The sequence below is a fragment of the Lepidochelys kempii genome, chromosome 2 (assembly GCF_965140265.1).
Source record: "Lepidochelys kempii isolate rLepKem1 chromosome 2, rLepKem1.hap2, whole genome shotgun sequence".
Taxonomy (NCBI): domain Eukaryota; kingdom Metazoa; phylum Chordata; order Testudines; family Cheloniidae; genus Lepidochelys; species Lepidochelys kempii.
Window position 1 is genome coordinate 220,584,679 of NC_133257.1, and position 72,089 is coordinate 220,656,767.

Consider the following 72,089-nt stretch of genomic DNA (forward strand, 5'->3'; position numbering starts at 1 on the left):
ATAGTAAAGTTAAGCATGCACACAAGTGTTTACAAGATTGGGACACTAAGGAGTCTCATTGCTTTTTTCCCTCCTCGCCAGATGCTCAGCTTTCAGAGAAGCTGAGAGTTAAGTAGTTAAGCAAACCCTCACTTCAAACTCCAGCTATCTCTACAATTAATTTTTCATGCCCACTGCTTACGCTGCAGGGGAGGATGAGTAGGAAATGCTCTGTGTTGACTCTTCCAGCATTTACTGTCCCCATTGTGCTCTCTAGGCATGATTTAGGCCAAAGCCTTCAAGAGCTGTAGAGCTGTGTGAAACTTTCAGCAGAGGAGGGAGGGGGATATTTCTATTCTCCTTCTTGATAAACAGGGAAGCCATCACCAACTCTCTCTTCCCTTGCTGGAAGTAGACCAAAGTACGAAGGCAGGAGGTAACCATCAGTTTCATGTTGGCCATAGAGGAAAAGACAAAACAAAAAGAAGAGAATGTGAGCAGGCATGGGAGAAATAAGAATTGCAGAGAGGAAGGCTTAGATCCTCAATGTAGTTAGAAGCTTAACTTGTTGGTTTCTTGGGCATTAGGCAACTAAATATCTTTGAGGATCTGGGCTGAAGAGTCTTCTCTTCAGTTCACCACCCATTCTTTCTCTTTTCATTTGTGCTTCTCTCTCCAGCATCAGGTTTTAAAGCAATTCAGAGCTCTGCCTTCTTTTTCACTTTGTTCTTTCTATGTCATCTTTATAACCTACCATAGTGCACATCCTCACCTCATGGGTGCCTCCTCACCTCTGGGCACAGCTGTGATGCCAGTAGATCAGGTGCCAGCTCATCCCAAATCCCCCAGGCCTCACTGAACATTGACAAATGCATAGCTGGAAACCAGTCTGACTCACCGGTGTGGCAGTATTGTTAAAGTAGGTGTTAGAGTTACAAGAATGTGTTTAGTGTTCAGACTTTATGGCATGCTAGTAGGATGCTGCATTATTAATTGTATAGTATCTGTATCCCATATTATAAGGTATTCCTTAAGTGTTTGCTCTGTAACTATAAAAATGTTTGCTAAGGGCAGATCTACATTTAACACTGCAGCAGCACCAGAGCAGCTATGCCGCTTAGCACTTCCGGGAAGATGCTGCCTACGCTGATGGGAGGGGTTCTCCCATTGGCATAGGTACTCCACTTCCCCAAGAGGCAGTAGCTATGTTGATGGGAGAAGCTGCAGTGTGTCTGGTGAAGACGCTCTATGTTGACGGGAGAGAGCTCTCCCATTGGCATAAAAAAACCACCTCCATGAGTGGCATAAGCTATGTTGGCGGGAGATGCTCTCCCGGTGACATAGTGCTGTGCACACAAATGCTTATGTTGTTGTAACTAATTCAAACCCCTGCGAGACGTAAGTTTTGCTGACTTAGGCTGCAGTGTAGACATAGTCTGAGACTGGAAATCCCCAAAGTCAAAGGAGAAGCATTGGCCCTCTGGCCATGTCACATCAAAGTTGAAACCCCTTCCAGGGTAGCACAAACAAGGCCAATACAAGTCCAAACAAATCTGAAAACTAACAGCCATTCCACCTCCAACCCTCCAGGCTTCAAAGCAGTTCCCTTGTTAGCTCCACTTCAGGAGCTAGTCTACTCCTGTAGTGTTCTTCCTCCACTGTTTCCTGTCTGGATAAAACCTAGCCCAAGGCATCTCTCTCCATCAGAGAGCACTGTCTCCTTTTCAGTCAGTCCCCCCACCATCTAGTTATAAGGCCTAGCTCCGCCTCCTCTGGCTATGTGGCAATTACCCTGAAGGTGAAGAACATGACCAAGTGGGTTCTTTCCCTTGCCTTGCAGGTGATGGGGGTTAAGTCCCAACACACCCTCTCATTTACTAAAAAATAAAATCAGCCTCCCTCCTGACACTTTTCTCTTTCCCCCTTCTCTTCTGTTGATTTCAGTGGGCATTAGGTGCCTAAGTACCTTTTTGAATCCCACGTATACATCCTGCAAATATATATAGGAATGTTACTCATTGAACTCACTGAGATTATCCACATGACTAATGTTATTCATGTGCATACGTGTTTGCAGAATATGGGTCTAGGGACTCAATCGTGTTAGGTGCTAAACTCCTCCTTCAAGATGGAGAGCACTCTCAAATCTCATTGAGCTCAATTAGATCTGAAGGTGCTCAACAACTTCCAGAATTTAGTACCTCGAATGGCTAATATATACATGCAGGAGGGTGGGAGGAAACGGATGTGGCATAAAAGCAAAGTGATTAAGCAATTAAGTTTGACCCACATCTTGGAAGGTCTAAGGTCTTCTTTAGTTTAATTTTTAATGATCATTCTGTAGCGTGACCAAGATGCAAGGGTTATCTCAGAGACTGGGGTGAGTGGTTATTGTGGGAAGGACAGCTAAAAGGAGCAAAGCAGGTTTAGAAGGAGGAGAACAAGACTTCCTGTTGTACAGTAAGAGGCAGGTTGTTCACATGCCTATATGTATTTGACCAAACTTGTATGTCTGCATGTAAGCCGTGATCCAAAGTTCACCTAAATTTACTAAAGGACTGCCATTGACTTCACTGTGCTTTGGATTACGCCCATACTACATGATTAACTCTTCTTGAGTTTAGTGTGTTGTTTTAAGCAATGTATTTTGTCAGCTACCATGTTCTCTTTAAACAGAAGTCATAATGAGCATTGAACAGTAAAGTCATTCTGAGTGTTTTACACTCTTCATTCATTGTGTTGAGTTTCTATACAAGGTAAATCACACTCAAAATAAAGTAATTATGATATGTACATGTAAGCAGAGTCTGGATGAGCTGTCCGCTGACATGTAATGGTGAGCTGTGGAAAAAGACTTCAGAAGCTGATCTCATTTGCATGGACATACCCACCCTGCCTGGGTGCTCAGCATGATGGGATTGCTTGCCCAAATGATCACTTGTGGCTGGTGTTGGATCCCCAGTCTCCTTGTTATTGAGGCAAGAGTAATAAAGGGTTGTTATCCTTGTTGTGTGAAATGAGGGCAGCAGAACTGTACCTGGCATACCCCAATGGAGGGACTCATCCTCAACTGAACAGCACTCGCTAGGCAGTGGACATGGGTTCCAAAGCACAATGAGTTGAGAGAGAGAGAGAGGGATAGGGTGGGTCCGTCCGAGGCATCATTTGACGTTTCCTATTTCCATGGTATACTAAAAGAGCTAATTTAGGCTCAATTGAGAGTCTTGTTACATGCTGTAGAGCTGAAATCCCTGGTACTTGGGGGTGGGTCTTTTGCTCATGGTTTGTATTTGTGAATCCTGGCTGCGGTGTTTTCCCAAATTAATGCTGAGTTACTTCCCTCCTTTTAATAAAAGTTTTTGCTACACTCAAACTCTGTGCTTGCGAGAGGGGAAGTACTGACTCTCAGAGGTGCGCAGGGGTGGTGTGTAATTGTCCCAGGTCACTGAGTGGGAGCTCGAGCCGGTTTTGTGTTGTATTGTTGAAAAGGAATCCCTAGATTCTGAACCCTGCCCTTGTTGCTGCTGGCTCCACCTGGCAGAAGGGTTACATACATATAAAAGCAATGTAAATGCTCATGATGATCTATACATTTTTTTGGCCTTGTTCTCAGTTTGTCTACCCTTATGCCCTAAGTAACACTTGGGAGGAGTGGCTGGTTAGATTATAGGAATCTTGCTCAAACTTTTACAGAATGATATGTGATATCACAGCTCCTTTTCATGGTTAAGGAATCAAATTATTTCAATAACTTGGCATGATTTTTGCATCTTGAATTTGATAGGCTCAATACTGAGCAGCTGGTCATTCAGAAAATTATCCTGTCATATAAAAAAAATTAATAATGGTTTACTGCTTCTTCTTGAAAGAGATCAGAAGACAAATACTAGTTCCCTGTAGAAAATCACCTCGGTGTTAATGTTTTATTCACATAGCGTATTACTGAAATTTACCCCGATGTAATTTTTACCATTACAGCTAAAACAGGGCTTGTGTGTATTTGATTTTTCAAATTCCCTTTCAGAAATACTAAATAGTTTAAAAAACAACAACACACATTTCACTTGTTCCTCTGTGAGGTACAAAAGATATTTCCAGTGAATCCTTATGACTCAATTTGCCCCCTCTAGGATAATTCTTCTTGATCCTTGTTTGGATGCTCCTTCTTCCAGAGACATTTTAGCATCTAAAATGAGTTATTAGAGACATTCCTGCAGCACTGGAGGTCAATCTAGATGATCAGAGTGGTCCCTTCTGACCTTGGAATCTATAAATGTAAACACTTTTATGAAATCTAACTTCTTTCTGTCAAGAGTTGGATGTGACTAAAGTTCCATGGTAGGAATGGAAAATGCACATGTGACTTTTGTAAGTTAAAAATACTCTTGAATAGCAATATATGTAGCACCATTGACTCTCCCCTCCCATTTTTAACGGTGAAGAACACGTCGCATAGACATGTCGTATCTATACTTGCCCTTGATTGGAAAAATGTCATGCACATTTATTTCCATGCATTCCAGCTGTTGTGTACACTTGCACACACCATTTCTCTGTTTTCTACACGTACAGGTCGTGTGCAGTGCTTTGAAAAACTTGTCATTTAAGTTTTCTGCCGCCCCGCCATCAGGTTGCAGGTGCCTAGCTGTGTGCGTCAGCACAGTTGGAGACTCTGCTTTCTGTCAGTAGCTAATGGAGGCGCTGCTGCTTCTTTAGAGGACAATTTGCACAGCAGAAGGTCTAGTGTCAGCATGGTACACAACTTTTAAAATGCAGCTGTTGGCAAACCTGTTTCTTTATATATATAAAAAATGAAATCACGGAATTGACGTTAACAGGAGGACGGAGCTCTGAACGAAGAGAGCGACAACATATGGAAGATGAGAAATCAAGAGCTTGAAAAACAATCCAGAGTGACGAACAATCCAGAGCAGCTGTATAGTACACTCCAAAATGAACGAGAACTATTTTTTGTGAAAGTTAAATATTTTAAAGACAGAGCATCATTGAAGAAATTGTTTAAATAATGATTTATTTCTCTGAGGCTCTGAGAGTCACAAGCTCATTTTCCAAGAGCAGAAAGGTTCTCCGCAGCTATCAAGGTTCAATAAAAGACTCACCAGGTGTGATGTAAGATTTTGCAGTAGGCAATTCCCAAACCTACAGGATAGAAATATTGCAGTGTACAGTGATCACTATTTCCAGTCATACTATATATTAACCAAGGTAGGTGGCCATATATACAATACAAAACTTAGGAAAATATGGTGGGCTATAAGCTTTTATGCTTCAAACTCCAGAAGAGGGAATAAAGGGATCAACAATAACTAACCATGCTCAGAGTAATTCTCTGTTGTGATCAATTATTTTAAGAGACAGAAATGGAGGGCTTATAGCACTCAGAAAATTCAGGAGACGTGCTATACAAAGGGTGCTCTTTTATTAAAGTCCTACTGCTACTCATAAGGTATGTCTACCCTTATGGTTGTGTGTAGAGGACAGACACTGCATGCTCCCTAGCATAGGTATTAATAGCACTGAGGCATGGCTTAGGTGAGTAGAATGTCGTACACACCTGGACCCCAAGGCATATACCGTACGCAGATTCTGTACGTGCCCAGGCAGTGCTTCCCATGTCTACGCTTGCTATTTTTAGCAGTGTAATGTCCTGCTGGAGGAGCCTTTCCCCGCTGCCTCCCTATGGCTGGAGCCTTTCATTGCCCCATATAGCTTGCAGACCACAATGACTGGTGTGGATGCAGCCTGCCTTTCACTGCGATGAGTAGCTACACAGAGTGCCTGTACTCTGGCCTAAGTGAAGACATAGCCATAGTCTCAGAAATGCTTTTATATTTGATTTCTCCAGGCCTAGATAGAATGAAACCAAAATTAAAAAACACAAAGTGCAGGAGGCTCCAGAGAGTGAGTATAAAACCACATGGATCAGAAACAAAGGGGTTTTAATTCAAACGTTTGGGTTTCTGTGCCATATAAATTAACAAGAACAATGTTACAGACCTTTCCAGCGGCCTCCTTTGTTTTGTCTCTTTCCTTTTCCTTCTGTGGAGTCCTGCTGGGACAATATAAAAAGCATCTATATGACCACCAGCATGGTTGGGCTTTGATAACATATTAAGCCTTAGAAAAGTGCAGGAAATTTCCTTAAATTCTACAATGGTTGGAAGCTGCTTCAACTGGATTAAAGGTATGTGTTTATAGTGGTGACATGAATGATCCTCTGAGATGTCTTTACAGGATACGATGTTATAAAATACAGTGCTGTAAAATACACTGCTATTTTGATCTCTGAATTATGACATGCTTTGAATGCTTTGTGCTCTTCTTGGCTGGTGAAGTCCAGTTGACAAGAGCTGGGGCCTATTACTAGTGGGTATTGTCAATGCCCCCCTTGCAGAGGGCAGGCTGCTGCTTCCCTTAAGACAGTGCTCACGCAGCCTCTGTTCAAGAAAACATCTCAATACTGAAGTTCTGGCCAACTAGTGTTCTTTAAATATTCTTCCATTTTTGGTTAAGATTCTTCAGCAGCTTATGGCAAGGCAGTTCTGAATATCTAGATGCTTCAGATCTCTGAAATTTCAAATTTCAGTGGAAAGAAGAGTCCGTTCTCCCCCACCCCCCAAAACTATCCTATTTTTTCTGCCGGTTCTACTACTTATTGTACTAACCCAAATAGATAAAGAAATGACATATATCAAATCATAACATTTACAGTGTGCTATATCATGTTACATGTACTAGCACATATCTACATGATGGAAAAATCATACTCCTTTTGAGGCACAATTTAGATAAGGTAAAGCAGTACAAGAGTGATTTATACAGACAAAACCCTCCTTCTGAACATACAATGAAATCCAATTATTTCTTGCATGTACCTGGGTCTACAACCAATAGCAAGTGTCTGGACTTGTCTTGAACTGTTACAACTACTGAAGAAGCAGCATAGACAATGGGAAAATGTGGAATGCCAATGTACAATAAAATTGTAGTGGTCCATTCTTTTTGAGAAGACACAACTAGAAGACCTTCTCATAAATGAACTAGGGAAATACAACCTAGATGGAGCTACTATAAGATGGGTGCATAACTGGTTGGAAAATCATTCCCAGAGAGTAGTTATCAGTGGTTCACAGTCATGCTGGAAGGGCATAATGAGTGGTGTCCCGCAGAGATCGGTTCTGGGTCTGGTTCTGTTCAATATCTTCATCAATGATTTAGATAATGGCATAGAGAGTACACTTATGAAGTTTGTGGACAAGCTGGGAGGGGTTGCAAGTGCTTTGGAGAATAGGATTAAAATTCAAAATGATCTGGACAAACTGGAGAAATGGTCTTAAGTAAATAGGATGAAATTCAATAAGGAAGAATGCAAAGTACTCCACTTAGGAAGGAACAATCAACTGCACACATACAAAATGGGAAATGACTGCCTAGGAGGGAGTACTGGGGAAAGGGATCTGGGGGTCATAGTGGATCACAAGCTAAATATGGGTCAACAGTATAACACTGTTGCAAAAAAAAGCAAACATCATTCTGGGATGTATTAGCAGGAGTATTGTAAGCAAGACACGAGAAGTAATTCTTCTGCTCTACTCCACGCTGATTAGGCCTCAACTTGAGTATTGTGTCCAGTTCTGGGCACCACATTTCAGGAAAGATGTGGACAAATTGAAGAAAGTCCATAGGAGAGGAACAAAAATGATTAAAGAACTAGAAAACATGACCTATGAGGGACGATTGAAAAAAATTGGTTTATTTAGTCTGGAGAAGAGAAGATTGAGAGGGAACCTCAGTCTTAACAGTTTTCAAGTACATAAAAGGTTGTTACAAGGAGGAGGGAGAAAAATTATTTGTCTTAACCTCTGAGGCTAGGACAAGAAGCAATGGGCTTAAATTGCAGCAAGGAAAGTTTAGGTTGGACATTAAGAAAAACTTCCTAGCTGTCAGAGTGGTTAAGCACTGGAATAAACTGCCTAGGGAGGTGGTGGAATCTCCATCATTGGGGATTTTTAAGAGTAGGTTAGACAAATACCTGTCAGGGATGGTCTAGATCAGTGGTTCTCAAAGTCGGTCCACTGCTTGTTCAGGGAAAGCCCCTGGTGGGCCGGACTGGTTTGTTTACCTGCCACATCCGCGGGTTCGGCCGATTGTGGCTCCCACTGGCCGCGGTTCGCCGATCAAAGCTAATGGGGGTTGCGGGAAGGGCGGCCAGCACGTCCCTTGGCCCGCGCCGCTTCCTGCAGCCCCCATTGGCCTGGAGCGGCGAACCGCGGCCAGTGGGAGCCGCAATTGGCCAAGCCTGTGGACGCAGCAGGTAAACAAACTGTTCCCGCCCACCAGGGGCTTTCCCTGAATAAACAGCGGACCGGCTTTGAGAACCACTGGTCTTGATAATACTTAGTCCTGCCTTGAGTGCAGGGGACTGTACTAGATGACCTCTCGAGGTCCCCTCCAGTTCTATGATTCTATGAACTGATCATCTAGAGAAAAAGAAACCTTGCTGCTCTATGCTACATTCTAACACACAGGGAATTTTACTTCCTTGGAGAAAAAAAAAGCAGCTGAAATACAAGTTAAAAAAGTCTACAGCAGCAAGTATAATTATTGAGGGTTCAGAAATACTGTACTGTTCTGTACTGGCTGGATAGGAATACTCTTTCTTTAAATTTGTAGCAGAGGGCCCAGCATGAGGGAAGGCTGTGGAAAGTTCAAGGCATGAATGCTGCAGTGAAGCAGAGGGGTAGAACTTTTAGGGATTCTAATAAAGTTCATTGTTAAAAGAAAGTGATTCTTTCTGTGGGTCTTTAACATTGTCACAGGACTTATTTATGCCCTGAATTTCTGTGATGGATCTCTAATGAGAACAGACATTTAACAGTGATGCCAATCCCAAGCATGAGTCAGGTGTCAAAAATCATGAGACTGATTTAAATATGTGATTTTAAAAATACTCTATTTTGAGGGAAGTGTCTCCTGGTTTTTGAGCCTTTAGGGTTCACATTTTCAACCTTTTCTTCATAATCATTTAGATTAGAAGTGTACTTTAAAAAAAATAAAAGCAGAGAATCTTACATAATCACATGACTCTGGGAGCTGGGGCTTTAAGAAAAAACATCCGATATAGTGGAAATTGGCAATATTGCATCAGTGCTGATTGTCATTGTCCAAGTAATTCCTTAGGTAAGTACTTTGAACCCTTAGGAATATAAAAACAATATAACAAATTGGTTTTGCTTGGCAGGGGACTGGAAGGAGGTAAAGAATAAGAGGCATTTCTTTATTACATATTGTAGCTATTATATCCTCTTTCTAAAGAAGGCAAACACCAAACAAAGCTTTTCTACCTATATTGTAATTTGAAATGACCAGATGTGGTTGGCAAAGATCCAGTACAGAGGCTTCCACAATGTTAGCCAAAGGGTAGTTTAATGTCTTTTGTGAGAATTCCAGAAATCCAGTATTTTTATGTTTTAAGAAAACTCCATTTACCAAATAAAGTTCTCTTTCCAGCTGCTCTGCCAATAATTGAGAGTTTGAGATAAAAGGTGCTTCAGCCCACACTCATCCTGCTATCACAAATGAAGAACCATTTGTGTAAAGCTTAAAAGTCTTCCCTATCCATTTTCATCAGAGTAATTTGCCTCCTCTCTAGCTGAAGCAGTTTTGTGCCTTGGGTATAGATACACAAATTAATAATGAACTTTTCTACTGAAAACATTTGAAATGACAGGTAAATGAGACACTGCTTGCATCTTCCCCAGTTTCTCAAGTTCAAGTGGAGACACTAAGAATAGACGCTTTAAATCAAACGTATGGTACTTAATGAGTAGCAAACATGAAATACAGCCTAGATTGAGCTACTATAAGGTGGGTGCATAATTGGTTGGAAAAGTGTTCCCAGAGAGTAGTTAGTGGTTCACAGTCAAGCTGGAAGGGCATACGGAGTGGGGTCCTTCAGGGATCAGTCCTGAGTCTGGTTCTCTTCAAAAAGAAAAGGAGGACTCGTGGCTCCTTAGAGACTAACAAATTTATTTGAGCATAAGCTTTCGTGAGCTACAGCTCACTTCATCGGATGCATGCAGTGGAAAATACAGTGGGGAGATTTATATACACAGAGAACATGAAACAATGGGTGTTACCATACAGACTGTAAAGAGAGTGATCAGGAAAGGTGAGCTATTACCAGCAGGAGAGAAAAAAAACAGGCTTTGTTGCAAGGATAGGTTCCTGGGTTAGTGCTTTTGTTGTGTGGTGTGTGGTTGCTGGTTAGTATTTGCTTCAGGTTGGGGGGCTGTCTGTAAGCAAGGCTTACACCATCATAGGGCCTTTTTGAGGATACAGACTAACAAGAATTATAACATTCAAAAAAAGAGCAAGGCTTACAGACAGCCCCACAACCTGAAGCAAATATTCACCAGCAACCACACAACAAAACCACTAACCCGGGAACCTATCCTTGCAACAAAGCCTGTTGCCAACGGTGTCCACATATCTATTCAGGGGACACCATCATAGGGCCTAATCACATCAGCCACACTATCAGAGGCTTGTTCACCTGCACATCCACCAATGTGATATATGCCATCATGTGCCAGCAATGCCCCTCTGCCATGCACATTGCCCAAACCGGACAGTCTCTACGTAAAAGAATAAATGGACACAAATCAGACGTCAAGAATTATAACATTCAAAAACCAGTCGGAGAACACTTCAATCTCTTTGGTCACTCGATTACAGACCTAAAAGTGGCAATTCTTCTACAAAAAAACTTAAAAAACAGATTCCAACAAGAGACTGCTGAATTGGAATTAATTTGCAAACTGGACACCATTAACTTAGGCTTGAATAAAGACTGGGAGTGGATGTGTCATTACACAAAGTAGAACTATTTCCCCATGTTTATTTCCCCCCCCCCACCATTCCTCCCACTTTCTTGTCAACTGCTGGAAATGGCCCACCTTGATTATCACTACAAAAGGTTTTTTTTCTCTCCTGCTGGTAATAGCTCACCTTACCTGATCACTCTCGTTACAGTGTGTATGGTAACACCCATTGTTTCCTGTGTATATAAAATCTCCCCACTGTATTTTTCACTGCATGCATCCGATGAAGTGAGCTGTAGCTCACGAAAGATTGTGCTCAAATAAATTTGTTAGTCTCTAAGGTGCCACAAGTACTCCTTTTCTTTTTGCGGATACAGACTCACGCGGCTGCTACTCTGAAACCTGGTTCTCTTCAATATCTTAATAAATGATTTAGATAATGGCATAGCGAGTACACCTATAACGTTTGCGGACGATGCCAAACTGGGAGGAGTTGCAAATGCTTTGGAGGATAGGATTAAAATTCAAAATGATCTGGACACACTGGAGAAATGGTCTGAAGTAAATAGGATGAATTCAATAAGGACAAAATGCAAAGTACTGCACTTGGAAAGGAACAATCAGTTGCACATGTGCGAAGTGGAAAATGACTGCCTAGGAAGAAGTACTGCAGAAAGGGATCTGGGGGTTATAGTGGATCACAGGCTAAATATGAGTCAACAGTGTAACACTTGCAAAAAAAAAAAAAAAGCAAATATTCTGGGATGTATTAGCAGGAGTATTGTAAGCAAGACACAAAAAGTAATTCTTATGCTCTACTCCACACTGATAAGGTCTCAGCTGAAGTATTGTGCCCAGTTCTGGGCCCCACATTTCAGGAAGGATGCGGACAAATTGGAGAAAGTCCATAGATTAAAGGTCTAGAAAACATGACCTATGAGGAAAGATTGGAAAAAAATGGGTTTTAATCTGAAGAAGAGAAGACTGAGGGGGGACATGATAACAGTTTTCAGGTACATAAAAGGTTCTTACAAGGAAGAGGGTGAAAAATTATTCTCCTTAACTTCAGAAGCTAGGACAAGAAGCAATGGGCTTAAACTGCAGCAAGGGAGGCTTAGGTTGGACAATGGGAAAAACTTCCTAACTGTTAGGGTAGTTAAGCACTGGAACAAATTGCTCAGGAATTTTTGTCTTTGGAAGTTTTTAAGAACATGTTAGACAAACGCCTGTCAGGGATGGTCTAATTATTACATGGTCCTGCCTTGAGTGCAGGAGACTGGTCTAGATGACCTCTTGAAGTCCTTTCCAGTCCTACAATTCTATGAAGTGGTCAAAATATTAAAGGTGGCCAGAAAGGAAATACATGGGGCTTGTACCTTTTCTAGTTTCTCTGTGGTGTACAACGAGGGCATGGATGGAGTATTTTTTAAAGTTTTTATTCTGCTTGTTTTTAATATTAGAAGTTCAGGTCTTGTCTAAGCTGGAAGACTAAATAGTGACTTGCAAACAAGTGAAACTGCTCTATCACCAGAGTATGAAAGTTGAGCACTTGAGCGGGGAAGAGCTTTTTAGTCAGACTTTTTCCAGGTGCCAGATTTTCAGAAACGCTCTGCACCTCTGGTTGGAGATGATTTTTGATAGAAGAGCTTAGCTCCCATTAAGGCACCTAAATGAAGCTACCAGCTTTTCAAAAGTGATAAGTACCCACCAGCTCCCATTGTTCCCAATGGTCACTTATTCAGTAGTCTAAAGGGGAATCACTGGTCACCAAAGTAAAATCTGGTCCCCTTAAATCTTATTTAATTGTGTGACCATGTTATACTTCAGGGTTCAGGAAAGAAATCAGTGCCTGGACTTTAGTAGGGAGCAAACCAATAAAGGTTTACTGAGGGCAGTTGTTTCTTTTCCGGACCCAGCACAATTGACTGCTGTAGTTCCATTCAGATAACGCGTAAGTCTCAAGTAGAACAGTAAACACAATACCTCAGGTCAAAAAGGGAACACACTTGCAGGCAACAAAGCGAATGCAACAGGCCCACATTCCTTCTGGGAGGCTCTAGCATCTAACAGTCTCTAGTTGGGGTTTGGTCTGGGTCTGGGTTCGGGTCTGTCCATCCCACCTTCCTTCCCTCCCTCCCTCTAACCCAGCCTGCCTGCCCTTCAGGGAAGCCGCACAAGAAATCAGCTCACCTTTCCAGCCTCCCCTCAATTGAACTGGCTCTCTCCTTTTGAATACCCCCTGGAAAAATGACTGCTTTTGCAGGGCAAGGGCAGGAGGACAGTTTGAGCCCACAAGAGCTCATTAACCCTTCACTGAGTTTGTGCACCTCCCATCACAAAACTTTAATTGCTAAATAACATTTTGAATAAGGGCAATTTTTGTTAAAAATTCAACCCTTGGGATATTAGAGCCCACAATGAACATGCTCTAAATCTGAGACTGACAACAGGTCCAACAAAAACAGGTCTACATCAGTCTTAGTATTGCAGATATTTCTGAGGTAAAAAGAAATAAGCCTTAAAGGCAACCTGCATAGAATTTTATTTTAATTAAGATTATGCCCTTTTTTCAGAGCTTTATGATTTATAAAGAATGTCTGATAGTTATGTTTATTTTTTATTTTTTCTGCTTTTTTTTTTAACTTGGAGGATTGTGCTTTTGTCGCCTTCACAGGGCCGTGGGCTGGAGCCTGGTGGAGTGGTTGGGCCCAGGCTTCCCTACCAAAACCCCCTCTGCAGGTCAAATGGCATAAGCCCTGACCACTAGGTAACAAAGGCAGGAACTATCTTGTTGTATGTAGATGTACGGTACAGTGACCCAAAGACCTTTGGAGGGCATAGGGTTAGACGGAGGTACAGGGATCCCCTGGGTTCACCCCACGAATGTCATGTAAGGTCTCTAATGAATGCCCATGTCACACTGATCAACATAATCACTGCAAAATGTATGGTCAGATATTGTGTAAGAAGTTATGTATATACAATGAAAATTATGTTCCTAAGGTCTTGTGAGGCAAACCCGCAGCCAAACCAGGGCTACTCACTCAGCTGCCTCTCTAACAGAATGGGGCTGTGAGCATGGGCATGTACCTGGAGTAGTTCAACACCTCTCCTGACACCCGCTTCTTCTGCTGGGAGAGGGAGACCTTGGCACACATTTAATATTGAGTGCACGAGGTTGCAGCCCCTCTTCCAGCTCCTCCAAAACTCCTCCTCCAGTTCTGACTACATTTTTCCCCTCACCTCTTGATTTATGCACACCTCATCTGTGGTCCTACAAAGTCATGAAGCCTCCTCATAAACTTCTTCCTGGCAATGGCCCAAGGGGTCTTCTAGCATACCAGGAGGAGGAAGCTGGACGGGGAGTGCTCTTGTGATTGCAGGGCCTATTTCCAATCCCTTCTGCAGTCACGTCTCTGGGCACAGTTCCTTTGGGCCATGTCCACTGGCTCCCTGGATGCCTTTGAGGAGCAGTGGGCACTGTCCAGCATTCTCTGCTAGGTGTCCCGCTCTAGATTCCTGATTTTGAACCTGTAACCTAATATCTGGTTAAAAAAAGTTTCTGAGCCTGTACTCCTTTAATCTTATCAAATAGAAATACATTAGCCACATTTGTTATGCATAAATGATATTTATTGTCATAATGGCCATGTCTACATTACCCGCTGGATCTGCGGGTAGTGATCGATCTATCAGGGATTGATTTATCGCGTCTAGTGTAGATGTGATAAATTGATCCCCGATCGCTCTGCCGTCGACTCCAGAACTCCACCATGGTGAGAGGCGGAACTGGAGTTGATGGGGGAGCGGCCACCATGGATCCCGCGCCGCGAGGACGCACAGTAAGTGATTCTAAGTCGATCTAAGATGTCGACTTCTTGTAGCTGAAGTTGCGTGTCTTAGATCGATCCCCCCCCCACAGTGTAGACCAGGCCAATGAATAGTTTTGTAAGACTCTCTGGCCAAACATGTCAGTTCACTCTTTTCAAAAACATCCTGGAAACAGTTTGAAGCGGTTTTCTCAATATTGTTAGAAGTAGACTAGCTCAAGGACATCAGTGCTGCTGCTGACAGGAGCAAGATCCTACCCTAGCAATCTCTACTCCAGTAGCACCTATTTTGAATAAGATTCATTGATAACCAAATGTATAGCTTTATCCAAACAATGCATTTCTAATATCTGCACGTACATAACAGAGAAATACAATTATGAAGGAGCTGCTATGACCTATTGTCAGTAATGCTCAGCTTAAAATGTTTGCTAGTGCTCGTTAACTCAATGGCCAAAATTGCTGCTAAGGGAACTATTAAAGCCCATCAAGACAAAATTTTGTCTTTAAAGATGTTTTGTACAGGGATTTACACAATATTTCTTTATGCTACACCAAGTGTATAAACAAATGTTTTTAAAAAGGATTTAAATAGAGCATGAAAATGTACAATAGCCCTCAACAGCTCAGAGGGAGCCATTCAATGAGTATTCTGAATAACAAGTGTTTTTTTTTTAAATCACTCTCGCAATTAAAAATTTTAAAATTGCCTCAGCACTCAGGCATTTCTGTGTTGTTTTCCTCCTTTTATTAGACCGGATATTAAACACAAACTCAGCAGGTAAGCAGGAAAGGCTCAAGTGTGGCAGTTAGCCACAGTCTTGGGTAGAGAACTTTGCAGAGCCACACCTGCCCAAGAAAGCGACTCCCACTCTCAATTCCCTAGTGTGCAGGGAGAATGTGCAAAGTGTATCATTCTGTGGCTATGACCCCTTAGAATGATTTTTGCCTGAGGAGTGCAAAGAAGGACCAGTCCCTGGAGTTCCCTAATTACAGGGACTGATTGTTCCTGATCCTTGTGTAAGGTGCTCAAGATGAGAAGAAAGACTCCTGCATTCCCCACATCTATCCATGCTAGGGCAGGAACACTCTAATCCTAAGCATTTGACTTCAATACTCTGAATATTTAGAAATTGTGAGTTGTACGTGCTGTGACGAGGCCTCAATTTCTGTTCTTTTTCCAATCTCAACTTGTCTTTTTACAAGGGTGAACTTCCTAATTCTTATTTTACTGCACAAAGTTGAATGAGAAGATAAAATGGGGATGACTTTGACTCTCACTGACTTCTTTCAGTGCTGCCTTCCTATACGGTTCTTTCTTAAGTTTCCTTAGCTTTGCATTTTATTGGGTAATGCCTTTGTTGACTATCCAATTCTGCCTGGGCAATGGCAGCCTGTCACCACCAGAACAGTTGTGTAGCTTTGTGTATATTGGAATGAGTCTTGCAGAAAGCAGGAAATTAATTATAAAGCAAGGCATGCTGCAATACAGGCATAGCTCTCTAATTGCTCTCACTAGCTGACATCATACAGAATGACAGCAGCAATAAATAGTTCTGTCCAAAGTCAAATTATGTTTAAAATTTAAGCTGCCCAGTAAAGGTGAATGAAAACAACAGGCAGTTTAGCCTAGCAGGTAGTATGTGGTTTAAACTTAAAACTTCCTTCTCCTTTAGATTAAGCTTCAGATAATGTACACTCCCATTGTTTCACTTACTACTACTAATGAATAAGTTAGAGGATGGTGGTGATAGAGAAGCAAAATGATCATTGTATATACCTGCTTCAGTAAACAAAAATCCAGGAGACAGTGTTTGTTACAACAGTGTTATGTTTGAATGGAACATCAAGATACCAGGTTCCAGGCTATGTGATAGAAGCACGTTTGGCTAGAGGAATATGCACAGGTTTGGGAATCAGGATCTCCTGCTGCCACTGACTTACTATGGAGTCTGGGGCAAATTGCTATGTGTAAAATGGGGCAAATATTTCTTACCCACCTTTCCAGTAACGGGGTCATCGGGAAATGGCATTTCCATCTATCCAAAATTCCACTATTTCAAAATTTGTCTTCATTCAACATCAGAACAAAATGTCATTTTTTAAAAATTTCCTAATAAATGAAGCTTTTAAAAAAAGTTTGTTTCAGATCAATAGAAACATTATATAAACAGAATTGAAATGCTTCATTCTGGTTTTGACTTTTAACATTTTTCTTGCATTTTCCATTTTAATATTTTATTTTAATACAAAAGAAAAGAACAATAATTTCAGAAGGTAAAGTTTCTTTTCAAAGTAAAAAATCAAAAATGCTTCATTTCAATTTTTTTCAAACTCAAATTTTGTCAAAATTGACACATTCCTGTGCAATGTTTCAATTTCAATAATGTTCCAACACAGAAACATTTAGTTAGAAAATTATTGACCAGCTCTATAAGGTGGCATTAGTTATTGGTTGTACAATACTTTGAACAGGTAAAACGCTAACTAAATGCTGTGTATTGTTTTCCCTGATGTGAGTGGCTTTTCAGCATTTGCTTTTGTGCTATGTAGAAGAGGAACACTTGAGAGAGCCAAATAGCCATTTTGCTTCTGTATAATTCACAATTTTACAGTTCCTGATTTGGTTAGGCCCTCAAGACAGAACAATTCTGTGGCCCCACAGTTGCAGAATCCAGGGGAGTTTGGCCATAGGACCCAATTCTACACACTACTGAGCTTTATTTCAATAGAAATTGAAGGGTCTCAGCACCTTGTATGACTGAGCCCATAATATATCAACTCAGGGGCAGCTGGCTGGAATCCCTACCGCTAAAAACAGAACTAGAAAGAATCCTCAAAGTTTTAACCCCTCCCCCCCATTAGAAAGCTTATATTTTGTCCAGCAAAATGAAGTCCTGTAATTATAACTGGCTTTCTTCTGCTCCTAGAGTCCAATATCTTTTCTTAGTTTGCATCTTATTTCAGATGATTCTGGGTTTGAAATAATTCCACCAGTCTACCCAAGGTATGTTGCAAAATCCCAAAAGTATTTTTTATTTAAAATGTTACTATCATAAAATTTCAGACTATGAACTGAAGACTTTGGATTCACATTCAAACCTCTTTTGTTTAAATAGATATATATACGCAGTCACAAAACATAAAACATGCTGCAATGATACAAATATATTTTTGATATGAAAATTACAGTACATTTTAAACCATGGAAAGAAATTGAGGCACTAGACTGTACATCAGTTCTGTTCTGCACTGGTAGTGAAGCGGATAAGATTGCTTTAAATTAACAAAATAATTTTATTTCCTTTTTTTGTTATTTGGTGAACATATCTTTACAGGTCATTTCAAATAATGTGCTTTGTTGTGAAATGTCACTGATTTCAGTTCCATGGGGAGTCTTTGTTTTAGACCTAAAACACATTTATACAACACGTATCGCTGCCACACTATGAAAAATAATCATTTTATTGAATTTACAACTCAAAAAACCAACAACTATTAAATAATTAGTCCTTACAGTGGATAGTTTATATTACACTGCATTGGCCATTTAAACAAATGACGTTTAATAAATACATAGGAATGTCTTATTTACGCCTTCGTTCGTAATTCTGTGCTGTGTTCTTTTCAGAGAACCCTAGGGGAAAAAAGTGTAAGTGTTGTATAAATAGAATAAGCACCAGGAGTCATATAAAACATAGCAAGTTTTATGTATCACCACATTTCACTGTGTTGCACCATTTAGTTCTGAGCAATATATTAAGGGCCTGAGCCTAATGAGATTATCAGTACTCTCAACTCCCAATTACGTCAGTAAAAGTTGAGGGCTTTCAGCTCCTTTCAAGATTGGGCCTATATGCTTTATTTCCTCAATGCAGTTTGCTCCTGGAAGCTGTGTGTGTATGCTAGCTCCCCAGTAGTCTCAATCCCAGCCATTCTGAGGAGTGGGACCTTAAGTCACTTCCAGATTAGGGGTGAGCTATGGGGCTCACCCACAATCCACTGCAGATCTCCTAGGGTCTGTAATAGGTCATATCCATCTGCATGGAGGCTTTGAACCTCTGTGCTAGCTCCGTATGCTGGATGACCACCGTGGCTTTCTTGACAGATGGTTCGAATGGTGCCTTGCTACTAGGAATTCCACTGACCACTGCTGTCCCCAGGATCCCTCTGAAAGGAGGACCTTCTCACTGAGGCAGGTGGAAAACTTAAGATACCCTCAGGCACACCTCTCCTTGATACTCTCCAGAAGGCCAGCTGAAGGAACTATGTTCTTTCTCCTCAGAGAGACCTCCCACCCACTGCCTGCCCCAACACACTCCTGCCTCACATTTATCAACAAACTGTTTGCAGAGGGAATGGTGGATGCTGCTGTGAAGACAGCTGATCTCCCCTTCCACCGTAAGGGGAGAGATGTGTGTGGAGAGTCCTGGTCTAGCCTTTTGCATCTCCCATACTAGTTTTGCTTTTTTAAAGAAAAGCACAAACCCACAGGGTCTTTAGGATTGCTTTCCTGTCTTGCCACTGGCACTAATTTCTTCACATAGTGCCTCACAGAAGGTGGGAGGTCTCAGCTGTGCCATCTGCCTCTGTTCTAGAGCAGGTTTCCAAGTGGTAGCTGTGCTAGTCTGCATCAGCAAAAAGAATGAGGAGTACTGAGGTGCCTTGTTCTTTCATAGAATATCAGGGTTGGAAGGGACCTCAGGAGGTCATCTAGTCCAACCCCCTGCTCAAAGCAGGACCAATCACCAATTTTTGCCCCAGATCCCTAAATGTCCCCCTCAAGGATTGAACTCACAACCCTGGGTTTAGCAGGCCAATGCTCAAACCACTGAGCTAACCCTCCCCCCTTTGTTCTAAGGCAGCAGTTCTCAACTATGGAGTGGGCCTCCCAAAGGGGGTGGGGGGGGGTGCGCGTGCGCACGCCTGCAGACACAAAGAAGCAGGGTCCGATCAAATAAGTTTGAGAAGCCCTGTTCTAGAGGAATTCTTCAAGCAGCCATAAACCAAAACCTCTGCATCTTCCAAAAGTCTGTTTTAGGGGATTCATTGCTTTTCCTTTTTAATCATAATTATATCTGCCTCTAAGCCAGAAGGCTGTGTCATGGATCATGAGGGAGACCTTTCCCCCATTCTGACATCAAGAATATTCCTAGCCATGCTCAGTAAAGCATGCAGATGCATAACTATTACATGCAACTGCCTTGCTAATTTTGAGGGATCCAGTGCTGCACATCTTGAGTTATGACTCTGCTCCATAGGAGTTAAGGAAAAACCAAGTGAAGGCCCAAATTAAAGAAACAGCTTTCAGGGTGTGTCTAATTAAACACTAAAACATTACTCTCTGGTTAAGTTTTGATAATATCTTACTTTCTGCTAAAGAAATGCAATGGTATTGAAACAATTTTTATAGTGGGCTGCTGAAAACCACTGAACAAACTAAACCCTATATATGATGGAAACCACTTCAAGCCAGTGGGTGCTGCCATGCCCCCAGTACCTGCAATTTCTGTACCCCTTATCAGTATAAATTCCCCTGGCATTTATGGTTATTTAGTTATCATGGCTATCTGCAGGCCACTGATTTAATAGGTTTCATGAGGCTCTGAGTGGGTGCATGGCTCTGCCTGCATTAACTTTTTGCAGATCAAGGCATTACATATTGGAACCTGCTTTACTGAGACAGGAAATGTTGGGCAAATCACCAGGATTATGGTACCACGGGACCTCTAATTTAAATTTCCACCCACCAGAAGGGACATTAGCATAGCTTCCATACAAAGCCTCTCCTAATGCCAGGACTTAGTAATTTTCTGAAGAAACTGTATTAGCCAGCGAGGGGAGAAACCCAGCACATTTCCAACATGTAACTTTACTCTTAAATGAAGAAAATCTTCCTGAGGAACCTTTTCCTGATCTGTATAGGGGCAAACAATGTTGCAGTTGTGGTTGAATTGCATACTTTTTAACAGAAACGTAATCAAACCTTTACTATTCCATCCTCATTTCCCAACTAGGCAGAGGAGTATATGAATGCTAAATTCTAAGAAACTGGTTTACCTATCAGGCTGGTATGTTACTATTAAAAAGCCTGACTGTCTACAACTTCATTATTCGTCCAGGTTATAGTTAACTAACCACATAGTTGTATTCTAACTATACCAGCAAATTTGAAAGTAATCAAAGAGGAGCATTTTACACTCACTGCATCTCCGATTTTCATACTTAAAATAATAAGGTAAATTTAATCCCAAAGTAAACTGAAGCAGATTTATCACTTGATGCCATTTGCTATTATAGCAGCAAATATGTATTACAAGTATATGTACATTTAATTACTATTACCCTCACAGTAAGAGCAACTATACTGAATTGCTCCTGATTCAGGGAAATTTGCAAAACTAGTTAGGATATAGAGACCTATATTACATCTTTGACTACAGTCTAGTTAAAAATAAAATCACTGACAACTGTAATTACAGAAAATAGTTTACAATGTGCACCTGTGTAATATCAAAATGTTTGTGGCCATTTAACTTATAATCCATTTAACAAAACAGTGAGAATTATTTCAGTAGCTTTAAACAGGCATTAGATCACTTTAAAAAAAAAATCTTTTTCTGGATAGCTAACTAATGCTTTGTGGATAAGGCAAGTTACAGCCAACTGACGACTGGAGTTATCCATATGCAATATTCACAATAAAAACAGGCAAGATTTAAGGGAAATGTAGATAATATGGGGAAATGGGAGGGAAAGTCATGGTGAGCACTTGTCTGCAATACTTCGGTAGTTTAAAGTGCTGCTTCACTTTGTTTATTGAGTCATTATTTGAATGTAAAATTAAAAGTTCACAAAAGTTGTGGCTGTTTAACAAATAAAACCTTTACACCTTGTGGCAAAAGGTGGGGCCACTTTTGATGGGAGGACTTTAAGCTCACAGTCAGTAGTGTACAAGATAAAAACAGTTTCCCATTAAAACCTCCAAAAGTCAGTTGGTGCAGGAGGTAGTGCACCTTCTACCTGAGGTGATCTAGGTTCAAATCCTCTGAGAACTGGAACAACATGGATGCTACAGGTCAGGATTGAGGGGCTTAAGCAGAATTCTTTAGGGAAATTTAGATGGCACCTATGAACTGTGCCTGGCTCAAGCTACTGCCCATCCTCCCTCATTTTCATAAGCACTGAAATGACCTTCAGATTAAAATATTTTTATTAAGCAACTTTTCCCCCTCTTATAAGAGCTCATCTGTCATTTATGAATTGCCTCACGTCAAGACTGCTTCTTCAGTTTATTGGGAGAGAATGAAACGGTAATAGTAGAATTAAGAGGTAGTTTTAGTCTTAGCCATTGTTTATACATACCAGAATTTAAAGATCTTTTGCCCATAAGTCCAACAAAGGAGTCTGTTTTATACCCTGAAAAAATATATTTGGGGGTGTTTTAATACATTTTCAATATGCAGTTTTTCTGAGGCAATTTGTTTTCATGAGACATACAAGGAAGATGTAGACTCCAAATATTCTTCCTACTTACTAAAGTTGATACCACTTGAAATGTAGTATAAATGGAGAATGCACATCATCCTCACCTATCTCATCGGGTCTGATCCAGAGCTAGTAAGTGCCTTTCCATTGTGGCTAAAAACAGACCGTGACCAGATAACTGATGCCAATTTTGACCTCATTGTAGTCCAATGGTAGAACTTCCCGTGACTTCAAAAGAAGACTGATCAGGCCCTATAGCTTGACAGACTTCTGCTTCCTGTATCTTGGGTCTGTTGGATTATCTGTTCCATGAATTATTTCACATAAAATAATATGGACCAAAGGACTCTATGGGCCAAATTATGGAGTCCTTAGTCATGCTGGTTAGTCAAAGGACTACACAGAAGTAAATGTGTTAGGGCTCCACAGCCTGGCCTATACAGGATTTTTAACTTTTCTCATGAGGCCACATTTTGCAGTCCTTATTCCATTTGTGACCCTGGAAGCACTCACTGAGGCTTGTTAAGAGTTGCAGGATTTAGCCCATAATGTATGCGGCACCTGTAGCAGTAGCTAGCCTGATTTCAAACAACGAGAGAAACACTTTGAAAAGGATCTACTTCTATTTTACTATTCTGATGTGAACAAAGTGTGCAAATTCCTCTTTGGAAAGAGTTTTATCCTGTATTATGAACACAATCAAGGAAATTACCATAAAACCTCTCAGAGGTCAATCTCTCTGATCTTCATAAAGACGACATTTGAAGGCTATAATTTTGGCTTCAACCAGTAGCTACATCTGGTTATCTGGCATGAGCTTTAGGATGAGACTTTTAAAGTTGTCATTCAGACAAGTAATCCCAGTGATAAAGTCTAGCCGTTAGCACAGAACTCTGGCATGTTTTTAACCTCCTTGGATAGCTAAGGTCTCACAAAATCTAAAATCATCAATCTTTACTTATTAAAAGCCATGCTTTTGGATTTCATCTAAGCATCTTCGACACTTCCAGAGGGGGAAAAAAATACATCTCAGTGTGAATGATATGATTTCTCCTGGGTGACAGACAAGAATGAAGATGTCCACGCTGATTCATGTTGCCACTGATTCATCTTGGCAGGTGCACTTGCTTATGTGACAACTCATTCATCAGTTAGATACAATATAACTTAATTTAGAACATTGATATATCTCAAGTGTAAACTTTGGATCAGGAATCAAACCAGGGATCTGAAGTTATAGTTTGCTTGCTTCTGCCATCTAAATCCATGTATCTTGATTTTGGGAGTAATCCCATACTGACTGAGACAGCCCCAAAGAGGGGCTGTTCAGAGTAGGTAACCATGATCAAGCCTATCTCTAGTTATATTATTTGATAAACCCAGAGCTAGAAATATTTCTCTTCCACTCTTGGTTTCAGTGTTTTTAGTAAGAAACACTAACATTCCAAGCTATGGTGACACAATAGAAACCTCAAAATTAGAACAATTCAGTTTCTCACTTTGTACTTGTTTAGATAATTGTTTAGGAAAAAATCTTTTCCAACTTACTTTTATGAGAGATTTGGCCATATCCTAGAGGAAGGGGAAAAAAAGTAGCTTTAATAGTGATAAATATAAAAAAGTGATCTCTATGAAGAAATAGAAACAACCTTGTAATCTGTATATTCCCAGTCTTGGAGAATTAGTGCAATAATTCACTGCCAGATCAATCATTGAGCTATACAGTATATTAATGACTAAAATATAATATCTTCTATAAATCAAGACACAATTAGTTAACTATTTTGAGTCTTAATGAAAGTTATTTCCCCCGTTCTTAGTAAACCTTTTGAACTAGAAATCAGGACAATAATTTAAAGGCATACATTCCAGCCCACAAGACCTCATTTGATCATTTTCTTAATTGTGTTTACAAAATGTGTGTGCACTTAAGAATTGTTTACTATAAAGACCAAATCATATGTCCGCTGTTTTTCCAAATGATGGATTAATTTTATATAAAATAAAAAACACTTACAGTAGCTGGAGTACATTTAATTTATATTTAAAAACAAATTATAAAGTATTATAAAAGGCACGGATAGTTATGCTGAAAAGAGGTCTACAATGATGTACCTTTGAGATGGTCCTGAAAATAATCCGGACATAAAATGGTACTCAAAATAATTTATTCTGATTGTACCCTGGGAAGCAAAATGAAATCGGTTTCTACATCTGTGTGTTTGCTTTCTCAAAGCATTTAGGGTCAGATTTACATTTCATAGAATCATAGAATATCAGGGTTGGAAGGGACCCCTGAAGGTCATCTAGTCCAACCCCCTGTTCGAAGCAGGACCAATTCCCAGTTAAATCATCCCAGCCAGGGCTTTGTCAAGCCTGACCTTAAAAACCTCTAAGGAAGGAGATTCTACCACCTCCCTAGGTAACGCATTCCAGTGTTTCACCACCCTCTTAGTGAAAAAGTTTTTCCTAGTATCCAATCTAAACCTCCCCCACTGCAATTTGCCAGGGGTGATTGTAAGTCTCACTCATGACAGAAAAAAACTGAAACAAATTCCCATTTTATCCTCATTACCTCTTCTTCAAAATGAGTTGTCATAAACTGGGTGCAGTCCAGTTCAAAGACACTACATGAACCGAAATGCCTATAGTGCCTCCCCAATAGCAGAGAGAATTGAATTGTGAAGTGGTTTAAAAGGCAGGAGGCTAACGGACCCCTAGGTTCGGATGTGTGTAAATCAGTCCTCTAGCACAGAAAGGGAATGCAATCTCACCAGCATCTCGTTTGCCCATTAACCCGTAGAACTGCTGGGGTCTGGGTCTCCTGGCAATTCTCTGCAGAAAGTGTTCCAAGGGTAAGGGCAGCTCCTCCTGAAATGTAGAGGGGAGTGTCAGCATTTTACGCAGCACAGCCCTGGAGATCCGGGAGGGGGAAAAAAACCCGGGGAGTCCCCGGAATAGCATCCAGCAAATTAAGACTAGGCCCCAGCAGCCCCGTTACAAACTTCTGGCTGCCGGTCCGTGCTGCACCGGGCACGCCTGCTGCCTGCCTGTGGACTCTGCACCGCGAGTGCTTGAGAAGAAGCGGCTGTAGGGTAAGGGCAATCTGAACCGGGATCGAGCCGGAGCGGCGCCTTGCTTTCCAAAAGGGGGATTTCGATCCGTTTGGATTCTGGTGGCTCGCCTGGAGGAAAACTATTTTGTGCGTGCAGGTCCGATCAGGGTTGGGCACCTTCCCCCGGCCGCCTCAGCTAGGCTGGCCAGTGCCAGGGGAACCGCCACGTGCCCGGGCTGCAGGCCACACGCTTTGCGGTAGGCGCCCGAATACGCGGCAGCGGCCGTCTGGCAACAGGTGTCCGCAGAGGAACGGGGACGGGCCAAGAGACACGCGGCGAGCGCGGGGCCCAGCGGCCCCAGGGGCGCGGCCACGCCTCAGAGGAAGGAGGCCCGGCGCGGGGGGACGGGCATTTTCACTCTCGCTGGGCCGGGGCGCCCCCGCTGGGTGTGGCCGGCGGCGGAGCCGGCTGCTCGCACGGAGCGGGAAGGAGGCACGTGTCGCCAGAGTAGGGTCCTGTGGCCGGGTTATTTTTCAAACGAGGTCCACTCGTACGTCCCGGGGAAAGCGGGTCGGTTGGGTTATTGCACGCGGAGGCAAAAGTTACCTTGCCGCGGCACTGCCAAGTGTGGTCCCCCGGCTCGCCGCCAAGCCCACCCCACAGAGGGCCACCCGACTCGGCCAGACCTGGGAGTAATGTCCCCGCAGCGCACACGCCCCCGTCCCCGTCTCACTGCGGCTGCATCGCCCCGCTCCCTCCCTGCTCGGAGCTCCCCGTCTACACGTTACGGCTTCAGAGCCGCCAGCGAACTGCGTTGGGAGCGAGGTGATTCACTGCGTAACAGCTTTCCCCGAGGTCACTCGGCTCCCTTCCCTTCGTGAGAGCAACGACTCGCAAGCTGCTCTCGCAGAGGGGGAACCTCTGTTAAACCTGGTGTGAAAGCGGCACGCAGTTACCTGGACCAGAAGCGGGTTTGGGAGCCACCCAAAGACAGCAACCGTTTAACGCGCTGGACCCGCATATTAAAGGGCTAACTGCTGGCAGTCACCCAGCAATTCATTGGCAGTCGTCACCTCTCGGTCTTAAACGGAAATGGGTTGTAGCGTTTATAAATTAGGAAATGTAACGATAAGACACACTGCAAGACAAAGATCAGAATCCTCTCACCTGACGGGCGCCCAAAGCTCATGCATTTACTTAGAAAAGCTGCCCCTCGACTTACTTGCATGAGCTGAGCAGTTCCAGGCTCTCTAGCTCACCTTGAGTTGGTCAGTGTCGGACCAGTCAGACCAGTAATTCAGATCATCATTGGCTCCGATTTCTTCTGCAAATACTTGCGCTGAAATTAGGAAAAGCACTGCAAAAGCGACGAGGATTTTCATCTTCGCCTCTCCTCCTGCTAGGCAGTACCCCTAGTGCGGTGGGTGGGTGGCGGACGAGTGTCCCGAGCCCTCCGGCCAGTTGCTCGAAGTTGCTGTCTGCTGTAACAAAGAAAAGAAAGGCGTGAGTACGGCATATAACTCCTCTCCCCCTCCGCATCCGTCCCAAGAGGAACCGCGCATCTCCGCATAGACAAGATCTAACGAGCAAAGCAATGGGCAGGAGGAATCACCACCTAGGTCCTAACAACAGAGTCTCCGCACAGAGGAATGTGCTACAGCGGCTGGCGCGTCCCGGGGGCTGAGCGCACTTACTGCAATGGGGAAGCGCGACGCTCTCCGCGGCTCTCTCCTAGCGTGTCTGAATGCATGCCCGAGAGCTCTCCAGTTTATATACCTGGAGATGGGGAGGGCCAAGGGAGCTTCATTTGCCTAAATCTAATTACTTCCTTGTAGTTATGTGAAACACGTGACAGCCCCCCCCCCCCCCAGCTGTACTTTGCGATCAATAGTCAATTACTCTGAGTATCCCTTCCTTCCTCTTTCCCTCTGACCCTCGGAAGGAGCCTTTCCTTGGAGGTGACCCCTTGAGTGTCCGTGTCCACCACAGACTACATTCCTTTTGGGTTTCAAATGACGCAAAGTCTGCGCAGAAGGCGCCCATCTCCAACCCGCAACTCCTGCCATCCGCTCAGAGACGGATTTTGATCCACTGTCCCCTGACACCAAAGATTAGTCATCAGAGCAGAGCAAGTGACGCATTCAAAGCAACTTCATGATAATATTTCACACGTCAGGGCAGGTGCACTGAAAATGAGCTGAAAGGACCCCTAAGTATTACTACAAGAAAACCGAAGAATCACTTTAAACACTTGAAAATAACGCCCATGCCCGGCATTCCTTAATGAAAGCTACAATTAATTAGGAAGCTATTACACAACAGTGTGACTCCTCTGTAGAACATTCAGTATTGATCACCTAATGCAAATTAAAAGGAATGAATCCTGGCTTCTTGTCATCTTGGATAGCTCAATACACATTAATTTATCAGGGGATTATTGCATTGTCCTCAGACGCCCAGTACAGGTGCAGGATCTCTTTCTGTTGGTACTTTGGAAGAAAAGACATGGAATGGAAATGATGAAGATTTAGTTTGCATTAAGGGTCAGATCCAAAGCCCTCTGAAATCAATGGGAACCTTTCCATTGACTCCAGTGATATTTGGATCAGGTCCTTTTACATCTTTAGTACATCAGATGCATTTTTCTATAACACATCTCTTGGAAAAAATGTTTGCTCTGTTTTTTTGTTTATCTTTCTTTAAGGGACACAGATCTGATAATAGATTGCATTTAACCTCTGAAAAGGATGTCAGATGTAGGGTACCCACTGAAAGATTTGCTGGCAAGTGAAAGCAGTACAACAGAAACTTCTTTGGGCTACAGTTCTTCATTTTCCAGATTCTCCCGCTCCCTCTTTTCTGTGGTTATAAAAGATGTGGTTTTGAAAGTAATTTGCACTTTACCACTTTGGGTGTGAATTATGGTAAGAGATGATTATACCAACAATAAAATTGCACTGATGAGAAACAAGTCCCTACAGAAAAAAAATTAGCTTTTGCTGGGATATTTGACTGCAGCTCTTACCATCTCCCGCTCTCTCTCTCTCTCCCCTAATTGAAACATTGCTTATTTTTGTGCATGTTATGGAAATACATTATCTTGCCTTTATGTTTAAACTATATATTCTCCCTGTAATATTATTTCTTTAGATGGTCTTGTCCTGCTCACAGCAGTTTAGCATGTAAACAGAAATGAGTTCTGAGACATAATTACATTACACTCAGGAACATTTATGTCTAGACATCGATATATCCCACTACCAAATCTTCTAATATAAGGCAGCTGAATGATAAAGATTTGGGGTCAAACTCTCTGATGGTACAAATGACTTTACTGGAGTGGTGCCAATCTACTCCAACAGAGAGTTTGGACTTTTATCCTTTTTCATATGACAGTTTTGTGTGACTTATGACATTCAACTCAGATAACCATTTAGCTTCCCTTGCAGTTCACATAGCTGGTCTGTCTTATTTAAGGTTACTTATATGCATGATGATGTTCATTTAACTTTTGCTGTACACCAGCACCTGTACTGGCAGAATGTGCATTAGTGCTGTCTAGATAAATCACTTAATTCAAGGCATGGCAGTAACTATTAATATTTTTAGAAAGGAAGACATTTTCCAGGAAATGGCAATTTGTTTTCTGACTCCATTGTTCCTATTGTTTCAGAATGCTGTTACTGAAATGGCCCTTCTAACACAATTTTAAGCCTCCCTCCCAGAATGGCCCATTGACATTTAGTTAGTTAATCCTGTGGCACTGCAATCCCGTTGCTAGATGAAAGACACCGCTGGTTTCAGATGAGACCGGTAAAGAAAAAGTTAACCATAAAGTGATAATCACTCTTGTGACTCCTTTTCTTCCATAAATCTGTCCCAGCACAAGTCCCTTTCATACTCATTACACCTATAAACACATTGGTGGAAATGGCATTGTTGAGCCAACATTGGGGAATTCAGCCATCTCTTTTCCTTGCTGTGCTTTTGTGCATTTTGTCCCATTTTACACATGAGCTTTAAAGATCTAGCCCTTTCTGGTTTTGCTGTGCTTTGGTTATCCCATGTTAGTCTTCTCTGGGCATGTGGTTGTCCCATGTCAGTCTTCAGTGGGCGTCTGTGGACAAAAGGGCCAAAATGTACAAACTTGAGTACCTAATATGTAACACCTAGATCCATATGTAGGCACCACAGTAAAGATCCTGATTTGCAGAGGTGCTGACTATCCACAGCTCCCACTGAAGACAATTCTATGCACTCAAGCTTCAATATTTTAGCCATGATAAACTGACATTATCAAGTCCTAGTTGTCCAGCAGTATTAAATTGTCATCAAAATGGCCACAACAATCACAGTGTGCCCTATGATCTTCTAGACAAGAAAGATTTTCTTTTAGAGAGAGAGAAAGAGAGACCACAAAATTAAAACAGATATAGTCCAGCTGTTTCTCTTTTTTATAGGTATCAGTAACTTCAAGCATTTTATCACTGTCTTATCTAGTATTCTGGGTGAGACTGAACATTGACTAAAAGGGCAAGCTCACTTTTTTCTTCCCAGTCATACAATGAGCTGATTGCTCGAGGTTTTCCTGCCCTTTTGAACCTTACACACAAAAATTGCACTATGGACTTTTAAGAAACTGAGAAGCCCATCTGAGGGCTAATTGGCAAAAGTGGGGCCCCAGCAAAAGTGCCCATCTTTAACATGAGAGAGAGGGCATAGAATGATGGGGACAGAAGTGCAATTCAGTGCATAGGGCACAAGAATAGGAGTTGGGGAGACACGACTATTTGTAATTCTGTCACTAACTCTTGGTATTATCTTAAATGAGTCATGTTGGGGCTCCATACTGCTCCCCTTGTAGTCAATGTGATCCCCCCCATTGGCTTTTCAGTTTGCTTATCTGTGAAAGAGGAAATGACCTACCTACCTTTGTCAAACACTTTGAAATCTATGTCTCAGAAGTGCTAAAGCTAAATATACTATTGTTATTACTCCGAGGCGAAAATAATCATGTATTTTTTAGCACAGTTCTGTCACCGGGTTCTTTTTAATACTTGAGACACCTACATCACTGGCCAGTATGAATTAAAGGAACTGCAGGATTTGGCCCCTAACCACTGGGTACATGCAGTGTAGCTTCTTACATGACAGTAAAAAAGAATTACAGGATATTAGTAAGTTTTACATCATACTATCATTTTGTTTGCAAATGAGCATGAGAGATTACAATATTAGGCCCTATAATTTCACACAACAGATACAGAAATTTTGGCTCACAAATCCAGAGATAATGGGATCAAAGGTCTTCCAAATGTTCAGTATTTCTCATGCAAATTATAATAAGGGAAGAAGACTTCAGTATTATTAATCAGGCATTCTTCTAGACTCATATTTAGGAGTTGTATTAAAAAAACCCTGTCATTGCATGAATCCCAACTCAAATGGAAAAACTGTGAAGCAATTGTGTCTGAAAAACTACACAGAGTGTTGTTTTTCAGATCGCTCTAAAATGATAATTTCTCTGTGAGGATACTTGAGAAATGTTTATTTGAATTCTATGCTGCTGTGTTGGTTTGCAACAAAAAATCCAATAGTATAGTGATGTGACAGAACAGCTGGTATGCCATCAAAGGACTTTGCCAGTCCAACTAATACCAACTATTAGCAATATCAGCTAATACAGACTAATAATGCGTGTGTATACAGCAGTGGATTAATGCCTGGGCCCAGTATGCCTATGCCCAGGAGCCCCAGCCAATTCAGCGCCGGAACCTGTGTAGAAGTGGAGTGGGGGACACCAGTGCAGGAACTGTGGTCCCATCCCCTGCTCCTCCTCTTCCCCTGAGACTCCACCCCGTGGCCAGGCTGGAAGGGCCATGGTAAGAGCCGCCCAGGGAGACTGGGCCACTGTGGGGAGCCCCGGACTCTCAACTTGCCTTAGGTTGGGAGTCAGGGGGCCTAAGAGCAACCCTTGGCCAGTTTCCCCACCCCACGGGATGCATCGCCCAGGACAGGTGGAGGCTCCGAGGCACCCCACAGTGGCCTGGGCTCCATGAGTGGCTCTTACCACAGCCCAGCTCTAGCTTCCTGCCTGGCCAGGGCCTTGGGGGAAGAGGAGGAGCAGGGGACACAGCCCCATGGTGAGTGGGGGGGGGCTAAGGCCCACCTCAGCCCCCCACCAGGAAGAGGCTGGCACCACTAAGAAGGGCTGTGCTTTGCAGTGGGAGAGCTGATCACCATAGGAGCTCCCTCCGCCGCAAAGGACAGCCCCTGCCGCTGCCATTCTGTTCCTGCCCGAGGCTACTATGCCCATGTTGAGAAGTGGGTGGGCATGGCTGCCGGGGCATGGGAGGCCCAAATTGTTTTTGTGCCCAGGGCCCCAATAAATCTTAATTCACCTCTCTCTCTATATATATATATAAACAAACTTCACTTCTCATTTTCAGCTTTGCAAGATCATTTGAAATGTTCTAGTCAGGAGGTGTCTTATTTATTCATAAGTAAGAGAAGTTGTGATTGATTACCTCTTAAATTTCTCATAAATATATGCCTAAAGAGAAAGTAGAATGATTACAGATCCGGCATCATGGTACAATGGTGATTGATTTTGACATCTTAAAATTATTTATTGGTGAAGTATCCAATTTGCATTATACTTATGAGACATGGAATAAATTAGCAGAACTCAGATAGCAGACAGGTTTTATAATTTAGCGTGGCCAGATTGCTGAACTACTGTGAAACCTAAGTTTTTAAATTCTATAATGCAAATGTATCAGATATTAAATAATTCTTGCAATGGGGATTTATAGTTATAGAATACACATGTATGTGAATATGAATGTATGTACAAAGAATATATGCTAGTGTGATGTTTAATTATGCTTATGCAGAGGTTGGGGGAGACAGGGAATCACTGTATTTTCTGTCTGTAAAGGCAGGTGCCATAAATTCAGCTGTACAAGGCTCAGAGGGAGGCAAGAATCTCAAAGTAGCAAGGGCTGCATCCCAAAGAAATGTTTTCAGTGTCCTGGCCAGATCCAGACAGAAAAAGCCAATCTTGCCACTTATATGGTCATCTAACAGCTGCGGGAGATTCAACAGTATCCCCAGATTCTCAGCATGAGCCACACCTGGTGAGCACACTTCCCTAGTTACACTGGGAGATATAGTTTTCGTAATATTTTCCAATTGCTTCCCCAATCCTACCAACATCATTTTAATCTGATCAGGATTGAGTTTCATCTAGTTTACCCTCATTTGGGGCCCAATTTTTATCAATGCTGTGTAGGGCATGTGATGTGCTGGTGGGGTCAGATGAAATGGAGTTAGAGAGCTGGGTGTCATCAGCATGCTGAAAATATTTACTGCATCTCAGCACCTCTTTACTACTTTAGTGGCCCAATATACACACTGAACAAAAGTGGGAATCCTGCAGAAGTCTATGAGAGAGTCCTTGGGGCTGAAGAACAATACCTCCAAACCACTCTGAGATCTTTGAGAGATAGGAACAAAGCCACCTAAGACCAACTCTAGCTATTCCCTCTAGGGCGTGCAGGCAAGTTAACACCTTATGACCAATGGCATGCAAGATGGTAGTTAGATCTAACAATGTCAGCATGGACACCTGATATTTATCCATCCTCAGGAGTGATCATTTACCGAAGCCTCCGTGGCATATGTAGATCTATACACAGATAAGCACCCTGTCATGTTTAAGGGAGATGCTAGCAATCTCTGTAAACAATGATTCCTGTTTTTCCTCACTGGCCTTCAACATCCAGGAAGAACTAGGGGCTAAGGCACAATTTGTAGTACAAAGTATTCTCAAAATCTGTAGTACTTCAGTAATCACCACTGACCTAAACTTAACCAGAGAAATAGTAACATGAAATTTCCTCATAATGGGAGGGTGTCATATCAGCCACTGAGCAAAAACACCTTGGATTAACAAAATCTGCTGACCGATACTCACTTTGATGATGCCTCCTGTACAGTCATGACATAAGATTACAAAAAATGTTTTTGACTCAGTTGATTTGATCCAGGCTAAGACTTCAGAGACTAGCTCTCTAGTTATTTTGTTTCTTGCTTCAGTTGTTTTAGGTCATCTGAAAACTATGGTGACCTGTAAGGACAAAGATATGGATGAGGCCACTTCATCAACAGTAGAGGACAAACAATGATTTTTTGTGCAGGCCTACCAAATCTTCTTTCCTGTCAAAGTAAATATATTACCCCACAGAGCCCTCCAGAACTGCTCAGGTTTTATTACATCTCTGTGGGTTGACTATAAAATAGGTCCCTTGCCCTGACATAGACACCCAAGTTTGAAAAGTTTTGAAAAGATAGACCTGAGTGATTATCTATCAACATTTCTATGCTAATTCATTATCACTGATGAATGCTTGCTGCCTGAAGTCACAAGATATTTGTGGCAGGATCAGGGATCGAATTAAGTTGTCCCAACTCCCAGTTCCATGCCTAAATACAAGATTGTCCTTTCTCTTGTTGGGGCCTACCAATTATGGGGCCACTGGGCACTCCACTACACCCTGGTCCTTTTTTACACTCCCATGGAGTGGACCATAGCAAAGCTTAGGTCCACAACTGAAAAGGGGATGGGTAGGCCCTGCCTACTCCTCCACATCCTGACTTCTTCTTAGTGAAACATGAGTGTTCTGCTGCATCATGGGCCTTCTCAAGCTTCTCCATGGCCCCCATAGTTTCACCCTAACAGCAGCAACATATTAATGATATTATTATACAGTACAACCTATAATTAATATAAATAATTTCTTAACTCCCTAGGCTTCAAACAACTTTATATTTGATAAATCATATGGAAAGTTTAGAACAGTGTTTTTCAACCTGGGGGTCCACAGACTCTGTCTAAGACTTACAAAAGGGTCTGCACCTCCATTCGAAATTTTTTAAGGGTCCGCAAATGAAAAAAGGTCACTTTTTCACCCATCTTCTCTACATGCCCCTATATGCTGCTGGATGTCTGACATCCAAAGTTTGTCATATCAGAATGATGACAGACACAAATTAAAGGCCTTTTTTTGATAAGTCTCTATATTCCAAAATTTACTTTACGAAAAAAGGTATATATTATTATATGGATATAATCTTTGATGAGGTATTGTGTACAACAACATAAGAGAAAAAAGTAAACAGCTCACAGAATATTAGCAGCCACTATAATAAGACAGTATATGTCATAATGCCACTATATAAATCCATGGTACACCCACACCTTGAATACTGTGTGCAGTTCTGGTCCCCACTTCTGAAAAAAAGGTATATTAGAATTGGAAAAGGTGCAGAGAAGGGCAACAAAAATTATTAGGGGGTACGGAACAGCTTCTACATGAGGAGAGATTAAAAAGACTGGGACTGTTCATCTTAGAAAAGAGATGACTAAGGGAGGATATGATAGAGGTCTATAAAATCATGAATGGTCTGGAGAAAGTGAAAAAGGAAGATTTATTCACTCCTTTACATAACGCAAGAACCAAGGGTCACCCAATGAAATTAATAGGGAGCAGGTTTAAAAGAAACAAAAGGAAGTATTTCTTCACACAATGCACAAGTCAGCCCATAGAAGTTGTTGCCAGAGGATGTTGTGAAGGCCAAAAGTATAACTGGCTTCAGAAAAGAATTAGATAAGTTCATGGAGAACAGATACATCAATGTTTATTAGCTAAGATGGTGAGAGAGGCAACCCCACGCTCTGACTGTCAGATGCTGGGACTGGATGGCAAGGGATGGATCATTCAATGTTTGCCCTATTCTGTTCATTCCTTCTGAAGCATCTGGCACTGGCCACTGTCGGAAGACAGGATACTGGGCTAGATGGACCATTGGTCTGACCCAATATGGCCATTCTTATGTTCTAAAAATAAATAATCAGTAGTCTGAATTTTGCAGGAGAGAGAACTGTAGTCTCAGCAGAAGTTTAATTGAATTCTGATCTTAATATAGAAAATTAATGCTACCAGTTTTATTGGTGGCTGAGCTAAGGAGAAGACAAGCCTTGTTTTTTAATCCAAATGCATTTTCTGCTTTGTTTTGCTTTGCTCTCTTTCCCTCTCAGCACATATTGAATAGTGTATTGTTGTGAAGTTCATCATCTCTTCACAAGTCCCAGAAGTCTTTTATGATCTTGTGTATGTTGTTTAGGATTTCTCTGCCTCTCATTCATTCCTCCTCACAATTCTTCTCCAGCCTCTCTTCTAAATCTTTGACCCCAGCATGAAGTATTTTTCCACACTGCATAAAAGTGGGTTGGAATTTCTGCTGCAAACACTGAACTTAGCATTTGTATGTGTGATAAAAAGTAGGTGATGAAAAGAACTGGCAGGAGAGAAAGTAAGTGGGACAGCTGAGAAGGAGAAAAACTTGGACGAAGCAGAAAAAAAGAGAAAAAGGGAGAAAGTTGCAAGATCTCAAGCACCTCTGGTAATCACAGTAAAACATCTCTGTATGGCGTGGCTACCTATTGCACCATTTCTGAATCTGACAATATTTAAAATATTTAAAACATTTTGAGTACAATAATTGCATTACTGACTAGTTTTAAGTGGAGAGTCAAGATAAGGGTGGTAATATGTTTTATTGGACCATCTTCTGTTGGTGAGAGAGAGAGAAATTGGTCCAATAAAAGATACTGCCTCACCCACCTTGTCTCTCTGATATCCGGGGACTGACACAGCTTCAACTATACTGCATACAAGTTCTAAGTGGGTCAGGTAAAAATTATGTACTAAGTAATTGTGCTGGAAGGAACAAGGAAGAATGTGTAAAATGGGTCTATGAGGATGGGATATAATGACATTTATGACAATAACTAAATAAATGGAGAAGCTAGTTGTACTGGAAAGTGTGTCCTATGGAGAAAGGTGACTACGAGATATAGTTGCTAATGCTGTCATGGTAACCTCAGAATTTTCATCACATGGTTTACAAGGATGTTTTGTTTATTTTGTTTTGTTGCATTGCGATTGTGATTGCATTGTGATTCCCTCCCACTTACTCCATGGTCAGACATGCCAAATCTGTGGAAAAAAAGCAGAAATTGGGCTTGTTTTTGGCTTGTAGCTTGTTTGGCTTTGTAGCTTGTTGCTTCTTCTTTTTGACTGGTTCCCAGCAAGCAGGAGAAAGGGGTGGAGGCAAGCAGAGGCAAGGGGGGAGAGTCAGGGGTGCACAGGGGGACCACCACAGTCCCAGACTGCACACTCGGGGGGAACTAGTCACATACAGTGTTGGGGTTCTTAGGGATTGGCTTGTTTTGGCCTTGTTTTGAAATGGGATTAGCTTGATTTTTGGCTTATTGTGAAAGTCGGGGTACTTATTTACCACGTGAAAGTTGCCAACTGTGTCCATGGTGACTTCCAAGCAACTTTAAAAGCTTGTCACAGCTCTGATGTCGATTCTTCAAAGGGCTTGGGATCTACATTTCATCAGCGGAAGAAGGAGGAGGAACTGACTCTCAGTAATTCTTAGGGGGCCATCATGATGCCTGAGGAAATCTGAGAATCCATCCCTCCGCCTCCACTCTTCCACTCTTTGATATAGAGTCCCGGATATGGTGAGATTTATGTTTAAAACTTTGCATTTGTTTCTTCTAGAATTCTTTTTGATGTCTATGATGAAAGGATCTGCAATGTTTTTGAAAGATTTTGGGAATGGTGGGGGGGGAATCCCACAGGATTGTTACATAGACTAGGAAGGAGTGAGTAGCGCAAGCAGGTTTTGGCCATACCTCCAATGTCCACACTCCAAATCCTGCTGGCAATAGGATGCTAGTGTTCAGGAGTGCTGCTGGCACTGTAAGTGCTCACCGAGCATAGGTCCAGAAGGGAGGAAAGAGGAAGAGACTAAGGTTCAGCCCAAAGGAAGATGTAATCATCAATCACGGTTTAGAGTCGTGTCTTGGCCTCTAAATGGTGTCTCCCTTATAGGTAACCGCCTCAACTGCATTGTGTGTCTTAGCTTCTTGGTACATGATCTGTTCTCTCCGCACAGTTGTTCCAAACAGCTGTAAAGCTCCATTCATTAGGAAAAGGGGAAACACAAATATGTCTATGACATGGCAGAATAAGGCATTGCGTAGAGAGATTAATGGCAGAGAAGCTGTTCAGGGTTTGAAGGGAGAGAAAAATAATGAATACATCTGAGTTAACGAAAATTATGTTTCCTTATGTAATAATATTGCACTTTTAAGGTCTGAAGTCTGTAGATATACCAGAGCTGTAGAAGCAAATACTGTGTGTCCTATTGAATCTTCATTTTGTTATAGTATAAAGATCCGATAAAAGCATTGGACTGAGACATGGGAAAATTACAGTCCTTCTGTCTGAACATTCAGTGTTAATCTCTCTATTATAGCCAATGACTGATTACAATAATGAAAAGATGGTATTAGCAATGTTGAGATACACACAAATCTGTTCAAAGTACCATCATGATAAAACATTGTTAGAATTATCTACTCAGGAAACCAGAGGCTAGCATTCTTCAGAGAAGGATTATTTCATATTGTCACTGTTTTGATTTCTCTTTGGAGAGCTAATAGAAGACTATAGCAGATAAATCAACTCTGAGTTCTGGAGCACATGACTGCCAGTAAAGAGGGACTACACTGAACAACACAGGAAATGGTCTATACCTGGGAACCAAAAAAAGCTCCTTTGTATGAGAAACCTTACATAGAGATCTTCTTAATGGGTATACCACATTACACAACACTCAGGGATCATGCTGCAATCTCTTTTTTATTTTGTAGTGAGGCTTTTTCCAGGCTTTTGGTTGTTTGATGTGCTTTGGTCAAACACCAGTTAATAGGCTCAGTGCTGGTGCAACTAGGTGGGATTCAATGGACTGTGTTGTACAGAAGGTCTAGGGTGACCAGACACCAAGTGTGAAAAATTGGTATGAGGTGGGGGGGGGGGGGTAATAGGAGCCTATATAAGAAAAAAACCCCAAAATCTAGATTGTCCCTGTAAAATTGGGACATCTGGTCATCCTAAGGTCAGAATAGATGATGTAATGGTGCATTCTGTTCTTAGAATCTATGAATCTACAAACTATCCACCACCTCGAATACTGTCACCCTGAAGAGTTCTTTGTTTTCTTTGCCATTCCTTTCCTTGCATTTACAGCATGTCAGTCACAGTGATTTCATTTGCGGATTTACATTCTGCTCTTCACTAGGGTCAGTGTATTAGGGGGATGTATCATGTTGTCAGGTGAATCTGGGAGCTGCCTTAACTTTTGGCATTTCCTGCAGTTGTGAGTGTCTGATATTTCAGTCATAGCAGTGTCTTAATACTGGCGGTCCATGTGCTTTTCAGGGTATTCCCTCTGTTCATACACAGACTAGCCCTCCATAGCTCTTCTGTACCACCCCTGGCAACAGAAGAGTGCAGTTTTCTGGAAGGAAGGATTGTCTAGTGCAGTGGTTCTCAACCTTTTTACCATTGTGGGCTTCATACGCAACTCTTTTTGTTGTGTGTGCTGCATCTCCTCCCCCGCCCCCACAAACCTGTGTGGCACTGAGAATGTCACATGAGCTGCAGCTATGTGCTGATTGGTCTGCAGGCGGCCCGCAGGTTGAGAACCACTGGTCTAGCGAATAAGGCACTGGACTTGGATTCAGACTCAGGGGAACTGAGCTCAGTTCCTTGCTCAGCCACAGACTTCCTGTGTGACCTTGGGCAAGTCATTTATTCTACCCTGTGCCATAGATCCCCAACTAAAGAACAAGGATAAAATCTATTAATAAATGTGAAGTGCCCAGATACTATGGCCATATACGTACCTAAATAGACACCTTCCTAGAAACCTGTACTCAAGTTATTATCTCCTCTTGGCTCTGGTTCACCTGAGGTTCATTGCATCTATCTGATGTGACTGCCCCTGCTAGAAATTTAGGCAGGAAAAAAATAAAGAACAAATAGCAAAATAGGAAGGTACAAAAATAAACACTTCTAGGAAAATACTACAGAAAGCACCACTATGCTGGCATTTAGCTTACGTTAGAAAGTATAGTTTTAGATACTTTAAAAATTCATATAGCAGACAGTTGTTTGATCCCCAAGTCAAAGCTGTCTTTCTTCTTTCAGTTCAGAGACTAGGTCACATATATTGGAAAGGTGTGGGTATATGTCTCTGTGATAAATTTCTCCTCTTGCAGTTTGGTTTGGATGAGTAAGTATCAAGTGTTGAGTCTAATTTAACTTTGTATCACTCTCCAGTTAATACATATGCAGCAAACACATTCAATTTTTAATTCGGCACCAAGTTTAATTATATTTCTTCTTGGTCATTAAGGGATGTCCACAAAATGCTGCGTTTCTATCCCAATTGTGACTCCCTCCCAGCCCGAGTTCAGCATGCATATTTAAACATTTGTTTGTTGATCCTATTGATTCCCACAAGCACTCTTGAGATGGGCCTGGATAGATGATTTCCCAAGACAAACAGTACTGTCTATTCAGTTAGAAATTATGGGCCAAGTTTTTATGATTGTGCATGCAGTTGTATTAACTGTGTGTATAAGTGGCCAGCTTAACAGTATGATTGGACATCAACACGCACACAAATTATGCACATATGCACCAGGCAAATCTGGTCCTCTATAGATGAAAAAATCAGAAAGGCTTATACATTTAATATAAAGGTATAAATAATACATCCAGTATATAGCACTGTCACATATATGTTATCTGTATACTGTGAGACAGCACTGAAGAACAAACTTTAACCTCTAGCAGTGGTGGATTTAGAGTTAGTGGGGCCCTGTGCACAGCTTTGTTTTCAGTGCCCCTTGGGCCCCAGCCAAGAAAAAGAACATTCTCTCTTATCTCCTCCCCGTTTTTCATTCTTTTTTCCTTCATCCTCCTGCTATAGTATAAGTAATGGGAAGTAAATGAAAATAAAATGAGGTACCTTGACTGGGGTAGGGGGTTGGGGTGTTGGTTCTGTGAGGAAGTTTGGGTGTGGTCTCTGGGCTGGGGCAGGGGGTTGGTGTGTCAGAGGGGGTGAGGAGTGCGGGCTCTGGAAGGAAGTTTGGGTGCAGGGTGCAGGCTCTGGGCTGGGGCAGTGGGTTGGGGTGAGGGAAGGGGGCAGCGGGGTGGTGCTTACCTGGGGCAGCGCCGCTCCCAAATCGACCGGCACACCCTCCATCTGGCAGCGGCACCTAGGCGCGGGGGGTCTGGGGTCTCTGTGCGCCGCTGCCTGCAGGTGCTGCCCCTGCAGCTCCCATTGGTCGCAGTTCCTGGCCAATGGGAGCTGCGGAGTCGGCGCTCAGGGTGGGGACAGCACGCAGAGACACACAGACACACATCCAGGGACTGCAGGGAGATGCCAGCTGCTTCTGGGAGCCAAGCGGTGTGGAGGGAGGGAGGCAGAGTGGGCAGGGAACTGCCTTAGCCCTGCTGCACTGCTGCTGCTGGCAAGTCTCTGTGCGCCCCTTGGGGCAGGGGCAGTGCGCTGAGACCCCCCGTCAGGAGCCTGCTGCTTCTGGGAGCTGAGTGGGGCCACTGGCCACGGCATGCAGGCAACCTGCCTGCCTGAGCCCTGCTGCGCTGCCGGCCGGGACTCAGGGGCAGGTTGTCAGATATTTGTCCTGCATTTTGGGGGGCCCTGTTGTTGGGGGCCCCATGCCACCGCACGGTTTGTTTCATGGTAAATCCATTCCTGATCTCTAGTGACTACATTACCATAAACTCTAGAATACCTTTGGTAAAATTTACAAAGTGAAGCTTTTTCTTTTCATCAGATGACGTGCTGAAAATGTTGGCCTAGGTGCTTGGTAGATTATCACATAAAGAAAGATAATTATTTGCCCAATTCTTTAGATGCTAAAGTCTATGAGGTCATTCTCATTTTAGGAAATTAATTTTATATAATCTCTTGGTGATTATTATAGCAGTGTCTAAAGGCCCCCCAATCAGGGATTCAAAGTACCCCATTGTACTAAGTGTTGTACAGTTCTCTTTAAACTAAGACAAAGAGAAAGGGCAGCTCTCTAATGGTGGCTATACACTCTAATGACAAACATCAAATCCTGCATGGAGCTACTTGTATGATTTTAACTGCCTGCATTGTTGCAATGTCAATATGAAGCCCAACAATGCATCACTTCATATCTAAATGCAATTAGTTAATTTAATTTTTATATACATACACACAATACCTATTGTAATAGAGAATATTAAACACTACACAGCTGAGCTGGAATTGTAGACATTTCTTCTCTCAACTTCAAATAAAGATATTTCATGTTCACATCTTTCCTTGTTAATATCCTGATGGATAATTTATAAAAATACTACAATGCAACATTTTGATTTTTCATGATTTGAGTAACTCCCATCAAATGAAGCAAATGAAGAGACATGTGTGAAATATATTGGGCCACATCAAAGAGGGAATTATTACTCCTAGATCTTAGGTCTATTACCTCAGAAAACATTATATAGATTCTGTTTTCCCAATGTTCTACAGTATTTCATGAAACATAGATAGTTTCTTCTACCTTTAATACTTTTCTCTAGGTAATAATATTGAGCTTAAGATAGTTCACCAGATATGAAGGTATGTGCTTACTGAGTCTGATGCTTGTGCACTGTCCTTCTAACACTAATGTGTAACAGGAAAGCCTTGTTTCTGACAGTCTATGAGTTGGTACAATTACTTTTAAAAACATATTACAAATTCTGCATGTATATCCAAGGGCAGAATTATGCCCACAGATAAAAAAAATACCACACTGCATTAATATCTCCCTCATTTTACTCTTTCAATTGATTAATTAGCTAAGGGCTAGATTGTAACCTTACCAGTTACCATCATAATTTCTACCTTACAGAAATCTTGTTCCCCTCTGCTGCTCCTTTTTTATGGGCAGAAGTGATTTCAGCTGGACAGCTTATGAAGTAAGACAATGATTTAGGAAAATATCTCCATGCCAGAGAGCACTTAAGCACATGCTTTAAGTCTCATTGAAGCTTGAAGTTAAGTATGTGCTTAAATGCTGTCCTGGCCTTAAGTGCTAGAGTGCAGAAGGTAAGGATAAGGGCCACAGAATCTGGTCCTGAGTTCCCAGTCTTGCAAGCTGTTCTGGACACCATATGCAGCCCCACTAACTTCCAAGGGGGCTCCATCTGTGCACAGAAGTCCACACAGAAAAGGTGCAGGGTCTAATGACTGAGATATTCATACCTTTAAGTGCAGAACTTGGCTTCGGTGGCAGTTCCAGTCGCAGAGGGCTTGTGGGACTGGGCCCAGACTCCATTGAACAACTGGTAATCAGCCAAACCCTAATTACAAAGCAATTTATAGACTCTTTGGCCTCCATACTTGATTGAGCTTGTGGCATATTTAGTGAAATCAGTCGTCTTACTTGGATTTTGTTAAAACTAAGAACAACATTTTTAAAAGGAAGTAGTTTCTTTTTCTGTATCATACCTCTCCCTCAGTTCAACTCAGCTAAAAGTAGGAAAGAACAAAAAGATTCTGTTCTCTCACTGCAGCCATGACAACCTGCTCATATTTGACCTGACAGGCTCCTATCAGGTTTTTCTCCTTTTTGAAAAAATGTCACAACGCACAACTTCACAGTAGACCTTATCCACTAGAGGAAAAAACTCTGCAGTTTTACTTACAAATAATAATTCAGGGAGCCAATTAACATTAAGACCTGGCAGCAAGACAATTGAAAAGCAAATATATGATTACCTCCTCCTTTCAAAGAAGGGCTATTCTCTTTATAAATGTTCAGAGCATTTTCCTGATTTCCACAGAGAGACATCATCATCAGTGATACCAAAGATACCTCTACATTCCCATCTTCCTCTTCATAGTAGTAATGTTGTGTGCGACCACTCAGTCAGAACTATTTTTGTTTTTTGAGCAGATGAGAATGTATGAGAATTCATACAATTCTGTCTTTTAGCCGGACTAACCGCAAACACAGATTATATAGGACATTGATGGGAATTTTGCCTGCAGGATCAGGCTCATATTTAGCAATTGTCTTGTATTACTCAGATTTCACACTGAATAATGTCTTTACCTATGTCATATAAAAAGATTGGAAAAAGATGATTTGGGTTTATAAGTGCATCTTCATTTTTAGAAAGAAGTGTGCATCCTGTCTATCTAAGAATTTCTGTTTGAATTGATCAGCGTGGTATCTTGCCTATTTATAGTTAGAACATGTAAACTATCATATTTTCAGTGGAGATTTCTGGAGAGAGAGAGGAAGTCAGTATTGTATCTAAACCAGAAAAGCAGGGTGAGTAGGAAACTGGAGGTTTTGTAAGTTTCCAAACCTCCTGCTTCCATGTGCTGCATTTATTATAGGGAGAGAGGAATAATTTGCAATAAACATTTATATTCAAACTTTATGTTACTTTGTCAGCTGATCTGTTTTTTATGTGAAGATAGTATCCCTTGCATATTGACTTTATCTGGTATATAGTTTGTGGTACTTGTGCTAAAGGGTTTTGAATACATTTGAGCAGAATCCCAAAACTGCTGAGATATTATTAAAATGATAGAAAAGTTATCTAAATAATGAGGGCATTTTTTCTTCAGCTCAACAAGTGTCTCATGCTTAAAAATATGCCAAACTACTCTGTGGGTATATTTTTGACTCAGCCTGATAGCTAACACATTGCCAAAATGTCATCATTCATTCATTCATTCAAACATTCATTCATGCAGTATCTGCTCCAGGCGGTGAATATTCTAATTGAAAAAGTTCTTTTGAACTGAGAGTGGGTAATTGATCCAAAAATAAGAGAGCTCTTTAAATTTTAAACATCATGCCATATTATCCTAATTGTGTGTCGCTTTATATGATGTGGCATGGAGAACCATCAATGTATAATATTTCCTACTATAAATAAAAAGTTGGCTAAAGTTTATTACCTGGCTGAAACATTCCATCTTTGAAAAGAAAAATAACCCAGTTCAGTATCTGAGACTGAGTTTCAAAGCTGCACATTTCAGCAGAGGGGAATAATGCAGCTTCTTTCCTCAATGATCAGTTGTGTACAATTTACAACAAGATGCCATTGTCATAGACATATCCCAGCTAACTGAAATTATGTTGAAATTGTTCAACATATTGTTGAAAAAGATGAAGGGTAAAGAGGAAAAACACTCTCTGAAAGAAATCTTTCAAAGCAACATGAATGTGAACATTTCACAGACATGATCAGGGGCTCAGCAAACTGTGATAGTGATTAAGTGAGACAAGAACAATGGACAGCTTCCATGATGGTAGGATACAGAGGAATAATGCTTCAAAGACTAGTTTACTGTCACTGGAATAATAAGAAAGGAGTGGAAATTTATATTTAAAAAAAGTGTAGTGAGTATCTGCATAACAAAAAAGGCACATAAAAGCAGTATGGAATAATTTTGTCAGATCAAAGCTATTAAAATGAGCAAAATTTAAATTAAAAAGAGTTAGTAAGCAATCTAGTTAGATATGCGTTAGATTCTGTTTTGTTTAAATGGCTGGTAAAATAAGCTGTGCTGAATGGGATGTATATTCTTGTTTTTGTGTCTTTTTGTAACTTAAGGTTTTCCCCAGAGGGATTTTCTGTGTTTTGAATCTGACTGCTCTGTAAGGTATTTCCCTTCCTGATTTTACAGAGGTTTTTCTTTTACTTTTTCTCAAATTAAAATTCTCTTTTAAGAACCTGATTGCTTTTTCATTGTTCTTAAGATCCAAGGGTTTGGGTCTGTCTTTACCTATGCAAATTGGTGAGGATTTTTATCAAGCCTTCCCCAGGAAAGGGGGTGTAGGGCTTGGGAGGGATATTTTGGCGCGAAGACGTCTCCAAGTGGGCTCTTCCCCTGTTCTTTGTTTAACATGCTTGGTGGTGGTAGCATAAGGTCCAACGACAAAAGGTAAAAGTTTGTACCTTGGGGAAGTTTTAACCTAAGATGGTAAGAATAAGCTTAGGGGGTCTTTCATGCAGGTCCCCACATCTGTACCCTAGAGTTCAGAGGGGGGAAGGAACCTTGACACAGGGTACTGTCAGAATCCTACCTAAAATGTGACAAAAATTCATTGAACCTGAGATGTTTCCATGAAACACTTCTGCTTCGATGAATTGGCATTCTTTTTTGTCAGAAGATTCCCAAACAGGTCTTATAATTATATGCAATATACTGACATACAATGGAATAAGTTTGTCTTTATTAAAGGTGATTGTCACCTTTGTTTTACAATTGCTTAGATTAGGGGTTGGAAGGGTCTTTCTTTCCCGAAAATAATCATTATCTTTACACTGTTGCTGATGAGTTTTCTTTACATTTAAAATTTTAATGCTGCTCCAAAATTACCAAATAAATTTCACATGCATAGTACTTCATTTTATAATTAGTGCACTTTCTAAATTAATTCAGAATTTCCAATCAGTTAAGTCACTAAAGACAACAGAAAAAAATAAAAATTCAGAAGCTTGCACATACCCAATATCAAGCAAATACTCTCTTCAGATACTCAGACCACACCCATCATGGTAATCCTATCTTTACTTCCTGTAGGAGTGGCAAACCGTAGATGGATAGGCCGATACAGTACTGCTACCTCTTTGGCCTAAGCAGTTAGCCAATATTTGCAGCCTTATGGGGTTGTTTCTGTTAAGAGAAGATATCAGTACATCGTTGGTGTAATCTTATTGAAGAATAATGAAGTACACAAGGTCTGTTTCCCTGAACACAGTAAAAACAAACAGTTAGCTTCCCTGCTTGGAAAATCCCCAAGTCTAGCACTCCAGTGAGATCTGTGCCCAAGGAGCTCTGCCCTCTGCTTCCTCTAATGGTCACACTCACAACTCCTTCACCTGGCTTTCCGCCTCCAACACACACAGCCTGCAACTGACATACTAGCCCCAGCCCACATGGCGGAGGGGATTTGCTTGTGAATAAGAATATTCATTATTTGCTATTTGGATTCATGTGGTTTATCCAGATGAATGATGCAAAAATTATCTAGGCCTTGGGCAGTCATCATAATGTCTGCTGCTTTTTTATTTTTACTACCAAAAGGGGCTTGATTACTCTGTCTAAAAGAGTACATGGCACAGCCACTGCCTTTAGCAAGGACTGTGATTGTCTTTGGTTCCAAGACTCAGCTGCTGGCAGTCATCAGCACCTTTCAGCGCAACAATGCCATTGGTGGGCAGGATGTGTGGAATCCCGGCTGGTTGATTTGAAGCTGTGCAACATGCCATGAAACCTGGCATGTTTGGGACTTCCTATGTTTCAGTCTGTGGAGAAACAAGGGCCAGAGCTGGTGGATCACTGAGAACATTTTTCCCTGTGGGGTGTGAGATGTGGCAGTGGGGCCTATTACCGCCCTGAGAATGGAGCAGTGGCCAGCAAGGGCTTTACAGTCACCATGCAGAAGTGAAAAAATGAATGATTATTTTGCTCTGGACCCAGTGGACTGTCCCTGTGTGTTACCTCATTACTGTGAACTGAGTGTAGGATTTGTGCCTGTGGCTGTATGTGGGGTTGCAGCTTCTGCTTATGAGTAAGTTCTGGATTTTTCAAGGCATTTTTTGTTCTGTTATTATGGTGTTGCCAGACCAGCCTAACAGCTGGTAACTGAGTGTGTTCTTTGTGCATCAAGAAGCAAGAGGAAGTCAAACCATCAGAAGGAACTGTTGCATTTTCTATGGACTTTTTCTTTAATTCATAATGTGATAAGATATCAGAAAGCTCAAACCTGGCTGTTTAAACATGATCACTGAATATCATCCTATTCTATATATTTCCTCTGTGTAAAGCAGCTATCCTGCCAGTTAGGGAGTAAGCAATTAGCTCTATACTATATGTTTAGAGAATTAAGTCTTTAATAATTATTAGAGGTCCTGAATCCTGCACAAGACAGTGTTTGTGAACGTTAGGTAAAATTTTGAAAGGCTGTCTGTGTTTGCGTCCCTTTTAATGTCCTATTTGCAAACATTTGTGCAAACAGGTTTCTGATCACAGGTATGTTTGGGGATGGATCTTTTTTCACAGAAAATACTTATTTTTGCGTGTGGAAAAGGGGATAGGCTTATGAATAAGAATATTCATTATTTACTATTCAGATTCATGTGGTTCTGTTAGGCCAGGTTTCACTTTATGTAAATTTACCTAGAGACGCTAAGATAAAGAATTTCCTAATGCTAACAGAAAGTGCACTTTCCATGAGCTATTATGCTTGTCAGTAACAGCAAAAACCTCTCTCTCATTGGCAAAGGACTATAAAAATGGAGGGAAAAATTCCACCTTGGTATCTTATGTGTATAATTTTATTATAGAAGAGAGTGCATAAAATAATGATTAATAGTAATATAGCAACAATTATGTTAGTCATCATTATGCTATAGAATCATAAAATCACAGAAATATAGGGCTTGGAGGGACCTTGAAATCTTGTGAATTCCAGCTCCCTAAGCTGAGGAAGGATCAACTAAACCTAGATCATCCCTGTCAGGTGTTTGTCCAACCTGTTCTTGAAAACCTCCCATGATGGGGATGCCATACCCTCCCTTGGAAACCTATTCCAGAATTTAACTACCCTTATAATTAGATTTTCCTAATATCTAACCTAAATCTCCTTTAGAATCATAGAAGATTAGGGTTGGAAGAGACCTCAGGAGGTCATCTAGTCCAATCCCCTGCTCAAAGCAGGACCAACCCCAACTAAATCATCCCAGCCTGGGCTTTATCAAGCCGGGCCTTAAAAACCTCTAAGGATGGAGATTCCACCACCTCCCTAAGTAACCCTTTCCAGTGCTTCACCACCCTCCTAGTGAAATAGTTTTTCTTAATATCCAACCTGGACCTCCCCCACTGCAACTTGAGACCATTGCTCCTTGTTCTATAATCTGCCACCACTGAGAACAGCCTAGCTCCATCCACTTTGGAACCCCCCTTCAGGTAATTGAAGGCTGCTATCAAATCCCCCTCACTCTTCTCTTCTGCAGACTAATAAGATCAGTTCCCTCAGCCTCTCCTCATAAGTCATGTGCCCCAGCCCTCTAATAATTGTCGCTGCTGTCCACTGGACTCTCTCCAATTTGTCCATATCCTTTCTGTAGTGGGTGGGCCCAAAACTGGACACAATACTCCAGATGAGGTCTCACCAGTGTCGAATAGAGGGGAATAATCACTTCCCTTGATCTGCTGGCAATGCTCCTACTAATGCAGCCCAATATGCCATTAGCCTTCTTGGCAACAAGGCCATACCGTTGACTCATATCCAGCTTCTCGTCCACTGTAATCCCCAGGTCCTTTTCTGCAGAACTTGCCACTTAGCCAGTCGGTCCCCAGCCTGTAGCAATGCATGGGATTCTTCCGTCCTAAGTGCAGGACTCTACACTTCTCCTTGTTGAACCTCAGATTTCTTTTAGCCCAATCCTCCAATTTGTATAGGTCACTCTGGACCCTACCTCTCCCCTGAGTTTAGTGTCATCTGAGAACTTGCTGAGAGTGCAATCTATTCCATCATCCAGATCATTAATGAAGATGTTGAACAAAACCAGCCCCAGGACAGACCCCTGGGGCACTCCACTAGATACCGGCTGCCAACTAGACATCAAGCCGTTGATCACTACCCATTGAGCCCGACAGTCTAGCCAGCTTTCTACCCACCTTATAGTCCATACTTTTTTAACTTGCTGGCAAGAATTCTGTGGAACTGTAACCTTGCTGAAGATTAAGCCCCTTACTAATTGTCTGCTTCAGTGGACATGGAAAACAATTGATCACTGTCCTCTTTACAACAGCCCTTAACATATTCTCAGACTGTTACCAGGTTCCACCCTCAGTCTTCTTTTCTCAAGACTGTAAATGCCCAGTTTTTTAACCTTTCCTCAGAGGTCTGTTTTTTATCATTTTATTGCTCTCCTCTGGACTCTCTCCAGTTTGTCCCCATCTTTCGTAAAGTGTGGCACCCGAACTGGACACAGTACTCCAGTTCAAACCTCACCAGTGCTGAGTAGAATGGGACAATGACCTTCTGTGTATTACATACATCCTGTTTATGCCCCCCAGAATGATATTAGCCTTTTTCACAACTGCATCACATTGTTGACTCATATAAATTCGTGATTCACCCTAACCCCTAGATTCTTTTCCGCAATACTATCACCTACCGAGTTATTCCCCATTTTGTAGTTGTGCACTTGACTTTTGCTTCCTAAGAGAAGCGCTTTGCGCTTGTCTTTATTGACTTTCATCTTATTGATTTCAGACCAATTCTCTAATTTGTCAAGGTTGTTTTAGATTCTAATCCTGTCCTCCAAAGTGCTAGCAACCCCCGCCTCCCATCTTGGTGTAATCTTCTTCACATTTTATAAGTATACTCTCCATCTAAGTCAATAATGAAAATATTGACTAGTATTGGCCCCATGACTGACCCCCTGCTGGATCCCACTAGATATGACCTCCCAGTTTGACAGTGAGCCATTGAGAACAGTCTTTCAACCAGTTATGCACCCACATTGTAGTAATTTCACATAGACCACATTTTTCTAGTTTTCTAATGAGAATGCCACTGTGTCAAAAAACTCACAAAAATCAAAATATATCACATCTTCTGCTTCTCACTTATCCACTAGACCATGTTAACAGTCACATTGTAATAAAGGTGAAACAAAGTCCAGGAAGCATTTTTTAATGCTTGAAAATGAAAGAGTATAAATCATATTAACATCCACAGGACATGGCTTTAATCAGGGCAATGTATCTCTAAATGTGATGAAGCATATTTCCCTTTATCAGCTATTCTACTGGACAGAAGGGAATAGGATGAGTGTAGACAGACGGATTTGTGAGTCCTCAACATAAACATTGTGGCTGAAACTATTGGAGTGGAGGCAGTCACCCCCAGGCCGAGTGTAAAGGTGGGCCAGAACAGGACTGGTAACACTCAGAGTGGAAAGACAAGTCAAGAGGTAGGCCCCAGCAGTAATAATTGAAGTTGTATTGAGAACAGAGTGAGACAAGTATGTTTCTTTAGGAATTAGAGTTAATCTTCAGGAATTAAAAATTAATCTTTAATTAAAGATGTTCAAGTGATGAAAACTCCAGGAATACATCCAACCAAAATTGGCAACACTATTAGGAATGTAGATCCATGCACTAGTATCCTGATAGAAGGCTGTGGTTTTCTGAGTTTAAGCTTCACAATAGGATAATATCTTAAAGAGCAAGATTCTAAGAATCTTAAAAATAAAAACAACAAAACTTATCTGTATCTACAGCTGTATCATCTATATCTGTACTATGGTAGCTGTGATGAAGCTTATGAACTGGATCACGTTTTTTGACGTTAACCTCCTACTTCTGGAACATTGCCTGCTTATAGATAAATAATAGAGAGCCAACAGAACATTTTCCTACTGAAAACTGCCAGTTCATTGAAATCTAAACTTTCTATGTGTAACCAGGGCGCAGCCTCACCGGCGGCACCTCCAATCATAGAATCATAGAATATCAGAGTTGGAAGGGACCTCTGGAGGTCATCTAGTCCAACCCCCTGCCCAACCTCCCCCGGTCATCTCAATGAATTAGCTCACCAGCCTCCGGAGCACCCCCTTCAGGCTGGTGTCTCACCTTGCTGCTGGCTCCCGTGTCCCTCCCAGGACCCCGGTGCCCCTTTCACTGGGTGCTGCCCCCTGGCAGTAAACCCCACAGTTCTGGGTCTCCCCCTCCCAGGGGAACCACCCCACGCACTATCCCTACCTTGCCTCAGTCGTAGGCTCCTGCCAGTCATCAGCTAGCCCCCGCACCCTGGGGCAGACTGCAGTATGAGCCACTCATCACTCGCAAGGTTGGGTTTGGACCTGCTGCCTCTGCCTACCTGTGGCTGCCCCTGAAATCCCTGTACCTACTAGACCTTACCAGGCCCTCAGCCCTGGGGCTTTCCTAGGCCAGAGCTCCCCGGCTCCCTTGGCCTTTCCCCAGCCCTGCTCCTTCCGTCTACAACAGCCCTCTCTCAGGGCTGTTCTAAACCCCTCTCGGCCCGAGCAGGTGTCCACCCCGCTATACTATAGGACCATTTCTATTCTGATTATATTATTTAAAAAAAAATAAAAAATAGAATTTTCAAAAGGTCAGAATGTTCCAATATCAGAATGCAATATTTCAATTATTTTGTTTCTAAACAACTTTTTGTTTTGTTATGTTATATTATAAATTATCATGTAAGCAGTGTCAGGATGAGCTCCACCCTGACATCTGGTAGTGAGGAGTGGCAAGTTGTGGAAAAGAACTTCAGGGGCCGATCTCATTTGCATAGGCACACCCACCACGCCTAGAATGAGACTATAGCTGCCCAAATGGTCACTTTGCCTGCTGTGGGATCCCCAGTGTCTCTGTTATTGGGGCAGGAAGAATAAATTGTTATTACCCTGATTATGGGAACTGTGCTTGGAACTGTACGTGGCCTTTTGTTATGATGGAGGGATTCACCATCAACTAAGTAGCACTCGCTAGGCAAGGGTCATGGGTTCCAAAACTGTGTGAAGGGAGAGAGGCTGGGGACAAGTAGTAATACTTGGTGGCATGGGTCCCTTGGTGAGGGCCTTACATGCTAATTGTACTTTCTCCTCTCTCCACTGTGGAATATCAGAGCTAATTTTGATTTCATTAGAAGTCTAGTTATAGGCTGCTGAGCTCACTTTGGGCTGACAGTGCACCAGCACTGGGGCTCCCCTACTACAAGCTGAATTCACCTAAGAGCTGAAATCACTGAGTGTTGTGTTAAGTAGTGGGGGAGCCTGAAGATATATTGTGGAGCAGTTTGCGGGACGGCTGGTGAAGCAGTTCGACGCGGCGCAGTGTGTGGATGGCAGGAGCTGCTTGTGGGCTGTGGAGCTGAGCGAAGGAGTTCGTGGGGCGGCTGGCAGAGCGGAGCGCAGCTGAGCGAAGGAGTTCGTGGGGCGGCTGGCGGAGCGGAGCGCAGCTGAGCGAAGGAGTTCGTGGGGCGGCTGGCGGAGCGGAGCGCAGCTGAGCGAAGGAGTTCGTGGGGCGGCTGGCGGAGCGGAGTGCAGCTGAGCGAAGGAGTTTGTGGGGCGGCTGGCGGAGCGGAGCGCCGCTATGGAGCTATGGGGCGGTCAGCTTCAGATCATGTAAGGTGCCTCTTACCCCCATCCCATTTCCACCCAGGTTGGGAGGTAAAGCTCTGCAGATAAACTTTCGAACTCTGGGGCTGCCCTGACCAGGGACAGAGACTTTTGGGGCATTGGACTTTTGGGACTTTGGGTGATTTGGGGTTGCTGGACTCAAGAACCAAAGGGAAAAGCGTTGCTGCCAACTCTGACGGGCAGAAGGGTTACAATCATATAAAATACAAAAAGTCACAGTTGGAACAAAACATTTTGATTTTATTGAAATGGAATTTTTCAATCGAACTAAAATGAATTCTTTTTAGAAATGTTCGCTTTGTGAGAAATTTTGAATTTTTTTGTTTCTGCTCTGATTTGGAACAGAAACACGTCAGAACATTGGAATTTCCTGTGGAATGGAATTTGAGTTTTGGCCAGCTCTAGTGAATAACACTTGCCTTCTTATTGGTGAATGCAACTCTTAGGGTACATCTGCACAGCAAAAACAGAGCAGCAGCAGCTAGTCTCAGAGCCTGGGTTAGCTAACTCAGGCTCATGGGGCTTGTGCTAGGGGCTAAAAATAGCAATGTAGACTTTTAGGCTTGGGCTGCAACCCAGGCTCTGAATCCCCTTGATACTTGTTGGGAGGGTCTTGGACCCAGGTTACAGCCTGAGCCCAAACTTCTACACTGCTATTTTTAGCCCTGTACTGCAAGCCCAAGTCAGTTGACCCAGGCTTTGAGATTTGATGCCGTGGGTTGGTTTGGTTGGTTTTTTTTGCTGTTTGTAGACATACCCTTTGACAGTTAACAAAGATGAGTAAAAGACTTGAGTTCTTCTCTTAAGGCTACATGTAATTTTGGGAGGCTGATAAAAAGTCAGGGTCACAGAATCCTATCCTACTCCCATACGAGTCAAGACTCAGTTCCCATTGAATTAAATGAAAAAAGTATATTGCTTAGCAGGCTTTAATGCTTGCAGAAGTCATAGAATGAGAAAAGGAGAATCTGTGTCTACTAACCAGAGGTTTATATGTATTAAATACAAACATGATTTTAATGGCTGACATTTTTTACCTCATAGAAGTAATTTCTGTTAAGAGACTTTTGATTGGTGAATCTGTCTTTCTGCAGTCACTGGCAGGTAATATTCCAGAGAAGAAAGACATGACCTCTGATAAAACAAACTTGGAGCTCATGGGTCAAAATCATTACATGAATAAATTCCAAAATGGGAAGCAGAACGTTGAAAATGAGGCCTTAAGAATCTGAATAAGACAGTTTGGGGATTATTTGTTATGGAAAGGTGAACATTACCAGAATTAAAGTAAAGATATTAATACTGTCAAGAAGACTTGAACCAATTACAAGGAATTACAGATTGATCCAATTGAATATAGATAGATTTTTCTCTTAGAGATTTAGAATTGTCTACATCCATCTATTTTGCAGAATAAAGGTTTAAAGTAGAGTAATGAATTGGAGAAGAACTCTTCTGTCTGATTTCTGTTCCTTGACAAAGTATCTATTACACAGCTTATACCAAAGAGAAATTACACCATAGAAAGCATCTAGCCCATATCTAAGGAGGTTATTGTCCACTTAAAACAATTGGCTAATAGCAATAGAGCTTCAGATCTTTGCTTTTAGTCTCTTTTTCTGTAACTTTCAGCAACATAACCATTTTCTCCTCATTCTCATTTTTTCCACAACACTCATTTCTTCTTGCCAACTCTAATCTTTCATTGTTAAAAACTCATTCCCATCATACATTAAAAATGTAACAAACATGAAAGCCAAGTTCAGCCAGCTTCTATCTCTTGCTTTCTGAAAATAACAGTGCCAAGAGGCCTATATTTATATAGGCATTTTTATTTCTTCAACTATGTGGGAAAGACTTGTGCCTTCACCTAGAGGTGCTTGTACAAAAGGTATTTAAAACAGACAAGTTAAGGGGGAAATCTCAATACAGTTAACTTGCTTTATTAATCAATCCTGAAAAAAACCCCCTATTATGTACCCATAATAAACTAAAAACTGCCTTCTTCTGACCACCTCTGAACCACCAACCTGTTCTCGCTCCAAAAATGTGAGATAACAGCGGAGCCTTGCAGTATACCATGGAAGTTAACAAGTCTGGGCTGATAGACTGAGGAAGGAAGAGTCTATGACCCTTCATAGAAAATGCCCTGCCACCAACTCACTCTCTTTTAAGCCAGGGTGTCTATTAACTTGATTACTTTCACAGACTGCAACTGTGGCAATATCACATGGGAAGAGAGATAGGACTTAGTACAACCAGGATATGCACTATTACCCCCTGTCTTGTGTTTGCACTACTCCACATTTGTAATCAGATTGCTTTGTCTTTGGCTCAATCTTAAAGGTAAACTCTTTGTTTCAGGGACCTTGTGGTTCTATTTTTGCCTGAAAAAAGATATATGCATGCACAATGGCATTATAAAAGAAAATACATAATACATATACTACATATATTAATAATACCTGTTGTCTTTAGTCTCTTTCACATTTTAATATTTGCACACAATAAATAATGGCATCATAGTGTCACTGAGCTATCACAGGGTAACACTGCACAGAACACATGAAGACAGGATTAAGCAATCCCGCATGTGAACTGTCCCAGTATAATGGTATTATCATTAGTGTGTTCATGCTTAGGTGGATTTTAATGTGCCCATCACTCTAATATCAGTAGAATATGGTTCTTTCACACTTTGGGTAAGCTGTGCAATAGAGGTACCATGTATAATTTTCAGTACTAACCAGTACAATTTTAAAGAGTTGGAAAACTAGTTATTTATAGTGACAATTTAATTTTGAGCTTGCTGTTATGTTTGTATATGTTTTTTAGAAAATGCCATTAGTATTGTGGACTGATTTATTAAATATCCCATATATTTTAATAAACCTCATACTGCAGCTGCATGGTATTACCATTTTCCTTCTCGATACGTGATAACAATACATTACAGAAGATATTACATTAAACTCCATACAAACAAAATAAATAATTGTGAAACAGAACTAGAGCAACAGCTTTATGATCTTTCCTTGTCTTATTTCCCATATTTTTATCATTCCTATTTCCTAATAGCAATAATACAGATTAGTCAGATAATTCCAAGGAATTATTACACTTCAGACTTTTACAGCCATATCTCACAATGAACCTGAGTCCTCCAATAATCCTCTAAAAATCAGACTTTGCATCTTATTGCTTAACCATTTACTGAACCTCGATGTTTCTTCTTTTATAAATGTCCTAATGCAAAGCAGTGACAAGAATACCAGAATGTTTATATTACACATAGAACTCCGTTAAAAGAAAGTCAAAGTTGCAAAGTTAACCGCTCAAAAGTCAGGAAATGCGGGAATTAAAGGTGCCTGTGCAATCTTAATTTGCCCCCCTTGTGTGTACGTATTATGATACAGTCTTCAATTATATGATCAGATACTATTTTTTTTCCAGAAGACCCCGGCCTCATTTAGTGCACAGGATGGACGGCATTCACTGAATGAACAGCTATTAAATATTTTGTTTTCTCCTCATTGTTTATTGCCTTTTTTTATTGCACGTGGGGCAAACCCTGCTCTGAAACAGAATTATGAATTTCCTCATGGGCTTTTCTATGCCAGTCATCACTATAGCATCTGAGTGCATGATAAATATTAATTATTTTTCACAACATCCCTGCAAGATGACAGGGGGAACAGAGGTGAAGAGAGATTAAGGTCAAAAGTGTCCATTTGTTTTGGAAAAAGAAAAGGAGGACTTGTGGCACCTTTGAGACTAATAAATTTATTTGAGCATAAGCTTTCGTGAGCTACAGCTCACTTCATCGGATGCATTTTTTTCCCCACAGTATGCATCCGATGAAGTGAGCTGTAGCTCACGAAAGCGTATGCTCAAATAAATGTGTTAGTCTCTAAGGTGCCACAAGTACTCCTTTTCTTTTGCGAATACAGACTAACATGGCTGCTACTCTGAAACCATTTATTTTGGGTGTCTTAGTTAGATATCTTGCTCAGCCAGTCACAGTCTCATAGAATCATAGAATATCAGGGTTGGAAGGGACCCCAGAAGGTCATCTAGTCCAACCCCCTGCTCGAAGTAGGACCAATTCCCAGTTAAATCATCCCAGCCAGGGCTTTGTCAAGCCTGACCTTAAAAACCTCTAAGGAAGGAGATTCTACCACCTCCCTAGGTAAAGCATTCCAGTGTTTCACCACCCTCATAGTGAAAAAGTTTTTCCTAATATCCAATCTAAACCTCCCCCACTGCAACTTGAGACCATTACTCCTCGTTCTGTCATCTGCTACCATTGAGAACAGTCTAGAGCCATCCTCTTTGGAACCCCCTTTCAGGTAGTTGAAAGCAGCTATCAAATCCCGCCTCATTCTTCTCTTCTGCAGGCTAAACAATCCCAGCTCCCTCAGCCTCTCCTCATAACTCATGTGTTCCAGTCCCCTAATCATTTTTGTTGCCCTTCGCTGGACTCTCTCCAATTTATCCACATCCTTCTTGAAGTGTGGGGCCCAAAACTGGACACAGTACTCCAGATGAGGCCTCACCAATGTCGAATAGAGGGGAACGATCACGTCCCTCGATCTGCTCGCTCTGCCCCTACTTATACATCCCAAAATGCCATTGGCCTTCTTGGCAACAAGGGCACACTGCTGACTCATATCCAGCTTCTCGTCCACTGTCACCCCTAGGTCCTTTTCCGCAGAACTGCTGCCTAGCCATTCGGTCCCTAGTCTGTAGCGGTGCATTCGATTCTTCCGTCCTAAGTGCAGGACCCTGCACTTATCCTTATTGAACCTCATCAGATTTCTTTTGGCCCAATCCTCCAATTTGTCTAGGTCCTTCTGTATCCTATCCCTCCCCTCCAGCGTATCTACCACTCCTCCCAGTTTAGTATCATCCGCAAATTTGCTGAGAGTGCAATCCACACCATCCTCCAGATCATTTATGAAGATATTGAACAAAACCGGCCCCAGGACCGACCCTTGGGGCACTCCACTTGATACCGGCTGCCAACTAGACATGGAGTCATTGATCACTACCCGTTGAGCCCGACAATCTAGCCAGCTTTCTACCCACCTTATAGTGCATTCATCCAGCCCATACTTCCTTAACTTGCTGACAAGAATACTGTGGGAGACCGTGTCAAAAGCTTTGCTAAAGTCAAGAAACAATACATCCACTACTTTCCCTTCATCCACAGAACCAGTAATCTCATCATAAAAGGCGATTAGATTAGTCAGGCATGACCTTCCCTTGGTGAATCCATGCTGGCTGTTCCTGATCACTTTCCTCTCATGCAAGTGCTTCAGGATTGATTCTTTGAGGACCTGCTCCATGATTTTTCCAGGGACTGAGGTGAGGCTGACTGGCCTGTAGTTCCCAGGATCCTCCTTCTTCCCTTTTTTAAAGATTGGCACTACATTAGCCTTTTTCCAGTCATCCGGGACTTCCCCGGTTCGCCACGAGTTTTCAAAGATAATGGCCAATGGCTCTGCAATCACAGCCGCCAATTCCTTCAGCACTCTCGGATGCAACTCGTCCGGCCCCATGGACTTGTGCACGTCCAGCTTTTCTAAATAGTCCCTAACCACCTCTATCTCCACAGAGGGCTGGCCATCTCTTCCCCATTTTGTGATGCCCAGCGCAGCAGTCTGGGAGCTGACCTTGTTAGTGAAAACAGAGGCAAAAAAAGCATTTGCCCAGCTAAATAACACGACTCACAACCAAAGTCTTTTCCTAACACTTCAGTAATATTTACAGTTATATACATAATATGGGTCACATGCGTAAGTTCACAATGATATATGAGTGTGGAGAAGTTAACGTATAATAGGACCTTTAAGGAAGAAATCAGTTTTTCTTTAATAAAGAAACACATTAATATTTATTATTATCTGTAATAGCTTTCACTATTATAGTTTCAGAGGAACAGCCGTGTTAGTCTGTATTCGCAAAAAGAAAAGGAGTACTTGTGGCACCTTAGAGACTAACCAATTTATTTGAGCATGAGCTTTCGAGCTGTAGCTCACGAAAGCTCATGCTCAAATAAATTGGTTAGTCTCTAAGGTGCCACAAGTACTCCTTTTCTTTTCACTATTATAGTGTTAGCTTTTGTAATATGAATGTATTGCATTGTCAAGCATTAAGATAATACGTTTTATTTATAATTTAAAGGCTCCTATCGCTGACATTTAGCAAAATAATGGAAATAGAGCCTGATCCAATGTCCACTGAAGTCAGTGGGAGACTTTCCATTAATTTCAGTGGGCTTTGGAAAAGGTCTATATCGTTTCTATCTCAGGTGCATCAACAACTTCATTGTTTAACAATGGATTATACAATAAATAATGCAAATTGGATTGCCCTAGTTTAAATCAATGTATGAAAAGTTATTCTTTCAGTTACTTAATATTTAATACGTATATAATGAGATATTACATGTCTAGATCCTAAATCAAATGATACAATTGCCATTCAATGTAAGTACCACAGTTTATTACAAATACACATATGAGAAAACAGTTTTCAGGCTTGATAGTTAATGCAAGTGATATCCAATACAGTTGATCTTGCATAAATAAGGTCTATCTCTCTATAAATAAATTATTCCTAATTACACTGCGCCTGATTTTCACTCATTTCTGACTAAAGGAACAGATTGAAACAACAATTTGCAACACAACATTTACCTCACCCACCCCCTTCTAAAAATCATGTATGAGTTCTAGAAATCTTGGAAGTGGCTTGGTCAAAATGGATTCTAACCTGTCTCTTGAGGTCTTCTTCCAGTGCTGGAGCAGCTGGCTCAGACTCAAAGCACCTCTGCCAAGTAGCTGGCACATGATGCATCTGCCAACAGAACTATTGGAGGGGCTAATTTCTTGCTAATCATTTTGAGTTTGACTTCAGCACTGTGTTGTCATCTTCTCTGAGGCTGTAGGATGTGGACCTAGTCTCCCTCCTGGAATTTTCTCTCCTGTCAGTACTGAGTGACTGCTTTCTCTCCCCTTTGTGGTACTTGTACATTACCTGTGATGTTCCCTTTCTCACTTTGGTTTTAGCTGATATAAAAGTAATTTTAGCTCCCTACTAATCATACAGAAAAGTAGAGAAGCATCAGCAATGGTGTGTGTAAATCATTTGTATGTGTAACACTTGTCTGCCATAGAATTACCTCAGAAGTGTGCTCCCGGCAAAATGAATTGTAAAGGTGACTTGCAAAGTGAAAAAGATGATTTCATACTTTTAAATTTCTTTAAAATGTTTAAAGGCCTGATATATTTATATTTAAAAAGTGGGGAGACAGGGTCCTGGGTTTTATTTTCTGTTTTTGTTGTTTTTAATATATATTAGAAATTCAGGTCTTATCTTCCCTGGAGATTGCTGTGAAGACCAGCAAAATAGAGAGATGATGACATCAAGAGAATGAAAATTGAGCAATTGGAAGGGAAGGTAGGTTTAGTCAGACTGTTTAAAATTCTTTATCTAAAATTCTGGATAAAGAACATCTTGTTAAAGATTCAACCCCCCTTCATTTTCAGTAAATGAATTGGAGCTCACTGTACACACATGCTGAGGCCCCTGCTTCCCACCGCAGAGGGTCTCCACCAAAGCTATGGAAGACTAGACTTGACATTCTTGATATTTCTAAGGTAAAATATAAACAGAAACCCCACCCTCATCCCCCTTTTTGTGGAAAAAGCTTTCACGCTCCTTTATATGTCTCAAAGAAGCAAATGGAAGACATTTTAAAATAAATTCTTAAATAAAGACCTTTCCTCAATATCCTTTTAAAACTTTTGGTAGCCCTGACAAAGAGTTTTTCCAGTATCCCCTCTATCTCTGACATAAGCCTCTTTGCTGGGGATACAAAATAGGCATGTCAAGCACCAACAGTAAATCACAATGAGGTATTTTTACTGACCAAGGCCTTCCTCAATCTCAAATAAGATGTGGATTTGCAAATGGCAGCATGGCATCAGTGACCAGGCTCTCAGCTACAATGGTTCTGAGTTAGGCTAACATGATTTTCCAACACAGAGACAAACTGTGCAATCTAGTCGTTCTTTATCTCTGCTTGGACGTCATAGTTGATGGTGGGTCATAAACAGTATCTATGTACTGGTTGGGCCTCACTATCCACAAATGTCCATCATGGGTCATGTATGACACCCTAGCTCATAAAGATAGAGGGTACAGAGCTGAGTGTTGCTGGACAAGGGTGTCACTATTCCAGAATGGTTGTTACTATCTGTTAGGGGTGTTCTTAGGCTATTTTTAATCTTGTAAGTACTTACATTCTGTTTCTGCATCTCTTTTTGGTTCTGTTACATTAGCTACTCTGATGGTACCTTGCAGCAATAAGAGTCACGATACTGTCAGCCTCATTCTTCCCATACTATCCTCCCTACCTTTGTTATCCTTAGCTGTGCTGGGTCTCAGGGTCTGATCCAGGGCTAACTAAGACAATGCAAGGACTCCCAGTGAGTCCAGTGGGTGTTGGATCAGGCCCTAAGGTGGTAAGCTCCTCTGCACAGGGCCCTGCCTTTTATTTGTCTATATCGTATCGCTGTCATGTCACTGTAGAAATAGATGATTAAAAACAAACACCACCACAACAACTATCTGGCACTAATAAGCAAAATCTTTTGTAGCAGCACAGAACCTAATGGAGGGAATGGGCAATGAGACTATATTTAATTTTCACAACCTCCAAAATATACCCAAGGTTGATGCCTGAGTTCTCCCTCTTCTGCACATAAACGCAGGACTTAGGTTCCTGGAGATAACAACCCATGATCACTGAAAATCTCATTTATTTAGAAAACAGAACAGCCAAAAATAGTTTGCAGACTATGAAAAACTGGAGAAATTGGCATAAGCATCTTTGTCATCCACATTTTAGTCCATTGAAAGATTTAGTGAGGTCTGAAAATACGACATAATATATAATACAAAATAATTTTGATTACTTTAAAACAAAGAAATCAGACACATAAAATAAATGCAGCAGAAAAGCAGAATTATGCTTTAGTGCAGCATCCATTACTGTAATAGCAGTGTGTCTTATTCTTAAGCTTTAATATTTCAATTTTTTTTCAGTTTTCAGGAGATAGTCTTTTTCTTTTCGCATTGTTTAGAAAAAAATGATACCAATTTAGTTCTGTGCCTCCTGAGACTGCTACTCAACATAGTTTTGTATTTCTGCAATTTTCCATCAGTCCTGTTTGAAAGGAGCACACGACCATGTGTAAGTAAAGTTAAGTGTGTGCATAAGTGTTTACAGGACAAGGTCTTGTCTGTTTATATGTTTGCTACAATCTACAAAAGCACAGCGGCATATAACTGCTGTGGCATGTCACTATCTCTTGTGGTCAGATGAAAACTGATCAACCTTTCAGAGCTTTTGAGTCATCCTACTGCTTTTAACTGCTGTGAGCACATTAAAGGTGATATGAGAAAAAACTCGGCTCATAATAATTAGTAATGAAGCACCTAATGAAATGTAGAGATTTGCTTGATGGATAATTTATCCTCTGTCTCATCTCCTATTTACTTCCAAAATAATATCCTAATTGCTTTTCTCCTACTTGTCTCTCAATTAATGCTTCATTTGTCTCTCTCTAACTTTCAATGGTTGGCTGAATTTCCCCTATTTACTTTTCAAATAATGATCTGGTATGTTTTGCCTTCTTGAAACTCACTTGAGAGAAAACTCAGCTACGCCAATGCCATGCTCATGCTTTCTTGCTCACAATAAAATTAATGCTACTGCTCTGAATAAAACGAATGGAAGTGTCTGTTTTGTCTCTGCTCGTCTAGTGAAGCAGCACAAATTAAATTGTAGACTGCTCAGATTGATTTTTGTGCTTGGTCTCCACCTCACCTTCTGTCATTCTATGGGAACTCAAGGACAATGGAGATATGATAGCACTTATGTTGGGGACCTGTTCCTGGGGGGTAAAAAATCATTGCCTTGCAACAATAAGTTTCTGGAAATTAAGCAGTCCTAATGCAATGATCTGTTTTCTATTATTCTCCAAAATAGTCTTCTCCATAAATAGCTAAGCACCTCTTGTCTGTGCACCACAGATGTGCATATAACGCTTGAAGGGCAGAGTGAGGCAAATGTGAGATATGTGTAGTCACAGAAAAGTCAGCAGTGGAAAAAAGATAATGCATCTGTGAGCATGGCTGCTGGGCAGTTGTAACATATTCACTTCCTTACAGATTTGAATAATTGGTTGGTCGTGTTCCTTTCAAGTACCACTTTATTTCTAGCTGTTGGCTATATAGTCATGCACAGGGGGAGATGAAGATGATCCTCATTCCCTCATTTTCTATCTATGCTTAAAATATTGTTACCCATAAAAGAATATTGGATTTTGGTTTTGGAAGTGGCAAAATATGGACTGTGGAAGCAATGGATCTGTGTGAGCATACTGCCCTGAGGCAGTTCTCCACACCACAAACCAAGCCTCTTCTTATCCATAACACTGTAAACTGAGGCTAATAATTGCTCACCTTGGTTTGTAAAGTGCTTTGAGATCTATGGATGAAAAACAGTGTAAGAGCTAGATACTATTATTGCTGAAGTGAGAGCAAACAAATCAAAGAAGACCAAAATTAAACCTCTTCTAACTTACAGAGAGGAAGAATATTTTCTCTAGTATCACATTCTATTGAGGTAGTGGCATTTTGTGAGACATGTGAGATGAAATCTGCGTACATGGTTTGTCTTTGATCCAAGCCAATGGAAACAGGTTATTAAAGGATTCTGGAGCTAAGATTATAAGGAAATGAATTAATTTCTAGATATATAGGCCTTTTCTACACAATTCAGGACATGGAAGAAGCCAATACTCATGCATATACCATACTGGAATGCATCTGAAGCTCCTATCTTGTCAGTCAGTATCTCAGTTTTCATTAAAAAAGTGTCTGTCTGTTATTAATTGTCTACCTGAGTTTGCAGAGAGCCTGGAACTATAGCTTTCATAGGTGTGAACTGCTCCATTCAATGCAGTGAAGTGTTAATCTGATGTCCAGTGATAAACAGACTTTTGTAAGGCATTTGACTTAATACCCCTTGACATTCTCCTTAAAAAAATAGCACTATACAATATCAATATAGCACATGTTAAATGGATAAAGAACTGGCTGACAGAGCTCAAAAACTAGTTGTCAATGGGGAATCATCATCAAATGGATATATTTCTAGTGGGATTCTGCAGGAATCAGTACTAGGCCTGACACTGTTAAATATTTTTATCAGTGATCTGGAAGTAAATATAAAATCTCTGCTGATAAAATTTGTGGGTGACACAAAGATTAGTGGTATGGTAAATAATTATGAGGACAGGGAAGTCATACAGAACAATCTGGATCTGTTGGTAAGCTGGGACCATTCAAACAAAATGTGTTTTAATACAGCCATATGCAGTTATACATCTAGGAACAAGGAATGTGGGCCATACCTACAGAATGGGGGACTGTACCCTGGAAAGCAGTGACTCTGAAAAGGATTTAGGAGTCCTAGTGGGAAAAAAAATCAACATGAGCTCCCAAGGCAATGATGTGGCAAAAAGGGCGAATGCGAGTTGGTGATATAAATATGGGCGTAGGAGTAGGGAGGTGATTTTACCTCTGTATCTGGAATTGGTGAGACTGATATAGAATACTGCATACCGTTCTGGTGTACATATATTTAAAAGGATGTTAACAAATTGGAGTCGATGCAGAAAAGAGCCACATACATTATTTGAGAGTTGAAGAACATGCCTTACAGTGAGGGACTTAAAGAGCTCAATCCATTTAGCTTATCAAAAAGAAGGCTGAAAGGAGACTTGTGTAAGTACCTTCATGTGGCGAAAATACTGAGTACTATTACTCAATACTACTACTACTTAGTACTGAGTACTAAGGCTCTTAAACTAGTAGAGAAAGGCATAACAAAAACCTATGGCTGCAAATTAAAGCCAGAGTGCAACACTGTGCTGGAGAGATCAGAATGGCCCCTGAGGTGAGAATTTTAGGGCTGCTATGCAAACCCCACAGTCCTCTATCTACAAGTATTGAAGAAGAAAGAAGAAAGCCACGGATGGCAAAAATAGAGAAAATTTCCATCTCATTTCAAATAACCTTTAATTTTCCATGTTATGTTTGGCATTTACAGATGATGACGATTATTGCTCTGTAAATATAAATTAGATGAAATAGATACAGACACAGACAGTGAGACAGAGGCTACCAAACTTATTGATCATAATACGGATATGAAGCCAGCTTCTCTTTGAGGTACAATCACATTAAATAATAAAATCTCCTGTTCCCTGAAACACACATTTCAATTTTGTCCCCTCCCCCTAAACTGATTGGTGACTTCCAGAAATCCTGATCAAGATTTTAATCTATTTTTCCTCTTTCTACAGTAATCAGATAATGAATTGGTCTTACTCTGAAAAGGATATCTATATTAGGGTGCATTGAACTCACAAGTACCTAAAGGATGACATCAGTAAGTAAAATAAAATGGACTGTGAATTGATAGATGGTCTAAATGACCCTACTTAGAGATGAGAACACTTTCAGGATTGTTCATTTATTTATTGATTTGATTCCCAAAACTGCAACGTTTGTTGTCCAGTGCCAGCCAGATGATTATGTTATGTAATTTCACCCTCTTTCTCCCACCCCCCCAAAATACCGTGGATTCTCCTGTTATTGGAAGTGACATTTCTTTAGTTTTGGTCTTTGTGTTCAGTACTGAACAACAATTTTTAGCAAGCCACCCAATGGAATAGCTCAGGATGAATTGTTTGAGGGGCAGCCCACTGTATTGCATCAGGAGTGTCAAGATCACTTCAGCTTGAGGAATACAGCGTATTATTCATCTGACTTCATTTTTCAGTTGTCCAGCTAGGACAATATATAAAACTAATCACAAATAACAAAAGAGTTATGAAATCAAAGCACATAGGACATATCAGTACGCTGCACTATGTGTTATTATTTTTATGAGTAGCATCTTAAAGGCATCAATTGAGGATCAAGGCTCCATTATGCTAGTTGCTGTACAGATATGAAGTTCAAGACAATACAAAACAAAAACCAGTCACTGGCCCAAAGAGCTTACAGTCTAAGTTATGACAAGATGTAACAGGTGGACGGGAGTAGAGAGTGAATGAGGTAATGGGAAGACATATATGCTGTCCGACAATAATCAGATACATACTTGCAAACATCACATTATGAAGAAGAAGAAGAACTAAATTAAAGTAGGAGCCCTCTCTAGATCCCATGAATCTTCCACACCTTGGCTATGAGGGCCAGATTCTCAGCTGGTGTAAATCAACATACTTCCATTAAAGTCAATGGAGTTATACCCATTTGCAGCCAGTGGTGATCACGCTCTTAATCTACACAGTAGTATTTGATTACATGCAAAAGCCTATCCTGGATTAGCCTCTCAATGTAGTTATTTCTTCTTCCCACATTTTATGAAAATAAGAATTTGGAAGGTATTTTGACCCCAAAGTGGAGAAAAAGATCATGGAATAGTTACAACCTCACCATTCAAACACTGACTTTTTATTTGCCTGTCATATATGTAGTGTGTCCCTCACAGGGACTCAACCCACTTGTCTCTGGGCAAGTGTACTGTCTTCTAGAGGACACTCTTTACAGTTTCAGCAGGACGATGGGTCTACCAGCTAAATCTGGGAGCAGATTGAAAAATGTGAAGTGCCTCTATGTGAGGAAATTTTCTTCACACCTGGTGTATGGCCATTAATCCCCCAGGAAACACAGGGTACCCGCTTACACTAATGGGAGCAATGCAAGGAGCTAGTGCAATGCACACAGATATTAGCTAGGACTAGTTAGTACACTGTTACAGAAATCTCAGTCTTAAGTGAACAAATATTAGCCAGCTTATATCTGGTTCATTGCTGCAGGAAAAGGACTGCAGTAGTGGAGTTGAAGAGAAGGTGCACAAAGCAGCAATAGGTTGGAGATCTCTCAGGTTGAGGAGTGTGCTCTGAATTATGGGAGGGGCTCATTCAGTGGTGGCTCTGGGTATGTCCAGAGTAGGGAAAGTGGTTGAGGTCAACTAATGTGTTGTAGCTAACCCATATCTAATAACTTCAACCTTTCTCTTGTCAGACATACACACAGGGACCCAAGGGCTTCCAGGAGATGGTTGGGCCAGGATTTTGGAAGATGTAGCATCTCTCCTTGAGTTGCAACATGAATTCCATGGACTCCTGGACGCAGCCTCTTGCTCTCTGGGCAGATTAACAGAACACACTGTATCACCAGTGGGTGTCTTGAGATGCTTGGTAATTCATTTTCAGGACCTCCAGCAGGAATTTGACTTTCTGAACAAATAGCAAACTGTAGCTGTTCAGCCTGGCCTCCTTCTTGAGAACATTTTGTGGAAGTGGCTGAGTTTCCCAAATAAGTTAAGGGAATTGTAACTGCTTCTCCTACAATTCTCTTGGGCTACCAGAAGACTTTTCCAAATCTACCACAAGCCACTGCTTCTGTGAGCTGTGGAAGAGGTATCCAGAAGGCAGTGCAACTTCCATTCTTGATGTAAGTGCTGACGGTGGACATGGGCCAGTGTGTGCCCAAAGCACTGAACCACTGCTATTTACATGAATGAAATCCTGCTGGTTCGGTTAATGGTATCTAGTGCAGTAGCATCCTAGGAGATTGCAGGTGGAAATTAACTCTTTGTCTGTCGGTGCTCAGGTAGGGTCTCAGTACCCTGTCTCAATGATAGTGCCTGATCCAAAGCTCATTAAAATTAGTAGAAGTCTTTCAGGATAAGATCCTAAGGCCACAGCATTAATGCTTATGAGCCTGATTTCTTGGTTTTCTCTCACTGTTTACAAGAAGAGAATATGATTCAGGTCTTCACTGTGCACTCTCCATTTCAAACAACAGAGTCCATGCCGCCTTTACAGGCTATGCATAACCTTCATGCGCTCTTCAGATAATTGCCACATTCTGCGAGATGCACACTATCTCAGAAATAGTACGCACCCAGTAAACATTGACCTAATAGAGCATTCATTCTATACCTTTTCACAGGGAAGGAAAATCTATTCATTTATAGGATTGCTGTGACTTTTTTCGGAGTGCTTTTTAAAAGCTTTTTATTATTATTATTTTATGGAAAGCTGTTTCAGTAAATGTGAGGTCAGACGAGTATATTCTTTTCTCACTTCTTTGCTGTAGCTGAGGGTTTTGCTTACTTATTATTATAAGAGTTATATTACTGAAACGAAGCAAAAATTTGTTTCTTTTCCTCTTTCAACAACATTTTTCTTATCACTGGCAGCTTTAAATTGCCCGCATAATAGATATTGTGGTAGTCCTGGAAATAGCACCTAGGAGCAAATCATTGCAGAGGTGGTTTTCAAATAATGTGGTAAAACATCTGTCCCAGAATCCACCAAAATCACTGGGGAATATATTGTTTGGGTTCCAAGAAAGGGTGTTATTTTCAGTCTTTCAAAACCACCGTGAAAGATAAATGGAGAAAATACTGGGGAAATGAATGAAGGTTTCTGTTGTGGAACTCAGGAGACCTTGTCTCTGTTCCCTAACATGTTGTGTGATCTTGGGAAAGTGACTAGACTTTAAGTCAATGATACCTCGTTAACTATACTAGTGGCTGTTGATATTACAAGAGTTGATTTTACCAACCTTTATAAAATGAGGGAACAAGTTCCATTCTAATTTACCAATTTTACACTGGTGTAACTCCACTGACTTGAGTGGAGTCACCCATGTACTTCACCTGTAGGAGAGCAGAATCAGGCCTCTGAAATTAGTCTGAATGTATAAATTAAATTCAGCTGCTTCTCTTAATGTGTTCTCAACTGAGTTGAGAATACTGGCATAACAGCCCAGCTCCAAAGGAAAGAGTAGAAAGAAACTCACTATGGCAAATGGACTTAAGTAACTCTGAGTATGTCCTTTGAAAACCATTTTCTGGTTTTCAGGACATATTTTGTTGGGCATCATAATGCTGCTTTGAAAGTAATGGAAATTGTGAGGATCATTTCTCTTTAAGAGCTGGCCTGTCACTCAGCTCTCTCTCGCTCTCTCTCCTTAGCAACTCTGATCAGTGGATTCATTTATCCAGAGAGGTTTTAGTTTTGTTTCTAGCAGCTCTCTCTCCTACTTAGATTGGGTGTTTATTTCAATAAAGAATCATGTGTCTCATATACTGGCTTCGGATTCCTTCATCAAAACACTAAAAAGAACACAACAGAAATGCTCTTAAACAGCATGGCCTTGGTCATGTACAGTAGACTGCTTTAAAAGGGTTAGATGATGAAACGCAGTAAAAGGTACTTCTGTACACACTCCCAGTAACTTCAAAACAGAATTGTTTAAGTAATTTGAAGCAGCTGTCTTTCAAAAGACTGAGCACTTGGGGAGCAATATGCCTCCATTGTGGCTGATATACTCTATGTAATAGCTGCACTAAACAGAGACACCATTTCAGGTAATCTCTCTCCATTTTTAGAAGGCATCTTAAGACTTTTCTTCAAAGCTGGATTTTAGTAGGACTATTGTTAGTCTCCTATTTATTTCCTTCCTCTCTTCTCCATTCTTGCACTTTATGAATTGAGCAATAACTTACGCAAAACATATTGCACATGCTGAATAAGGGCGTTCCAAAGGATAAGAACAATCTACTCCCATTGTCAACAAACAAATTATAACAAGAATAAGTATATGCTTTCTGAAAGACTTAAACAGGTTTTGTTCAAATGTCCAAAAAACCCAGTCACCTTAAGAAAATGACCAAACCTAAAATATTTTAGCATGAATGATGAAAGTTACAGAAAATGAATACAGAAGATAAATTACTGAGAACTAGGGTGACCAGATAGCAAGTGTAAAAGATCGGGACAGGGAGTGGTGGGTAATAGGAGCCTATATAAGAAAAAGACCCCAAAACCGGGACTGTCCAGATAAAATCGGGACATCTGGTCACCCTACTGAGAACCATGGGTTAACTGTTATACAGCTTTGATCAGAGTGGCCATTCTTACTAACAGACAACTATTACAAACAGCCATGTGGTTGTGAGTGTGTCATCCCCCACCACAGCAGATTATCTACCTTATGACCCTAAAATAAAATGATGGTGGCCTCAGATTTATAAATACCTTGTTGGACATAACTGGGGTGGAATAATAAGAGCTTTTCATTCACCTGTGGGCCATCTGGGCTTCATCTGTGTTTATAAGAGCCTTGCCTTGGCATTCGGCCAGATACAGGGTTTTGATATGGCTGGAGAGGGGCTTCTTGAGTTGTTTTTGCTTCATTGGGATATAGTGGTATCTTCTAGAATCATTTTATTTATGCTAGTAGGGGTTTTGCCTAGTGAGACAGTCCCTGGAGGCAGTTTCTCTTGTGCTGTCTTCTTCTAAAGAGAGAGAGAGATTTGCTAGGAACATTTTCCCTTGTTGTCCAGTTGCTTATGTCCTACAGAGAGGAACTTATTTATAGTATAATATTTTTGTTGGGTTTTCAAGGTGTGTTCTGTTTTTGCTTGGTTGGTGATTTGCTGATTTCACAAAATAAACACTCCAACCTATACTAGCCATAGCTTTGGGAGTTTATCCTGCTCCCATTTTGAAAAACATGAGTGGTCTTCTAGCTCTATTGATAAAACTAGATGTTGTAATGATGGTTCATCAGTGTATTTTCAATGGGATATTTTAGTATTTTATTACTATTGAAAATAATAAAGGTAACAATGTTAGTGGGTTTGAGATGGAAACATCATTCGTTTAGAGAAACCTGCCCTGTGCTGTGGAAAAGTGGTGTTTGATGCCATGTATTAACTGTTATCTCCTAGAAGAAAAGGAAAAAGTGCTGAATAATAGTGCTGCTCAGCAGTAGGATGGAAATGGGTATAAGGAAGATTATGCCTGGCTGAATGTGATAGTAAAGCTAAAATTTAATGACTGAGCTTTTGGAAGTTTGAGGAAATTATTCAAATGCATCCACAAAAAGGGAACTTGAGAACACCTTGGACAATTAGCTAAAATCAAGTTTCAGCAATTCTCTCCAGTAAATATTTTGCTGTTGGTGTGTGGTCCTTATTTCTGAGAGAAACATTTAGACATTTAAACAGTCATTCTTATTATGTATTTGTATTATGGTTGAAACTACAGATACCAGTTGAGATCAGGACCCCACTGGGGTAGAAACTGTCCACATATACCAAAAGAACATTGTCTCCTCCTTCCCCTCCTCAAAGCTAATTGGAAGGATATCCACACTCCAGAATTCCAAGCTGCACCACCAGGACAATGGTGGTGTATTGTCTTAAGTAGAGTGTGCAAGGTGTATGTGGAGTAGGAAGAGTCGATCCAGTTTCTCATAGCAGAAGAACCCCTCAGTGCTGAGTGCTTGTTCTGGACCAGCCCACAAGCACAGAGTGGTGGACTACATGATCTATAATGGACTCAGAACTTTCAAAGGAGGAAGGTTACATTCCTGGAGGGAGTGGAGGACAAAAAACCCAAATACACCAATGAATATCATCCCTTCCCCCTTCTCATATAGTTTTTTTTATTGCTATAAAATTATGCAAATAACATACAGCACTTGGACTGTCTCTAAAGTTAATGTCCTTAAGCATTTCCAGCAGCTCACTATATCATTTCCAGGGATATTTTTCTGCAGAAATAGCTATTGAAAGACTCTGTTGTATGTTACAATTTATTTTGTGAAGTTACACCTCCCGGTATAACTTCCTAGGAATACTTTCCTTTCACAGACAATAAAGGCATTGCTTTTAATTTAATCAAAAGTGATTTTTGAAATCATCATGCTGTCTACTCATTTCTTAAAATGAGAGACTAATGAAGCTCAATCTGTTTTGCTAATTAAAGAGAAAATTAAGAGGCAACTTGATGAGTCTATAAGTACCTACACGGGGAAAAGATACTGGATACTAGATGTCTCTTTAATCTAGCAGACAAAGACATAACAAGATCCCATGGCTAGAAATTAAAAGTAGAAAAATTCAAATGGGAAATATGGCACACATTTCTAACAGTGATGGTAACTAATGACTGGAACAGCTTATCCATGGATGTGGTGGACTCTGCTGAGTAGGAAATAGTTTACTGGTCCTGTGAAAATTTTTGATATTTCAATTTATTTCCCATTCTACATCAAGATGAAACCCACACATTGAGAAGTTTTTTGAGGTACAAAGGTTTCTGCCCCCAAGACAGTCAGCTGGTTGGGGCACTTACTTTAGATAGGGAGGTTCAAGTCCCGACTCTACCTAATTCAGACCAGGGACTTGAATCTGGGTCTCCCAGGTCCCAGCCCTAACCACCAGACTATTGGCTACTCTGGAATGGGTTTCTCTCCTATTGGAGCTGTTCCACATTGTGTAAACATTTAAATGTTTACTGGGTCATGGACTTGAACCAGAGTTTGCTACATCTTATAGGAACACCCTAACCACCAGGCTGTAGGGTCAGTCTCTGTCTCTCATTTCCCACTTTGTATAACTATTCACTGAGCCAGAGAGCAAACAAGAGACTGGCTCTGCAGTCTGCTGCTCTAAATCAGGGAGTTGAACCTGATTCTCCTACATCCCATGTGAGTGCTCTAACCATTGGCTACTGGGGAGAAAAGAATTTGCTCTCT

General features: G+C 41.2%; 1 protein-coding gene across 5 annotated transcripts; it reads right to left on the minus strand.

Annotated features, from left to right (window-relative positions):
• Positions 1 to 17,669: 17,669 nt before the first annotated feature.
• Positions 17,670 to 27,174, minus strand: TAC1 (tachykinin precursor 1). Of its 5 annotated transcripts, none has more exons than XM_073329557.1 (6): positions 27,097 to 27,174; positions 26,457 to 26,678; positions 24,916 to 25,012; positions 23,690 to 23,713; positions 22,019 to 22,072; positions 17,670 to 18,290 (listed from the first exon to the last, which is right to left on the minus strand). In XM_073329557.1, the coding sequence occupies exons 2-6, from the start codon at positions 26,577 to 26,579 to the stop codon at positions 18,241 to 18,243; spliced, it is 348 nt and encodes a 115-aa protein (XP_073185658.1). In that variant the 5' UTR covers positions 26,580 to 26,678; positions 27,097 to 27,174; the 3' UTR covers positions 17,670 to 18,240. The 5 variants fall into 5 exon arrangements, with proteins under 5 accessions (XP_073185658.1, XP_073185656.1, XP_073185657.1 ...); XM_073329555.1 differs by lacking the exon at positions 27,097 to 27,174 and adding an exon at positions 26,892 to 26,957; XM_073329556.1 differs by lacking the exon at positions 27,097 to 27,174 and adding an exon at positions 26,892 to 26,931 and having other exon boundaries at positions 26,457 to 26,675.
• Between the last annotated feature and the right edge of the window lie 44,915 nt (positions 27,175 to 72,089).

Bases quoted from the DNA above. Each gene is read 5' to 3' on its own strand.
- TAC1 (XM_073329557.1), bottom strand. From the start codon at position 26,579: ATGAAAATCCTCGTCGCTTTTGCAGTGCTTTTCCTAATTTCAGCGCAA. The intron at 23,714-24,915 runs GTGAGATTGCAT...CCCTTCCTCTAG, and splicing joins AATGGGCAAACGAGATGCTG to GATATGGCCAAATCTCTCAT. The intron at 22,073-23,689 runs GTAAGTTGGAAA...ATATTTTTTCAG, and splicing joins TGGCCAAATCTCTCATAAAA to GGTATAAAACAGACTCCTTT.